Source organism: Sitophilus oryzae, unplaced genomic scaffold (assembly GCF_002938485.1).
Source record: "Sitophilus oryzae breed Bouriz unplaced genomic scaffold, Soryzae_2.0 scaffold_1616_pilon_pilon, whole genome shotgun sequence".
Classification (NCBI taxonomy): Eukaryota; Metazoa; Arthropoda; class Insecta; order Coleoptera; family Curculionidae; genus Sitophilus; species Sitophilus oryzae.
Window position 1 is genome coordinate 171495 of NW_022146299.1, and position 58973 is coordinate 230467.

The following is a 58973-nucleotide window of genomic DNA, read 5'->3' on the forward strand; positions in this document are numbered from 1 at the left end:
ATGTGATAGATGTAAAGCTAGAATTTGAGAGTTCAGAAAATTTCCCCGAAAACATCCGAGCATTTTGTATCATCTTATACGATCGAGTCATGGAATATTTACCTTTATCAGGACATGTTAGAACGCTAATTTAATCAGTTGCTGCAAGACATTGATACGATGAAGTTCGTTGTTATAGACATGCAAGGATTTTCCATACCCAAATTTGAGGTTAAGGAATTATCCATATACGATGGTAAAGAAATGAAAACCTATACGTTTAAACCGAAGATTTGTTACAACCATCTGCCGATACACCATAAGAAGACGATAAATTATATATTTCACAATGTTCATGGAATCCCTTATAATTCAGGGTATTTACCCTATAAAGCGATGTATAACATAATACAGGAGGAATTGGAAGGTGTCGATATGGTTTTCGTTAAAGGATCTATTAAAAAGGAATTTCTGCTGCGCACATACAACGAAATGAATCTTGATCCACCCTGTATAGTGAACTTGGAATTTACTTCTGGACCTGTGCCGAAATTAGAACAATCATACAGTAATAATTGTAATTATCATAGACTAGAAATATGTTCTTGTACTGTAAATAATGCTCATATATTATATGATTATATTATAAACCTTTTAAATCTATTAATATCTAGTATTTTTTACTTATTAGCCTGTACATTATATATAATAAGCTCATTTTACTATATACATTTATACATTCACATCGCTCTCATCATATCGTTATGGATAAATCAAGTGTATTAGAACCAATAATTAATGTAGCATTAAACATTTCCGAGAACCTGGCAGAAAAGCAAATTATTTCCAAAGTACAAACAAGGAGAAGAAGAAAATTCAAATGTCATATGAAGGTTTTTCAACGTTTCTGGACTTTGTTGATGAAAACGTTAATAGTGGTTGGTGTGATAAATCTATAGAAATTGATGGACATTTAAACATAACTTATGCTTTTGAAGAAGAAGTGAAAGTGCTGATAATTCAAGATAGGAAATGGAAAACTTATATTGATTGGGAGGATGATTGTATATTGTTATTTAAATACTGTTTACCTATTTTTATAATTTACTAGATGAGAGAAATGTGGAAAATAAATACACAGTGAGAGAAGCGAAAGTATTTTATTTAGAATACTCTAAATATTTTTTTTTTATAAAATCAGTCTTGTACAATATATAAAAAGGTTTTGAAAATGTTTTTCAGTACTGTTAAATACATGTGTAAAAATAAATATATATTGAAAGCTTAAATCAAACAGTAGACATAGTATAAAACGTCTAATTTATACAATATAAATATGTTAAATATAGTAAGATAAAATATATTGAATATAATACTCTAAATAGAATACACTAAAAATACAAAAATAAAATTAACCCATCCTCTTAAACATGAAAGTAACTAAATCTTAATAAATAAATAAATAAAAAATCGAAGGAAAATAGAAGTAAAAAATAGCTGCCATTGGTTTCAACCTATAGATTTTCCGATATTTCATCCCTATATTTTCCTAGATCTTTATGGCCCCATGCGAGCGTGTACTCGGAATTGGGAATAAGAAATCTCTTATCGTCCGCGTAGGATAAGACTATCTTATTTTTTAGCTCTACATACATATTTATGTAAATGTGAACGGAAAGTATTCATCGTGCGATAGATTTTCGTACCTGCTACATCGACCGTGTTTTTATAATCATTCAAATTAATATCTTGTTTGGTGATGTAGTCAGGCACGCCTTTGGCCTTTTTCGTTAACTCACCATCCACTTTACTTTTTGTGGCTTTGGTTCATAAAACTCACAAAATTTTCTGCATGTTGATTTGTAAAATTAGAATCGGTGTCAGTGTAGAGCAGTGAGGCTTTATTACCGTACTTTGGTTTAATATAACTATACAAAAATCATACATAATAGTTTTGAAATTTCCAAAATTGAAAAACCTACGTAAAATAGGTTTTATTATACATTTTCTGTTTAGCCATATGTATTGCGACTAAATTGCTAAAATCGTCGAAATTTAAAATGCGGTTTTTTGGAAATGTACGGTTCTGCTCCTAGCTTTCTACCAATATTTTCCCAGTGGGTAACTAACTTAATATTTTACCCGTTTCTCCACGTTCTCCATTGTCTTTCCAAATACAGCGTTATTCATAAGTTTGAAAAAATCTTTTTCAAACTTATTTTCAGCGTTATTACGCTTTGCTGTATTTAGATCAATGTAGGTTTTCAACCAGGGAGATTGATTAAATGATAAAATGCGATGAATTTTGACAAGTTTCAGACCATGGTTCAACGCTTGTTGTAAATTTTGATAATGAATTACATATCTAACTTTAGAATTAAAATTACAGGGGATTAATTTTGGCGGAAACTTTAGATCCCTCTGGTTGAACGGACTCTGGGCAAAGGGGTAATTCGTTGTGTAAATCATGTAAATGCTCCGGATACTCTAAATCGACTTCAAAAACATAACCTATATTAGAATTTTTATCAATATTCATAAAATTTAAGTTGGAAATTTCTTCTTCTGTTAGCCACGTAAAGTTACCTGTTGGTAGATATTGCGACATGGCTGCACCATATAAATTGGTAGCATCCAAGTACATGATGTAGGAAGTAGGTTTGGAAGCGTCGTATATAGACATAAATTTATTATTCACGATAGCTTTTCTAACACTACATTGACTGACACCGCCGCGAATACCGTGTTTAAAGAAATGTATCATGTCTAGATCTGTCAATAATTCCAGCTCGATAGAATTGGTTTTTTTTAAAACGTCCAAAGGACAGAGATGGTGCGGTGAAGTATTGACAAGGATCTAGACATTATGTTTGTAGACACACCTCTCTAAAATTCTCAAAAACATCAGTTAATAATAGTACGTCAGATTTTAAATATATATATCTGAATATTCGCCTAAAGTTTGACATTTAAATAAATTCCATACGTTCAATGGACGCTCGTAATCTCCTTGTTTGATGGCTTCTTTTCTAAGCTCGTTATAGAAACCATCAATGGGTGGAAGCTTGGTATCGTCTAATTTGGAAAAAGAATCTACGTACGAATATGGGAAAACACACTTCATACGAATAACCTTAAATTCTTCTTCGTTAGGGAAATACTTTCTAACCTCGCGACACTGCTGTGATGTTAAATTTTGACTTAACTTATCCAGGCTGGAGGCCATAAATCAAAACTATCAAAAATCTTAATTTTAAAACAACTTTTGTTGTCCTTTTCCTGTTTGTTGTCGTCATCCCCCACCATAATATATTTTGTAAAAAGAAATATATCCGCTTTCTTTGTTTTAGCGTCTAATCGTTCTTCCTCCACAGCCAATTCTTTTTATAAAAGATGACTGTCAAAATTTGACATGTTGTGGAAGAACACAGGAATGAAATTAGGTACTTTAAAATTTAGATTACAAACAGAGTGAGCCGCACCTCGATAATTTCCTGTCAGATGACAGTGATCCCTTACTCTGTCATCTTCCACATTAAACGGTCTTTCGCAAATATGACAATGCGTCATCTGATAAAACTCGGCTTCTTGTACACTACTGAGAGGAGACATGGATACAATATTTTTCATAAATCGATTGTAGATTGATTTACAATCAGTCTCTAACCAATCTATGAAAACTTTATGTGCATCAGATCCTCTAAAAGTCTTGAAAATCGACTGAGAATTATCAAAATCGCATTTAATGTAATAGGCAAAAGAATAAGGAACGTGTTGGTGTGTTTTCACCGTATAGGAAATTTCAGGATCCAGCTCGTTTTGCTCTGTTTGTATATGTTCCAAAATAGTTTCAAAATCAGCGTATACAACGAAAGGTACTTTTAATTTTCGTTCGAAATTCGTAAATTTAAGGATATTCTCGGGAATGTTTTCACCATATTTATTTTTTTTGCTGCTTTGAGAATTATCCGAAGGAGTTTCAACTACAACATGACCACAATCGTATTTTTGATGATTTTCTAATTTAATATCTGAAGAAAAATAAACCAAGCAACCATCACACACAAGTATTTAGCAGCTTTTTTAGCAGAAAGCTGCTGTGAGATTAGGCGAGACATATTTCTTATTAAACAATAATGATTGTTGCCAGAATCATCACTGATTAATAACAAATTCACATGTCTATCTGCCTTATGAGATCTAGTAAAATACAAAGGACCAACAACTTCAATAATATTCCTATCATGTTTATAACCCTTCTCGAGTCCATAAACATTAATAGAAATATTATTGAGTTATTCAGGCCTGAGAATTTTTAAGGATATCGGAAAATCTATACCTGACACATTCAATTCCTGCTCAAATGGGTGGTAATTCAGGACTCTGTTAGCGTTCTGAGTCCAATGAACTGGGTGAAAGGCGGCTAAAACCGACCATACAAAACATTTCTGGTCAGTGTTTTGTATGTTCAACACAGCCCTTTTCGCTTCTATTTCCTTCGGTAATGGTATATAAGATGAGGCTTTTAGTGGGTTGATTTTATTTACCCTTACATCTACGTGAAGGAGTTGCTGGAGAGTCCAACCTAATGTACACGAAAAAATAATTAGTATGGTGAAATCAGAAAAAATTATACTTACCACTATCTTTTTCATTGAACTCCTGGAATCTCCGCTTAATGATAGTGGTGAACTGAAAACAACTCCTCCAAATCGGTGCCCTGACTTGCTCCCCTGAACCTAGAGCCAAAGGACTTGGTCTCCTCTACCTCCTTTGTCTGCAGGAGGAAACGACCGAAAAGCTCCATACCGACTTTCACATTGCCAAATCTTTCGATTTGGCACCTTACCAACGCAATAATTTTTTCGCGGAGATTAGCTAGAAAATCATTAACGCTGATAGGATCTTTTTTCGATAAAAGTCGGTATGTAGCAATTCGGTTTTTGTAAGAGGTATTAACTAAGTAAACACCTTCCTCCTGCATTACCAAGTGTTCTAAAAAAAAATATACGTTTTAATTTAAAAGGTGTATAAAAAAATAATAATAACTTACCGTTATTGAAACCAAGTCAAATATTGTTATTTAAATGTTTGTGAATTATCATATTATATGTTGGAATTTCTAGAAATTAATCCAGATAAGCTCAAAATGATTTTCAACTCATATGTGTATTTACCTCTTGTGAATAAATGTATAAATATAATTTAGCGTTTTATTGTATTTGAACATATTTTTAATGTAAATTCTTTAAATTAATAAATACTTCATACTCTATTATAGTTATGTGTAGTACTTTTCTTAATTTCTTTTAAGATATCAACCAAATATACTCATGTATTAGTATAATGATTTAAGACGGTTGTGTGTGAGATGAATAATTAGTTTTTGAGTTAAAACTTATGTGTAGATCAACCAAAACATGTTTTGAACTACGTGTCTAGATACTTTGATCTTTTTTTTAGCGTTTGGTCCCTATAATAATTTTAAAATATATCATGACAAGAAGCGTATAATACAAGTGAATGCGTTCACTCTAAATAATAAATCATTTTGTTATAATTTTAATAAAGTTTTAAATTTTTCTACCTATTTTAACAGATTAAAAATATTATATTCTGAATTATAACGTGGTCTTTTTTTTTCCAATAATTATCCTTATAAATAAAAAATAGAAAAATGGTTCATGGAGTAGAAGATACTTACCTTACATATAATCCAAGTTAGCAACTTAACAAACTTATGCGATAAGAAAATATAAAAAACCACTAATCAATATAAATGTCTTTAAATTTTCTGTTTATTTTTCTTTCACCCTGTACATTTCAATAAAACAAATTTTCTGTTAATTTTTTCTTTCGCTCAGTACGTCTATATGGAATCAGATATATAATTGAATATATTTGTTAGCTGATAACGTCATTAACGGAAGTCTCTCTACTCACTTTATAGGTACATACATTTGTATTAAAATTAATCCTTTTAATTTTTCGTTTTATTTCATACGTATAGGGGTATAAATAAATTTAAGGTACACTAATTTTTGAATGTCTTAAGTTTTAATACGCTCGCTGTATGTGTTTTAGTGAATCTGTGTTTGTTTTCTATATTGCTAAATAATCCAAATGGACTGATGAGGATTACTTACTTTAGAAAGGCGTTATAGGTAAAGTACATACTTTTAGACTAATTTTACCCTTATTTTTTTTTAGTAAAGTGATATTTTTTTTTTTTTTTTTTTTTTTTTTTTTTTGTTTATTTTTTAAATTAAATATCAATCTATCTATCATTGTAGAAAGGGTCGTTATAGTTTTATTTGACTGTTTACCTATAGGTTAATTTTTGACTTAGTACCTATTGGCGAATTAAAGAGCCGTCTGGATTAATTTTTAGATTAGTGCTCGTGCTGCCTACTCATAGTAATTTGTTTGGAGTGAATGGGTGTGTGAATGTGTCCCCAGCAATGTAGTTATGCCTTAACGCGGCGTTGGAGCTTAAGATTGTTTTTGTAGTAAAATTATTATTACGAAAGCAGTCAACTAAATTAGCTACACACCTCGTATATTAACCTTATTCCACACACCTCGTATTCAAGTACTGGTGTTATCAGTTTCCTGTCTGTCATTCGGCCTTCACATTATATTTTTAGCTACAAAATCAGCAGTTTGTTTCTAACTTTTAACGGTACTGCATCAAGAAATTTACTGTGTATTTTCAGTGCGTTTAGTGAAAAGGGCTATTGAAGAAGAAAAAGGGCATCAGTGTATGTGTTGAGTGAATGGATAATAATACATATAAACCTCGTAAGTACGTATTTTTAGTAATACGCTTTGTTTTTTGATTCAATACTCTTAAATTAATTTTCGTTTCGATAAATATTAAAGTTTTTTACATTACAAAGGGTTTTTGCGGTAATTTTTCTGTTTATTTCTGCCGCTGTCACACCTAGTTTTTTTTGGTGCGCTGATTTTGACGTTTGACAGCCGATGTTTACCGAAGTTAAACGGTGGGCTATTGTCCTTGTATATATTTTAAAAAATTTTCTGTTTATTTCGGAACTTGCGCACCACACCTAGCGTCGATTTTGACGATGTTTACCGAAGTTAAACGATGGGCTATTGTCCTTGTATATATATTTTAAAAATTTTCTGTTTATTTCGGAGCTTGCGCCTAGAGCCACACCTAGTTGACGTTTGACGTTTGACTTAATACTTTTAAAATTAATTATTTTGTTGATAGATTCTCAGAACTGTTTGCTTTTAGTCATCTCTAAATTTTTATTCTTATAAGATTAACAAAGGGTACTTGTATATATATTTTTAAATTTTCTATTTATTTCGGAACTGCGCACCACACCTAGCGTCGATTTTTACGCGGCGCTGGAAGATAAGATTTTTTTATTGAGTAAAATTATTATAAAAAGCTTTTTACATATTACGTTTTTCCAAATTTCAAAAAAAATATTGTTTATAATATAAATATTCTTTTTTTTTAGACTCCAAACCCTGTATTTGTTACGGTCTTATCAGCAACAACCGTTTATAGAAAAACAATAATTTTAAGCGCTCATTCAACCTTTTCAGTTTGTTTCCAACAGTTATGGTGTTGAAATTAATGTGTTGTGCAAATATGTGGATAATAATAATAGCAGTAAACCCTAGTGAGTACATATTTTATGTTTTACGTTTGATTTGTTTAAGTAATTTTTCAGTAAATTCGTATATGTACCTTTGGTAGGATCGTTCAATACCCTTAAATTAATTTTATTCCCCCGTAATACCACCATATATTCTCACTTATTTAAGACTCATCCTGTATATACCGAAATTTAAAAACAAATTCTATTTTAAATGTTTTCTAATAACAAACAAATTAGATTTTCGACTATTCTGCAAAACAAGTGATAACGTTTGTTGTGATATATAAATACAATTTGTAACAAAGTTAATGAAGCATACAAATTAAATTTTTGACTATTCTGCAAAACAGGTGATAACGGATATATACATACAATTTGTACCAAATTAATGAGTTTTATTTTTATACTAAATATAATAATATTCCTAAAAGATAGATGTGTGAACCACTCGGAATGACTTTTTACACCTTTTATTTATCGAAATTCGGGCTCCTTGTAGTATGCCGATTCCAAAAATATATAACACTTATGGGTTTGCATACACTTTTAATTAAGGCCCCTGCGCGAACCGACCAAAACGTGTTTTTCAGCTAAACCATAAAAGGAAAATATGCGCACATAGCGGAAAAAGTGGCTTTGCCACCCCGGCTGATAGCGATCTTTCACCCCTAGCCCTTTTTGGCATTCATCCCTAATATTATAAGGGGTGGATAAATACATATATGTAGGATAAATACGTATATATACATATTATGTTCATACATATGTATAGTTCCAAGAAATGGTATGACGTCAGCATCGTATTTATTTATCATAAACCACATATACTTTCGGGTGTTGTGTTTAGTCTATTTCCAGCAGTTGTGAAAAGTGTTTGAATGCTATATTGAAGAAGAAGTATGTAAGTGTATGTGTTAAACCTGGTGAGTATGGATTTCTAACCTATATCTTTTTGCTTTAATACTCTTAAATTAATTTTCATTCCCTCAATCGTTATGTTTTGCATTATATTAATAATACGCATTTTTAAGTCTGTGCCTACATTTCTTCCAAGTTCGATATAAGTTGTTAAATTTGTCTGTTTTTTAGTAGCCTCTAAACTTTGTTTTAGCGTTAACAAAGACCTTGGGTACGTTATGTTTTGCATTATGTACATATTTATATTTTTTTTCTGTTTGTTTGTTCTGGAGCGACAAAGGACAGTGCCACACCCCAGCGCGCTTACGATAACAACCGATGTTTGTCGAAGTCTATGACAGCACTTTGTTTACCTAAACTTTTTCCTTTTGTTTTTTTTATAGGAAATTGCATCTAATTACTTTATGCTAATAGCGCTTATTAGTTAATTTTGATAAATTGTTAATATTTTACTTACCTTACACGATTGCTGCTGCTGCCACCGTATCCTTCTCCTAAACAGAGCTGATGTAGACGGAATAGCTATTGTGGTAAGTAAATAATATTTTTAATCACACAATTATTTTAATGCTTAATATATTTTTTTATTCTTCTAGTCTTGACAAAATGGCGAAGATGTATATATTTTTTATTAAATCTTGTTAAAATGGTGAATGTATATATTTTGTAATTTTTTGATAAATGGCGTTAATATATTTTTAATGCATTATTAATGACAAAATGGTGGGCTGCGCTAATAAAAATTTAATTTAATTAACCTATATGTTGGGGGCCCCCCCGAGGACGCAGGACTAGGTGTTAGGTATGTAATATGAACGTCGTTCATTACGTGATCTATATCTTTGAGACAGCTTTAGTTTGGGGCCCTCATATAGACATACCTACAATTAATTTTAAATGCGTTTGTGGTCGTGTTGGTTAAGGCATTAGCTTGGTGATCGACAGGTCCGTGGTTCAAACCCTACACCGAACTTTTTTATTAAATAAATTAAAATATCTGTATGACGTCAGGTGGATGACGTCATGTGTATAAAATTGACTTATTAAGTTTCAGAGATGATGACTCATACGCCAGACGGATGACGCCATGCGTATAAATTGGCTACAGTTACCCCAAGTTACAGTTACCTTCCTTATAGCGCTTGAGCTACCCGATAGGTGGCGCGCTGTAGTTCCGGAGGTAGACGTTAGATGGCCTTCGACGTCTACGTACAGTGTTGCCGGATGCATAGCAACATGCGACGTTGCCAAATCTAAAAATCAGAAGATTTAGGGAAATTACATATAACCCATGTTGCCAGATGGGGTGGGGCGCTATGGACAAATTTCCTAATTTATGGAAAAACTGGGGGTTGACCTTGGTCTAAGGTGCCCCAATACTTGCCCAAACAGTTAATTAAATAGTGAAAAAAGACCAAAAATAACTTAATTGAATATGTTAAAAATAATTAAATAGTTAGTTAGTTTAAAAATAATGGAAAAAATATGTTAAATAAAATAATTAAATAGTTAATTAGTTTAGAATAATAATGGAAAAATATAATTACTTACTGTTAGTGGGAGACCTTATTCTTTTCAGTGAGGTCTTCTCTAAATTTTTTGTTTCAGGCAGATTGACTAAAATAAAATAGAAAAAACCATTTAATATAAAATATAAAAAATAAAATAAAAACTCACCATTAGGGGCTCCTTTACAAATCTTCATATGCCTGCCTAAACTATCACTTCTGCTAAAGGATTTCAAACATTTTTGGCACATATCTAAAATAAAAAAGCATTTTTTAAAGCCAGAACATAAAATAAAAATATTTGCCGTTTACTAAGGCTAGCACCCTCGTCCACGCTGGTTTGGGGCGTGGCAGTTTGAACTCGTTGGCTAAAAAAATAGAAAAAAACATTTAATATTATTGCACAACCTAAAAATGAAATAAAAACTCACCATTACAAGTCTTCGCATGTCTTGTCAAATTCCTCTTATAGGAAAACAATTCCCCACAAGTGCTGCACAGAAACATTTTTTTATTTTTCACAGTGAAACGACTAATTTCAACGAGAGGTAGGTAGAGACTGATGTGAATTGCGAGTTGTTTGCTGGGTACAATGCTAGACCGGAAACGGAAACGGAAACCGCAATCCTAGAAAAACAAACACTTTAGTGATATCGCAGTGGTCATACCGGAAGCTGCCAAGTCCGGGTAAAATAATACCGACCGCAAACTCCCAAGGAATAAATGTTTTAATATTTTTAAGTTTGATTTGTTTTATTTTACTTAAATATTACATCACAATGATTCATCTTCTAGAAAAACAAAAGCATGACATCATGAGAGGAAGCCGTAAAGATTGAAGTATTAGATCATTTTACTGTAAACCATTGTCTTGTTCACATCACTCTCATCATATCGTTATGGATAAATCAAGTTTGATTTATTTCTACCGTTTAAATAAATATTATTATTATTTATATGAAACCCAAAAGGCATTATTAATTAAAATTCAATCGTCAAACGTTAAAATTATCATCTGTGTTAAAAAACATGGAAATTTTTTTTTGAATATACCGGGTGTGAAAAAATCTATGATGTAAAGCGTTTGTTTTTCATTAACACCTTGTATATAATAGGTATGACGTCAGACGGGACGTTTGACGTTTGATAGATGATGTAAGACAGGTTTGACGTTTGACATTTGATAGATGACGTAAGACAGGCTTGACATTTGACGTTTGACGTTTGACAGATGACGTTTGACAGGTGCCCCTCCTCGCGTCTGCGCTGTACCCCTCCTCCTCGCGCCTGCGCTGTACCCCTCCTCCTCGCGATTTGACGTTTGACAGATGACGTTTGACGTTTGACATTTGAGGTTTGACAGGTTTGACGTTTGACATTTGACAGATGACGTAAGACAAGTTTGACGTTTGACATATGACGTTTGACGTTTGACAGATGACAAGTTTGACGTTTGACGTTTGACATATGACGTTTGACATTTGACAGCTCCCCTCCTCCTCGCGCCTGCGCTGTACCCCCACTCCTCGCGCATGCGCTGTACCCCCACTCCTCGCGCATGCGCCGTGCGCTCTGCTCCACTGCTCCACTGATGGTGAAACCCCCTTCTACCTCTACTGAAAAGCCCTCCCTCTTTCGTCTCCGGATTATATTGGGTTACCTTATATTTCCAGATGTCCTGAATATCTAGTATTATATAACCTTTTTTCAGCGCCTTCACCACTTCGTCAATAACCCAAGTACCGTTAATTGTCCTTTCTTCATCGCTATGACTACACTCTTTAGCCCCGACTTTACCGCACGTGTAACACAACACGAACATGAGTTTATCGTTCAGTTTTACGGGCAATACGGGATGGATCAGCTGCTGAGGTGGAAGAATTCTGCATTTAATCAGTCCGTCTGTTTCAAGCAGATTAAGTTTATTGCACTTTTCATTACCGACGATAACTTCCGGATGTCCTACGGGGTACTTTCCGTACTTGTTCACCCACGGGTAAAGCGAACAAACGTCGACGTATTTGATTTGTTCTCCGTCCCGGCACTTGTAATAGGTTTTCATATTTTCCGTACGGCCCCCGTAAAAAGCGTCGCGCGGATTTAGTGGTAAATTGATAAGTAGAGGATGGTCTTCGGTATATTGTCTGATTTCATCGTTCATATTACGGCGGAAATCACACTCCCACATTTCAATCACCTCGTAGCCTTGGTCTATTAAATGTTGAGTTTTAGTAAGTGTATTTTCGTACCGGGAATCCAATGTTTGTGTAGGGTCGTCTTTCAGCGGTACCTGGCGCTCGTACTTGTAACATCTAGGACACCCGTGGTAATAACAACCGTGAAACTCAAACACTTGTTTTGATTTTTCACAGAACCCATCTACTTTACATCCCGCGACAATACTTTCCTGCTGCTTTGCAGCATGTATGATTTCAACCCCTCTTTCTTGTTCCTCCCACAATAACCATTGGAGCGCGATCTTACTTTGGTTATCGCATAACCTGTACCCGTTTTTAGGAATGATACCTATGGTCTCGGGCTGGAGGAAATTCCGGCGGAAAATCTTGTTGCAAGCACTGGGTAGTGTTGAGGCTTCTGTAAACGGACACACGTTCCCCTCGTCTATCATGAGTTTTCTGAATTTGAGGCAGGCTTGCGTGAGAATATCGACATCAGATACACAATATTCAACAAACTCTTTCTCGAAATCGAACATGTAGTTCTCCGCTACACGTTCCTCGTACCATTTAACAAACTTTTCCCTATCTTCAACCTTCATATTGTCGGTGTACGGTGTTAAATAGATGGGGAAAATATCCTTTCTTCAACTCTGTCAATCCGAATGCTTTAGGTAATTTGGATAGGGCCATAGGGAAATAATTAAGGGAGTCGAGGAATTTAACGTTGCCCACAGACATGAGAACTAACTTGGTACCTCGGGTGATAAGTTCAGGCGTTAGATCTGTTTGCTGGAGAACATAGTCTAGGATAAATTGATGGTCAAACCCTCCGCCGTTATGTGCTAGCACCACCACATCCTTGAACTGTTTCCTAAGTACTAAATATCCCTTAATAATACTGGTATAGCGCTGTCTTTAATCACTTTTTGTCTTTCCCCACACTTTTGGCACACAACATTATTGTTCTTGTCAATACAACTGTCGCAAACCTTTCTATAAACGCATAAGTTAGGTTCATGAAGTAAACTACCGTCTTCCAGCTTCTTCTCCTGTCTTGTTTCCAAATCATAAAATATAAACGTGTTTTTAATGCTGGGACGCCCGGTATCTTGCTGCATATAACAATGGTGCGGCTGCGGCTGATGTTTCTTGCAAATCGAACAGAACTTCTCGCCACAAGTATGTGATCTGTCGGATTTTACGACGATGAGACATGTCTGGCATTTCCTAACACTTTCACATACCGAACTTTTGCCAACCGATCCAACCTTCTTATGGTTCTCGAAACATCGAGGTCCTCTGAACGAACGCAAACACTCGGGGCACTTGATTTTCATATTGTCTGTAGGGCAGGCTGGAGATTGTTGACACCCCGCGCATGTACCACCACACCTATGTCTGTTTTTACTATTGTAAGGAACGTTACACTCTTCACAATAATAATCACAACAAAATGCCGCCGTCAACGATGTTATGACATTGTAGTGATTCTGGTGGTACAGCAAATGGAGTTTCTTGGGTTTCTCCTCACCTTTGTATACCAGGTCGCGTCCTTTCGATCCGTACTGGTAGACTACTATTTGGTGGTCTACCAAATAGTTTTGTAGGACCTGTAGCTCGGGTATACCTGCCCCCTCTACCGGTATATTGACGCCTGCAGCCCCCACTAATGTCATTGTCTTGATGGTCTGTGCCTTTCCGATATCTCTTCTTATTTTCGCATAATTTGGGTCCTTCTCGGCGTGCGCGATCGCCACAACGAGAGCTCGAGGTAAACACAGATTGTCTTTATTGTTTATGGCCACAATGCCTTTACGCATCCCACACTCTTCGTGGAAACTGTTATATTTGTCCCCACGACCTCGACCGGCGGGCATCTTGACGGTGGTAACACCGAGACAGAACGTCTCGGTGTTTAACCCCGTCGAGTTTGATTGATATATGGAAGAAATTGTCTTCCATATATCTTCGAACACCACCCCGCCGGCTGGTTTAAAATTCATCCATCCGTCACCCCTTGCGAAATCTTTTGAACAGAAACTGAGCCCCATTTGGTCATTTGGGGCTACACCCTCCATCCCTTTTTTCACAATATCTTCAATTGCCCCCTTTATCCATTTAATAGGGTCTTCACCACTGGGCACTGGTTTAATTTTGAATTCCATTTTACGGCCGGTAAGACCGAAACGCGGAACTTTTTTCATGGAATCTTTCACTACAATAAATTTTTCCATTTTTGAGGTTATGTTAAACGCTGCTGGTACTACGATGTGACACCTGCAAAGTCTCGATGAGAACTGATTTGGACTCGTCGTGTCGCCCTTTTTATACCTTGACAGCTGTAGTGACGTGTGCAAAAGGAAGGATGATACAGGTATTGCGCAACATTGTGTAATTATAATTTCACATTTACATATTTTTAACGTAAGTATATTTTAAACGCCCTGTAACTATAAATATTTTTATGTTTGCGATAAAGAAAATACTATATGGTAGTATCCGCCGTCATACTTCCTTCAGCTGATTCACACACACACCTAGCGTGAAAACAAATTCTATTTTAGATCTCTCTCAACGTCACATCCTTTTCAATTATTGCACCATATGACCAGCCGTTGTGGTTCAGTTTGTTTCTAACTTTTAACGGTACTGCATCAAGAAATTTATTGTGTATTTTCAGTGCGTTTAGTGAAAAGGGCTTAAATGTGATATTGAAGAAGGGCATCAGTGTATGTGTTGAGTGAATGGATAATAATACATATAAACCTCGTAAGTACGTATTTTTAGTAATACGCTTTGTTTTTTGATTTAATACTCTTAAATTAATTTTCTTCGTTTCGATAAATATTAAAGTTTTTTACATTACAAAGGCATAAAGGGCGTACTTGTTGTTGTAATTTTTCTGTTTATTTCTACCGCCACACCTAGTTCTTTTGGCGCGCTGATTTTGGCGTTTGACAGCAGCGATGTTTACCGAAGTTAAACGATGGGCTATTGTCCTTGTATATATTTTTAAAAAATTTTCTGTTGGAGCTTGCGCTTACACCTAATTGACGTTTGACTTAATACTTTTAAAATAATTATTTTTGTTGTTAGATTCTCAGAACTGTTTGCTTTTTAGTCTCATCTCTAAATTTTATTCTTATAGCGTTAACAAAGAGTATTTGTTGTAATTTTTTTTGTTTATTTCGGAGCTTGCGCACCACACTTAGCGTCGATTTTGACGATGTTTACCGAAGTTAAACGATGGGCTATTGTCCTCGTTATTTTTTAAATTTGAGCCACACCTAGTTGACATAGTTGACGTTTGACTTAATACTTTTAAATTAAATTATTTTTGTTGATAGATTCTCAGAACTGTTTGCTTTTTAATCTCATCTCCAAATTTTATTCTAACGATTAATTTAATACTCTTAAATTAATCGTTATGTTTTGCATTAGATTTTTAATTTTTTTCTGTTTGTTTCGGACTTGTGTGAAAATTTAGATAGTTCTGCCACACCCTATTGATTTTGGCGCGTTGATTTTGACGTTTGACAGCCGCTGTTTACCGAAGTTAAACGATGGGCTATTGTCCTTGTATTTTTAAAAATTTCTGTTGGAGCTTGCGCTTACACCTAATTGACGTTTGACTTAATACTTTTTAAATTATTTTTGTTGATAGATTCTCAGAACTGTTTGCTTTTTAATCTCATCTCCAAATTTTATTCTTATAGCATTAAGTACTTGCTGTAATTTTTCTGTTGGGTTAGATTCTCAGAGCTGTTTGCTTTTAGTCATCTCTAAATTTTATTCTTATAGCGTTAAGTACTTGCTGTAATTTTTCTGTTGGGGCTTGCGCACCACACCCTGTTGATTTTGGCACCAATATTTGATGTTTAATCTTTTAGTAAAGTAAAGTCTTTTGGTTTAATACTCTTAAATTAATTAATCGTTATGTTTTTATAATATTTTATTACTATTTTTGTTAAATAATAATTGTGCGTGCGCGACAAAGGACAGTACCGGGAGCGCCAAGAATTTCCTAATTCTACTTTTTTCTAATATTACGATTGCGTCCGAACGTCTTCGGAAAGTAAAAAACAGTGTTGCCAGTATTCTCATATTTTCGTGAATAAAATGTAAGTAGTTAGTTTTAATTTTTAATTTCCTTCATTCGATCAACGTTAACGAACAGTGTGAATTATTGTTCGTTAATGAACGGAGTGAATTATTGTGAATTGCAAATGGAAGGATGTTTTTATTTCATTTTGAGGAAGCCAGAAGGTAGGAAATTTTATTTGTGCTTATCTTTCGTGCTTATGTCGATTGTGCGTTAAAAACCCAAAATGTTCAGTATCAATAATGTTTCGGTTTACTTATAACTTGAATCAGGGCCGCTTTATCCATTAGGCAAGATAGGCAGCTGCCGGCTGATGGGGGACGGCATTTTTTTTTAATAAAAACAACTCGGAAAACAATGTTCGAAAATAAAACGTACTGCCACAATATTATATTAGTTTTGAATTATTAAAATCAAATATTAAATATATTTAACATCAATTAGTGGACAGATATTTGTAAGAAGATTCGAACAACTTTGACAAAGAAATATCAAGGAAAACGCTTTCTAAAGATTATATTTTATAATTTTTAGTTTAACATTATATTATATTATTATACTTTTTGTGTATTTTTATTGTCACTATAATTAGTGTGAAAAAGTTGTTTGTATGGCGTTTACGTTAATCTCTTTAAAATAAAAATACAGGTACCTAGTACAAAAAAATCGCAACAAATGGTTTTATATAATAATTAATTTATTATATATTTATAATTTAGATATTTTATAATTTAGTTATTGGAAAAACTGATTCTACAGATTTTCTTCATCATGTTCAATTTTATTATTAATCATGATATCATGCGACATACTACAAATATCTAATGATGTACTAATCATGATGGACTAAATAGCCAAAAAAGTGATAGACAAAAATTATTCAGAATTAATTAATCAATTCTTAGATATTTTAGTTTGATATGTATTTACAAAGTTTGATAAATATAACAGAGACTTCAAAAAATGACACATTTTTAATTAACTTACAAACAAAAACAATGAATTGATTTTTTTTCTTATGAATGACACAAGTGAATGCAATTAATTATATTTCGATGCAGTAATTTTACTTTAGTTTTCCGTAATAAACTCAAAAATATATATGAATTTTTAGTTTCAATGTTATTAAGATACTGTAAGAAAATACCGTATGATCGAAAAAAATGGCGTCCAGTTGACTTGGAAATGAAGATCGATGATATTGTCCATATAATTTTACATATATGAAATGACAATGATCTTCATTTCATAGCCATCGCTGACGTCGTTATTTGTTCGATCATATGGTACATATGGTAATATATTTGAGTAAAGGGAGCTTTTTGAATTTGCATGACAGTTATTCCATATCATATGCCAATTTTATTTAAAACATCATCAACTTTTTTTTAAAATTTCATGGAATATTTCCATTTGTTGACAATGTTAGGTATAATAAATTTTACTTGAATTTTTATTAGTTGATGGGGGGCGGCAAAATAAATATGGTGCCTAGGATACCAAAGCACCTTTACGCGGCCCTGATTTGAATAACGTTTTTTAAGCCCTAGATAATTAATTAAATTGTAATAAAATACTTTCAGAGCCACTGGGTTCTCAGGGTGGAGAAGGACAAGGAACTGGCAACTGCCGCAACTGGACGATCCGACTACGATTGGATCCGCAAATATACAGGGTGGTCCGAACTGTATTCCGGAGAGATGCAGATAAAAGTAAGTAAAAAAGTTCGTATAAATGTATATCCTAAAATGCTTAGTTTCGGAGATACCGGGTGTAGAAGTTTAATTTTTATTTCTATTTTTTCCAAATAATTTCTGAAGTAACATCAATATTTGGATGAAAATTGGTGTCTGGGAGTTTTTTGACATGAGAAATTTGATTTTGATATCAATCTGACTCCTATTTGTAGGGGGCGCGACTTACATGTGTTTTAACTGTTTTGCAGAGTAATAACAACTTTTCATCCGTACCTGTATAAAACTACTGAATGAAAAAATATACCTTTACGTGATTTTCTGCGTAAAAAATGTTTCTTGGTAAAAATTGCTACGAGCAACCGTTCTCAATATATTTAGAATGGGAATAATCAATACATGTCATTATTGACTAAAAATAAACATGTTGAGTAGATAGTTATTTGAGTGAAATGATAAATTTCGGAACTTTTAAATTTTTTTAAAATTAATTATAAATTTTTCAACAAAATAACAAAATAAAACAAAATAAAACACTAAATCACCACAATACACCAAAACACTTTCACTTTTACACTGGACGCGCGTTTCGCTAACCATGTTAGCATCATCAGCAGATGATTATAAACTCAGTTTAGATGATGCTAACATGGCTAGCGAAACGCGCGTCCAGTGTAAAAGTAAAAGTGTTTTGGTGTATTGTGGTGATTTAGTGTTTTATTTTGCTGTGTAACACCAAAGGTTCCAAACCTCAACTGTAATCTAAAAATTTTTCATCAAAAAAAATGATGATAAAACAGTTTCTGAACTTTTGGCACAAAAATAATTCAAATTTATTATTTCAGTCTAATTGCTAAACTACGTTGACGAAAACTATTTAATCAACGTGTTTAATTTATATCAATGATGACAAGTATGGATAATTTCGATTCCAAATATCTCGAGAACCCTTACCCGTAGCGATTTTTACCAAGAGACCTTTTTTACGTAAAAAACGTCGTAAATGTATCTTTTTTTACTCACTAGTTTTGTACAGGTACAGATGAAAAGTTATTACTCTATAAACCAGTTAAAAAATATGTAGGAGTGTTATTGATACCAAAATCAAATTTCTCGTGTCAAAAAACTCTCCCAGACACCAATTTTCATCCAAATATTGAAGTTACTTCAGAAATTATTATGCAAAAATCGAAATAAAAATCAAACTTCTACACCCTGTATCTCCGAAACTTAGCATTTTAGGAGGTACATTTATACGATTTTTTTTACTTATTTTTATCAGCAGAATATGATGCCGAAGTTTCCGGAATACAGTTTGGACCACCCTGTATATGAAGATATAGGTGTGAATATGTTAGTGGTAAGTAAAAATAAGTTCCTAGTTTTCTGTCTCGGTGTTTTATTTTTGACAGTAGTTGGCTTACAAGTAATAATAATAATTATATAAAATAATATTATATAAAATAAATAAAAAATAAAAAAATATATATAATTATTATATAAAATAAAAAATTATAATTTTAATTAATAATAATGTGTAAGGTTATTAATTATTATCTATATATTTTTTACAGATTATTGCTAAGAAGGTGATTTCTAGCAGTTCTAGGAGCAACCTAAAGGAGGGTAAAAATTTAAAAAAGGCCCAAAGGATTTGTAAGGCGCTGGAGTCAAAACGTGTTCACTTCCAGAGGGATTAGCTAACGCCATCAAAAGGATCAATAGGGTTTGGCAGAATTGTGTCTTGTTAGTTGCCATAATAGGGTAAAATGGTATGTACATTTCAAAAAGGAAAACACACAATTCTTTCCTATCCTTAATAACTAAAATAAGATTAAAATTTTAAAATATATTTACTCTGGGTATATTGTTTTATATAATAATATGTATTTCTTTTACCCATTTTTTGACGGTGTTAAATTCATTATTCATTACTCACACATTTTTTTGTTTACAGATACCTATATACGCTCACCTTCGGTAGCAGTTCTCCACCAGCCACCCGCAGTCCGCAATCCGCAGTCACTGGGATACCAGACGGAGCAGAGTTTGATTTATTTTATATTATTATACACTTATATTTTATAATAAACCGTTTTATATAATACCAAATTCGAAGCTTTAATTGGACCGACTTATATTTTTTGAAAAAATTCTAAATATTTTGAAAAAACTTTCCTTATTTAGGTCTCCAAATTGAATTGCAATATCATTTAATTGGTGGTAAAAGGGCTGAATTGGCGAAATTTTTTTTTTTTAATTTCGACCACCTTAAGTTTCTTCAGTAAACTCAAAATATTCTAAAAAATGTTCCCTAGACTCTCTAAATTAAAATACAAAATCATTTTATTGTGGTGTTCTGGGTAATTATACCGTATGATCGAATAAAAACGGCGTCAGCGATGGCTATGAAATGAACTTCGATGACATTTCCCATATATATTTACATATAAAATGATAGCGATCTTCATTTCATAGCCATCGCTGACGCCGTTTTTATTCGATCATACGGTATAAATAAAATACTTAAATTGGAATAAATACATAGTTAGCCTTTAATTTGACACTAGGGATTATTATTATTATTGCCAGGAATTCTCAGCTGTCATTTATATAAGTATATCATAGGCAATCAATAATACACACTATCATGACATCATAATATCTTTTATTTTGAAAGCTCTAACATTTACATAGTATATAAATATTTAAATTTTGATGTTTGTTTCCTACTTCTCCTTACTCCTTCGTGACATTCTGCCTTGTTTCCTTCTCCTTACTACCTGTAACAATGGTGGTTTGAAAAAATTATTTATTATGGAAATAAGACGTCTTTTATATTATTAAAAAGAAACAAAATGGCAATTTTGAATTGGAACGATGGCTTTGAAACTCGCCGATCAATAGAATATTTTCTTATCTATACTAATATATAAAATCCTTAATTGACTCACTCACTCATTCACTGACTCATTACAATATTTTCCCCTGATTTAAAAATTTAAAAGGCAGTTAGGTTTTCGGAAAAAGGCGTTTATTTTATTTTGTTAATTTACATATTTTAAGGTTTAAAAAAAATATATACAGAGTGTTTCAGAAAATAGGTTTACAAATCAGTTACGATCCTGCTTAAACTTATTGACGAAAAGCTGCACTTTGGCATACATGCTGATTGTAAGATATAGAAGTGCGATAAAAAGGGATGTTTCAAACTCAAATTCCAAGGGAGTGAAGGCGCCGCTTAAACATTACAATACCTTTTTGTTTAAAAAATATTTAGTTTTTCGGAAAAAACGCATGAAACGTATATTTGGTTTTATTTTTTATTATATTTTAAGAGTTTTTAAAAATCTATACATGGTATTACAAAAATCGGGTCTAATTTAAACAAAAATTTCCCAATTAAATAAGTCGATTTAAGTACCCCCCCCCCTATATCTCTTCTGCTATCGCCACACGCGAATGAAGTCGCGGGCGCGCGCTAGTGGTGTATAAACTAAAAAGTAATATTGTTTAAGGGGTCGAGATAACTTATGAGATATAAAAATGTTTTTCTTTTGAGATAGGGGGTGTTTTAAATTTCCAAAAAATATCATTTTAATTAATATCTATGATAGGTACTGCTCTAGATATTTTAGTGAAATTTGGTACGTTTTGTTGTATTCATCAAGACATTTTGATGTATAGCATGTTTTTTTTTATTTCGACCAGTGGCGTTCGTTCGTAAAAATCTTGAACACCCTGCAACGTTCATATGAAATTTTATTTCTTAAAATGTATCCAAGATTAACATCCTTAAATATTAGCATAATATTAATAAACATCCTGTATGTACACATTTCATCTTTTTTCGCAAATTCATTTCGCTTTTTCCGCAAAAGAAAGTATAGCGCAAAAAAATGCCATCCCAAAGAACTAATAATAATTAATGATGTTATATAACGGAATTTGTTACTTACTGTAGTCCTTCTTCTCTTTCTTTTTCGAACTCTATTTATTCCTTCGCGTTGCTCTAAAAAACACGTTATTTATGTTAAATTTTACTACAAGTATTAAAGGCTAAGTTTTACAATACAGGGTGCGTGAAAATTTTGTTAACATATGGAAAACTTTTTTATTATTGATTTCTCAGAAAATTTTATTCTTGATAAAAGTTGGTACATAAAAATAAATTAACACAGACCATGTTAAATTTGGGGTATCATATACATGGCGCACAAATATTACAAAACTATGCAGTCGTAAAATAAGAAATTAAAAGAAAAATTAAAAGGATCAAATAGGGAAATAGAAAGCCTTATTAAACTCATAAAATCTGTAGTTTCTGAGGAAATTTAGATTGAAAAACCAAAATATCCAGTTTTATCTGGCTTTTCCACTGTTTAATGCTTAATTTCTCAGAAACTAAAGCTCTTATGGAAAAAGTTTATTATGGTTTTCTGTTAATTTTTTTGAGGTTTTTAATTTGCCCTTCTCGAAATTGCTGATTTTCAATTTTTTTTATTTTATGACTGCACATACATATGTTTGGTTTGGTTTGTTGTTTTTATAACCAAAATTTAATATGGTCCATAAGTTTTCCATATGTTAACAAAATTTTCACACATTCTGTATAGGTATAATACCCCGTAAAATTCTACAAATAGAATTATTTTAGAAATAAGTAAAAACTCAATAATCTGTTTTTAGATAAGGAAACAATAACATAAGTAAATGTCATACATAATCTAATAATAGGTAGTAATAATTAGTAAATAATAGGTAATATAATAATAGGTAAATTATTACTTACCATTTTGTTACCTAAGCTGAATTTAATGTAGGTAATAAAAAAATAAAAACAGAAGTCAAAATGTAAACATCTTAAGTCAGCAGGCCTGCAAGTCGAGTATAACGATGTTATGGTTCCCGGAATGGTGAATTAGCTAACGGCAGCAAAACGGCTGGCGAGGCGCGGAGAGCTAATAACATCCGGATTACACTTTGTTCTAGATTCTAGATTGTCGAGTTGTTTATATGCGTTAACTTATTATTACTCTGTAATTTTAAATCTATCAATATATTCATTATTATTTTAATTTTAGACTTTTATTTTCTAAGTTGATAACAAGAAGTAAGTTATTTAGTCCTCCTAAGAAACTTCAGTGGCGTATGGTGGAAAAGCTAAGTCAAGTCACAGACTAACCTAAATTAGTTTATGGTCAAGTTTAATTGTTGATGTGCATAATGAAAGCATAAAATAATATTACACACAATACGACTCACTCCTCCCAACAATAGAGAAATAAAAAATGCTGACGTGTGATTCCACAAATTTATCCATAATTTAACGTTTATCTGAGTTACTAAAAAAATAAATTTAATCATTAAACAAAATATATAATTGCCGCTTTGTCCCGATATTCTGCTACAATACGGTGACTATTACCCATGATTTAATATGGAAAAGTGTTTAATTTTCAGATTTTTAATAAAAGAATACTTATTATTGTTGATGCGGAACTTTTATTGCGTTTTTCATTAAGGTATTATATATTTAATTACATACTTTTTAAAACTCTTCTTATTTTCTCCCGCATCGCATTTCTAAGAATAGTACAGGGGCGCATATACGGGAGGCAAAGCTGTAAGGGGGATAATCATGACAGAAAACTTAAGTATTTTTCTGATTTAAATAATTTTAATGACTTAAGTCATTTGATTTTAAGTCATATTTCGAAAGCTGATTTAAGGCTTAAAGTCATTTTCAAAATGATTTGTGTCTTTGTTTTATATTTTGTAGTCATATTTTTAATGTAAATGATTGAAAAAAACGGCGTCCAGTTGGCTGGGAAATAAAGATTGATGACATTTTCCATTAAATTTTTATATAAAATGACAGCGATCTGCATTTCATAGCCATCGCTGACGTCGTTTTTTACTATACGGTATTATTTTACACAAATGAATATTACTGTTTATGCTATCAAAAATAACGCCAGTAATGCGACTACAAACTATACCCGATTTTGGCGCATTTCCCATTCCATTCTATACCGTGTTAAAGACATCTTTACTGCTGAACTAAGCTTGTGGGCGGGGCTTAGAGACCTTATGTTCTCTACATGGTATATTATGGAAATACGCGTCCCGGTCTAGCATCCCATTGTATATTAAATAGTAATCATGAATTAATGAAAATGAATTAATGAAAACTCAATTAAGTTATTACACAGAGAAACAGAAGGCAGGCGCTTAAATTACCTTGAACAGTTACCAACATTAAAATCAGCTAAAAACGACCAACAAGGATTTCTAAACACATTTTTTATTACCCCTATTGTAAACTCCTTAAACCTACAACCACCACCATTAAACTGTGACCATAGCAAATATATTTATCCATAACAATGTAGTCAGACGGTCAGTTTTAAAAAACTATTGAAACAGGCCTAACAAGCCGAAACATATGTACATAATATTATGTAGGGATAAAGTTACTCTTATTAAATTTTGATACATCTAAAAGCGTGTTTTATTAAAACACTAATATGTTTGTAGTAAATCTATTTTTTTGTAGTACTAACAATAAGTAAGCAATTGAGCGCAATCTAATAAAGAGAAAAGTTATTGTATCATAATGACTAAAGAAATTCGAAATTGTTTGTAGTTTTATATAGCGGCAGAAAAACTCAATGAAAGTGTGTTGGAATTAATTATTTAAGTAAAATTTGGAAATTAACATAGTTTGACATGTCTTTAGTTGTATACGTATGACCTACAAACGATGCAACGTTTGCTGCAGTTATTTTATGTATTATTACTTGTTAGTATAATAAAGTTGTTCTATACTACTATTTTGATTTGAGTTATTGACTCGTTACATTATGAAATTTAAAATTATTTAGTTTGAGCTATCACGCATTAAGTTTAACTCTGTTAATTTCCAAATTTTACTATATTTCACTAAGGCTAATTCCAAGAAACTTTTATTGAGTTTTTGCTACTACATAAAACTACAAACGATTTTGAAGATCTTTAAACATTTGTTAATACAATATTTTTTCTCTGTACAGTGTGGCGCCTCTCATACACCGCGGAGGCTCCAAGGAGAACGACAGTTTGTATTGAAATTAAATTTTGTGAACATATGTAGGTTAATTCAGAGCACTTTTTAAAAATATAGAGAGTTCTACAGGGTGTCTCCAAAAAAAGGTACATTTCAAAGTTGTGTTTTTTTGTAATAGAACACCCTATATATTAATTGATTTATGGATTCTGGGAGAAAAATAAAGGTGAGTTTTATAAGAGAAGTATATTATTAAAATGTAAGGTTTTGACATATTTAACATTTTCTAGAAATAAAGAACAATTTTTAAATTACGATAAAAGCTACCTAAATTGGAATTTACCCGGTATAGTCTAATACGTCGTTAAATTAACTATTGTACTTTAAATAAAATTAAAAATTGATCCAAAATATTGTACAGGGTGAGACAAAATTAATATTGAACATTGGTCGCCATTAAAAGCATGTTACTCTTTTATTTTAAATGGAACACCCAGTACATTATTCCGATATTCAATGGAGAATTCATGTCTCTTCAAAATACTATTAAAGTTGCCTACCACTCATACAAAGATTTTCTTTGATATTTTCATTTACATGATTTGATCTGAGTAGATCTTTATTATTGGATAAAATCTAGGTGGCTGTGAATATGTCTGACGTTACTTCAACATAGCTGTCAAATTGGTTCAACTTTAACACCTAGTTATCATTTTGTGTCAGTTAAAACAAAAAAAATTTTCAGAAATTTGCCAAAAATTGAAACTTATCCTGCATCAGAGATAACTGATATGATTTTATTAGTTGGTGAATGCAGTGTGCATTCACCAATTAATAGAATACTTAAATGCTCCTGTTTTTATTCGGGGATATGTTAAAGACAGTGTTTACAAAACTCGACCAACTATTGTCGACAACAAGAGAGAGAAATTATTGTAGCTGCTTTTCGAACTGAACTGCTGAACTGCTTGAACTGCTGAACTCCACATATGCCTTTTAAACAATCATTTTATGCAATTAAAAGGAAAGGAAGCATTTTGAGCATTTGATTTCATGTAGCTAATTTTTGTCACATAAATTATAGGTTTATGTCTAGTTTTAATTCTGTAATAATTAAAATATGTTTTAAACGTGTATCTTTTTATTACCTTTGAGTATTTTACTCTATAAAATATTTTCTATAAAAACCAAAACAAAAGGTATATCACAACCAAATTACAGCCATCTAGATTTTTGCAAATAATAATAAAAATATCTAGGAAAATCTTTGTCTGAGGGGTAGGCAACCTTAATAATATTTTAAGATATATAATGTCCCCATTGAACACCGGAAAAATATACTATACTGGGTGTTCTTTATAAAACATAGGAGTAACTTGCTTTTAAAAGTAACTAATGTTCCATATTAATTTTGTCTCACCCTGTATAACGTTTCAGGTCAAATTTCAATTTGGTTTAATATACAATGGTTACTGTAATGAAATATCAGGCTATACAAGATCAACTAAAATTTAGGTAGCTATTATTATGAAATTTAAAATTTACTCTTCATTTTCACAAAATGTGAAATATGTCAAAATCTTTAGATTTTATGTAAATGCTTCTTTAATAAAATTCACCTTTATTTTTTTCCTAGAATCCGAAAATAAATTAATATATAGGGTGTTCCATTAGAAAAAACACAACTTTGATGTGTAACTTTTTTTTGAGACACCCTGTATAATTCTATATATTTTTATAAAATGCTTTCAGTAAACCTACATACGCTGCCAAAATTTCATTTCCATATAAACTACCGCTCTCCTTGGAGCGTCCGCGGCGTATGAGGCGCCACCCTGTATTACATTGCGCTCAATTGTTTACTTTTCCTGGCTAATTGTTATTACTACAAAAAAATTGAATTTACTAAAATCAATTGCATCGTTTGTAGTTGATAATAACCCAAGAATTGAAAAGTTTACTTTAAAGCCGGTTCCAACGTGACGGAGCTACATTTGGGAGCCACATGTTTTGGCCCAACAGGACAATTGGACTGATTTTATGGCAATAAATATGAAAAAAAAACAAATTTTGGAAATTTGAAAGGGTCCAAAAAAGCACAAGAAGAGTAAACTGATTTTATGACAATAACAATAAAAAACCTAATTTAGGAATTTTGAAAGGGCCCAAAAAAGCGTAAGAGTTTAGTTGTCCGCTAGTGGTTAGTTTGTTAACTGGTGTGTCTTAGTTAATATTTTCCCTTCGTTGTTTGGGTGCAATTTTGTTCCTGTTACTTTGTGGTGACAATTAAAATGGAAGATCAAAAAAAAAGGGTGTTATTTCTCATGAAGGATTTGTTTATTATTCGCGGATCACAAAAGGCAATGTAAGGTTAGTAATAAATCCATTATTTATAATCCTACAACTACTTACTTACCTATCACCATTTTAATTGCCTCAAAACATATATTTTTTTAATTTTTGTTTTGTTGGAAAATTTAATTTCTTTAAAAAAGTTTGACACCCTGTATATCTTTACCTTTTTAATTGGGTCTTACACCTCAATGTAGTTGACTTGGGCGGTTTAATTGCAAACCTAAAGTATCTACTAGGATGTATTTCAGGAAAATATTTGTGGCGTCAAGCTGCAAAACCGGCCTTATCCATTTTTAAAAAAATTGCCTAATGACATATATTAATAGTGGACCTAGAAATCTACATAACCATAGTTCCAAACTGCAGCAAAAATCACCTATTCCTATATAAAATTCACTACAAATTACGTTACTGCAGGAAAATCCGTCTTATCCACTTATACCTTATGATCGAATAAAAACGGCGTCAGCGATGGCTATGAAATGAAGATCGCTGTCATCTTATATGTAAAATTATATGGAAAATGTCATCGATCGTCATTTCATAGCCATCGCTGACGCCGTTTTTATTCGATCATACGGTATTTTTTTATGTTTTTTTCTCTTGAAAAATTAAATATTAATTTTTATTCCTAGAAACACGAGATACAAAACAATGATTCCACTTAATGGACAAGTTTTTTTGTAAAATATCGTTTCAAGCATTTGCTAAAACAGTTTTTGCATATTATCTCGAAACAACGTTTTTGAAATAAGGCGGGTTTTGCAACTTGACGCCTCATTCTAACTTCTATAGGGTGGCACAAAAAAGTGTGAGTGTATATCGGGATGATTTTTTTATATGGAACACCCTGCATATTTATTCCTTTTTAGGCTTAATTTCACATCACTTTACATAATTTTAAGATATGAGTTAATATATTTCAATATATCCAGTGATATTAATAAATGGAGACATAATAACACATATAATAACAGCATTTGATCAATATGTGTGTCTTATCTTATACTTATTAATAATTGTAAGACATCAAAAACTTGAAATATGGAACTCTCGAACAGACCAGGGTGATTCATGGCCATGGCACGTTACATGTTTATAGAACACCTTTGATAGAGACTTTTTTGAAAATTTGAATTCTTGCATAAAGGCACCTGCTCCACCTGTCTAAATTATTTTCAGCGTTACTTTTGTTGCCGCTTCATACTAAAAGTGGTAGTATATATCGTTGTTATTTTAAATGAAACACACAGTATATTATTATATTTTTCGAAACTACTTCCATATATCAAAATTTTTCTATTATACATTGAGTCCCAGAAATAAGTCAAGTATTTTAACTGGTATAGTATAGTTTAACCCTAGAAACACACCTATTTCGTTTTTTTTTCGTGAAAATTATTTTTTAAAAATTCGATATGTTTCATGTTCATGTTTCAATTCATAATTTCTTAATAATTTGGCAACATAGGTATTAGATTAAATTTACAAGAAAGAAAATCCAGAAAAGATCCAGTGGTTCTCAAAATACATATTAGCAAAAAATCATTTATTTTTTTTGGAAATTTTCAAAGTAAAATAACTCCGTTATTTTGGACTAATTTGAAAAACGATACAGAGAAAATATGTTTCTTTTATCGAGATCTACCACCACTTAAACTTAAAATACTTGCACTTATTTCTGGGACACCCTGTATTAACCTATACGAATCACAATAATAGTTTTCGAGATAAAAAATAAAACATGTGTAAAACTGAGAAAAACATGATTTTGAATAAGCATTGGTTAAATCATAAATTCGGCTAATGAAAGCTAAAATTTGGTTTATAACTGATTGGATATCAAACAGGGAGATAAGAAGAAATAATTATATCTGATTGATATAAAATTGTTCAAATTATTGATATTTTAAATTCAAGCCTATGTATATTATTTAAAAAATCGAAACCCAAATAATTAAAATTTCTTTAAATAATTTAATTTCAAAGATATATGTATCTTGTTCCTATAGCTAAATCTTCTAGTTTCTTCAGTAAAGCCATTTAAAAGATAATAATTCTATTATAATTGCTTCGTTTAAAGAAAATCATTACCATGACAAATATTCAAACTTTATAAGTATCAATTAGAGTTTACGTGCTAAATTTCTAAAATTGTCATGGTAACGAAATTCTTGACATGAAACTATAATAATAGAATTATTAATTTTGAAATAGCTCTACTTAAGAAACTGGAAGGTTTAGGTATAGGGAACATGATATATCGTTGAAAAACAATTTTATTAGTCTTTTAATTTTTTAAATAATATACATAGGGTTCAGTTTAAAATAGCAAAGATTTGAGCAATTTTATAAACGGAAACGGAAATAAATAATATTGTTACGGATTCCGTGGGTCCACTATTTAAACTCACGATAAAATACTTAACGAATTTATTTGTTTCACTCTGTACACACAACTTATACTATTTACAACACAACTTATGCAACTACTATTACTCTAACGGTATTTCGCGGTATTATCAAACTTCAGACTATCTTCAGACTTCAAACTTTAAACTTCAAAACTTGTCCAACTGTCAAAGCGCGGGCCTTATATACCCCCTGGCGGTTGTTTCTAGATTTTTCTAAAGAATTCTATAATTTTCTTTACTTTCTGGCGAATGCGCCAGGATTTTTAGCAGTATGCAGTTATGCAACCAGTAATACACCTTGACAATATTTTTGCTATCGACTCCGTTAACTTATAACCCAAACTTTAACTTTAAAAATGTTTAATTCATCATTTTGCCAATCCTTATTCATGATCATGTTTTTGTTAATTTTACACATATTTTATTTTTTATCTCAAAAACTATTAGAGATAGGTATAGGCAGGGGCGGATACAGGAATTTATTTTATGAGGGGGGCTCAAATAAAAAGTAATGTAGAATAAATATGCTTTTTAGGGCGCAATTTTTAACCCAAAAGTCTAATATTTAACACTATTTATAGATTTCAGGGGGGGGGCGCCCTGAGCCCCATTTCTGTATCCGCCACTGGATATAGGTTAGAAAAATAGAAAAATTATGAGATATGAAAGTAGTTTCCAAAACTGTTATAATATACTGGATGTCCCATTTAAAATAAGAAAGATGTATTGGATATATCTACATATCCAGAACGATTATTATACAAAAGAAAATATAAACATTAAAACACGCGTTGCCTGCGTGCGTCAGGAATAAAACACAAGGAGCGCATTGTCATCAAAATATATATCGAACTGAAAAATTCGAGCTCTGCGTATTTTGTATTAGTTGCGTTTAGTCTTTAAGTCTTTAGTCGTGTCAAAGTTTTTGGTCGTGTATACGCACTGTAGCTGTTACTTTATTTTATAAAATAAAGAAAGCTCCACATGATTTTAAACTATATTTGTGTATTTTAGTTAAAGCCCTCTTCCTGTAATTCCTATAGATGCTACCACTTTTCGAATGATGCTTCATATTAACACTCTAATATAATTAACACTGAAATAATGTTGAAAATATTTATAAAATGTGGAGCAGGTACTTTTATAACTACATACACATAACTACAATGTTGAATGTTCTTGTTCTTAGGTTATTGGCCAGATTCTTTTTTTTTCTGTAAAACAGCAGCATGGACACTAAACTCTAAAACCAAAGCTATCGGAAGCTACACGTGCATTGAGAAAGGCAAGAATCGGACTTAACGCCTTATTTATTTATACTCGTTACTGCTGAAAATATAAACCGAGAGGTCTGAATTTCTCATTGGAAGCGCTAAAGACTCATGAATATTTCTATGCAAAAATCAAAACGATTCTATATTTATTAACGAAATGATGCTAGATTGAAGATCGATTTTGTTAAATCGGCGCGTCGCGTCGTCATTTCATTACCTAATTAGGCTGGTCGCGACCACGCGCTAAGGCCTTTGTGCAATCCGGCCGCTCATTATTATTTTTTTTTCGTCTCAATTAAAAATAACCCCATTATTTAATTATTGTTATTATTTATTAATTAAATAATTAAATAATTATTTATTAAAAAACCAGTTCAAAAAAAAACAAACAAAATCTATGCTGCATTTTCGCCTTAAAATGAAGTAAGGAGTCGCCTTTTTTATTTTTCCAGAGACATTAGAAGTCCTACATTATAATACCTACATTTTTTTCTTTAGGTACCTAGTTTGTAAAAGTAATAGGGAATATGGCTGTAAGGCTTCAGCAAAATTGATAATAACGGAAGAGCAAACTGACATTGTAATGATAAACGCTCATCATAATCATGCGGCACCTGAGTCTTACATTGGGCAGCTGAATTTTAAAAAAGCGTTAAAAGAGGCTTGCTTAAGGGAAAGGGGTGAAATGAAAACCATTTATGAAAAAGTTGCAAAGAAGTAAGCATACGACGTTTTGTATTTGCAGTAGGTAACTTTACCAACTTTGCCATTCTAACTTTTTAGATTTATGACCGCTGCTTGGTATTTACCCTATAATACTGTAAGGTCTTCAATGTCGAAGTGGAGACGTTTAACAACTCCAAGTGTGCCTCACAATTTAGAACATCTTGGTGAAATTTTAAGTACTGGACAGTGGCCTAAATATACCCTTTATAATGGAGGGCCTTTTTTTTTCTGGCACTGTGTCGTCCATTAACGGAAATTCAGCGGTTATTTTTGGCAATCCCGAATTTATTAAGAAGTTTAAAAATGCGCAGTATGTTTTTATTGACGGCACTTTTAAATCAGTACCAAGCAGGCCTAACTTCTCACAAATTTTGACAATATTTGCGACATGTATGGATCACGTAAGTAAATAAACGTTAAACTATGTTAATAAGTTATGTTTTTTATTATTAATTTTAGGCATTTCCCTTACTTCATATTTTTATGGAAAATAGGACAAAACCATTATATGATGCTGTATTTAACTATGTTAAGGCCACTTTCATAAACTTTGTGAATGACAACGTTATGACGGACTATGAATCAGCTTTGGTTGATTCTTTCCTTGGCATTCATCCACAGACAACGGCACATGGCTGTTTTTTTCATTATTGCCAGGTACAGATTTTTGCCGTCATGGCCGTCACTAAGGTGACAGCAAATCGAACACTTTTTGTAAAAATTAATTTCTTCAGAAGTTGACAGGGAATGAGCAATTTAAACATAAAAGCCAGTTAGACGAAGTTTTATTTTAATTGAAGGTAACACAAATTTCAACATTGCCCGGAAAAGGGTTGTGACTGTATTTACTAGCCCTTATGTGAGAGGGTTCTCAAATTATTTTCCATACTAACACGCGCATAATTAAATTTTACAAAAAGATTTCCAAGCGTTGTTGGCTTAAGTACTGACACTGTATTTATTGTTAATATGTTACAGGCTGTGTTCCGTAAAGCCAAGGCGTTAGGTATAGTAACGCGTATTGAAAACGACAAAAATGGTCAGCTTTTATTACGAAAGTATTACGCTTTGCCGCTTTTACCTGCCGAAATGATTGCAGGCATATTACCAGCTTTAGAAGAGGTAACTATGAGATACATTTTATGTAAGAATACATGGAATATTGCAATAAAAATATCTATTTTTCACGATTTTTATAAAATAATAATTACAAGTAACGCAGCCTTGCGTTCAAGACGCCGCCGTATAAAAAAGTCTCTGTTTTTTTCTATAAACTTCTCTCATCCCTTAAGTTAAAATACATTTCAAAAGCTTGGGTTCCCAGGTCATAAATATAATCCCTTAAAGCCTAAAATAATAGCAATGAAAGGTTAACACGTGGTTAAGACTAAAGAGCGTGGCTGGTGACGCCGACGCGACGGTCTTATCCAATGAATCCTTGCCAAGTAAAATGCACCTTTGAGGGTGATTGCTCTTACATATTTATATTTTATACGACGGCGACGTACTTAACTGATTTATATTTTATATTTTGTAATTTTCTTTTGTAGGACGCCGGCTTAGCAAAAGTATTTGGGGACCTCCTTAAGTATGTAAAAAATTTCTGGATAGGTCGAATTACACCGGAACGCTTCAGTGTGTTTCAGCAGAGGCACAGAACAAACAATGTTATGGAGTCCTATCATCGGAGGCTCAATAGTAAAGTGGTTAGGCATCCAAATGTATGGGATTTAATAGGTGGGTATCTGCCGTGTCTTAAGTAGTGTCTGTATGTTGGAGGTGTTATAGATTAAATTAAGTATTTTACCTGTATACGTATACCCATTACTTGTCTTATTATTCGTTTTTATTTAAAATCTTAATTTTTTATTCTTTCAGATACACTTATCGATTTGCAAGAAACAGCAATTTTGGAGTTTGAGCAGTTGGAGAGAGGCAAAAAGGTATTTAGAGTTGCCTCAAAAAATACACTATTTCACTCTCTATTGAAACAAGCTTGGGACAAACTAGCAGATGGCCGTTTTACTACCGAGGATTTTATGCGACAAGCGGTTTATTTTACAGAAGGTCTGCATAGTAATCTTCATTTTTGGGACCGTAATACTGATGATACAACAAATTTTTCAAACTTCTCATCCATTGAAAGTTCCCCCCCTGTGCAAATCGTTACCCGACACGACCCACAACCGCTTATACCTCTATCATCTACATCCGCATCCTCTTCTCAAAACTTATTGTCTATTAAACCCCATTGTTCAAGCTGTTACCGGAAACAAACCACCACAACCCAGTAATGAACCTCCTACCCGACACGACCCACCATCGCTTATACCTCTATCATCTACATCTGCATCCACTTTTCAAAACTTATTGTCTATTAAAAACCCCCCCATTGTTCAAGCTGTTACCGGAAACAAACCAACACAACCCATTAATAAACCTCCTACACTACACGACCTACCACCGCTTATACCTCTACCATCTACATCGGCATCGTCTTTTCAAAACTTACTGTCTCTTAAAAACCCCCCCATTGTTCAAGCTGCTACCGGAAACAAACCACCACAACCCATTAATGAACCTCCACCCTTGCTCCGTTTCCGCCAAAGTGGAATAAGTAGTAATATCGGTACTGAAAAACCGTCTGAATTTTCCCTTCAGAATGGGTTACTATTCAATAAAGACTACTATATAAATGGCTCAAGATCTATCGTTTATAAAATCGGAAATTATTCATATATGGATCTCACAATTAATCTAACGAGCTCAGATTTTGTTACACTGGTCTCACACTTTAACAAACTGGACACAGACATCAGTACATTCTCAACTATGGACCGGTGGCTTACCGACTATGTCATCGATTGCAGTGCTTTCAGCCTTCTTAAAGCTATTCCCAATATGTATTATGTCGATACCATTTCTTCTTCTATTATACTTAATAATCCTTTATGTATAAAAGACTATTACAAATTTTCCCCGCTTTTTAAATCCTTGGAAGGCATAGATTATATATTGTTACCGCACCATGTATTTAGTAACCACTGGTCCTTAGTATTATTAAGTTTAAAGGACAAGAAAATTTATATTTTGGATCCTGGTAGTATGCATTCTGGAGAGGAAATTCTTAAAAATATTAGACAGTTTTTTGTTTATAGGGAGCAACAACATAAGACAGAAAGATTAAATGCTAGAAAGTGGACGGTAGAACAACTCCCACACATTCCAAAACAAAAAGATAGCCATAATTGTGGTGTTTATGTAATTTATTACATTATGGCATTATGGGTTAATCCCGATATAAACCAGTGTTTTTTGAACGACGAACGCGATTCTTTTAATCCTGAGGCTTTTAGAATTACTTTACAGAATATTTTGTTAACTTCTTCAAATAACGTATTTGATCAATGTTTAGTTTGTGGTGTAAAAATTTCAAAGCCTTATGTCAGTTGTGATATTTGTAAACGACTCCTTCATTATAGCAATTATTGCTCAAATAACGATAAAAAATCTTTGGAACAGTTAGAAACAAATACCGATTTATATATTTGTCCATTATGTCGAAGACAAAAAGATCCCTTTAAAAGCACAAAAGAAGACCAGCAAATTAGATTAAATTACACCGAGTTAAAATTTCTCGTAATACATTATAAAGATTTTCTAATTAACATCTATAAAAATCGAGAGACAAATGATGAGTGTACTAGGTATATTAAAACAAAGGACCCTTTAAAACATTTGAAATGGGATTATTTCGTAACTTTTATAGATTTGGAAACTGCTACACATGTGGCAAAATTAATTATGCATCATACTAATATTGTAGACAAAATGTTTGTCTGCTTGGTTTTGTTAGGAATTTTTTTTAGAATTGTAATTAATAGATATTATGGACTGTCTGAAAATGAGCCTTCATCTATTTTGTGTAAGTATAGAGAGCTTCACGACATTGAAGATTACCACTTTGACTACCCATCTCCTTATACTTTAGACGAGATTCTCTGTAAATTGTAACGATTCCCTTGATTTTTCTCCGCTTGCTACTAATATTGGTGTTCAAAAAAGGAATAAACAAAAATGTCATGTTTCATTTATTTCGATTTTGACTATTATTAATGATATTCAGTTTAGTTATTTTTAAGTTTTTTAGTTTTTAGTTTACCAAAGTTTTAAAAAATAATTTTGTAAACCTGTCATTATAAATTTTATTTTTAGTTAACTGTCAAGTAAACTAAAAATTGATGTTTATAATAATCCATGTCAAAATCATTTTTAATGAATTGGGGAATGATAATTTTGGCGAGATCAATCTCTAGACGACTAAAACTTCACATAAAACTTGTCAAAAATTAATACCAATTATAGAAAGTTAAAAAGGATAGAACGTTTAAAATCACACGAATCTAAAAAAATTGCTTTTTCTCGAATTTTTAAATATTTGAAAATCATTTTTACTCAATATGAAAATAAATTACAATCCTCTTGAGGCCAACTGGCAGTGAGAGCCATTAAAAAATAAAAAATAGTACGGTTTAAGTAAATGACATCGCCAGAATTATCAGCAGTTGGCCTCTTTGACGCCGTTTTTTCGATCGTATTGTAGAAAGCTTAAAAAAGTTAAAGATGCGTTTTGATAAAAACTTTTTTAAAATCGCAGTTACAAAAAGTGCTAATACCGGCCACTCAAACGGTGACAATTATAAGAAAATAATTAATTGTATTAATCAGGCAAAAAACAGCCTCTAAAAAATCTGTTATGTCATTCAAGCCTATCCTGTACTAATAAGTTCCGTATGATCGAGAAAAACGGCGTCAGCGATGGCTATCAAATGAAGATCGCTGTCATTTTATATGTAAAATTATATGGGAAATGTCATCGATCGTCATTTCCCAGCCAACTTGACGCCGTTTTTTTTTTCGGTTATAGGGTACTTAATATATGTGGTTAAGATAGGTACGCATATTTGCCTGATTTTTGTTTTATTTTTAAGACTGTAAAAAGTTGCTGGATTGGCAAAGATTTGTTAGTTTAAGTTTACAAAATAAATAGTATTTATATTTTTTTGTAAATGAAATTAATTAGTCACTTAACATGTTATTCGGCTAAATCGCGAGATAGCCAAGTGTCAACGGATATTCATCAATCATGTTGTATAATTCGCGTTCTAACCGGATAAATTGCAAATATTTTTAAAATATATTTGTATCTTTTAGCATTAACCGACTGCGTTTGTTAATTCGCGTTTTAACCGGATAAAGCTTGATTTTCATGCATCCGTTATACGTTGGTACGTTGGTCCGACGGTGCTCTGATTGGTCATAGCGTTTTCGCGCCACTTTTCATCCGTAAATATTTTACTTCAGCCCGTCAACGGACCCGTTCATACGATAACGGACGTTTTGACACTTTTTTGACAAATTGGAGAGATGGGCGAGTTGATTTTTTTGTTATAATATTCTAAGTACCCCCAATCCTATAACCGTATATAAAATTTTATTGAATTTGGTTAACGGGAAGTCGTTGAAAAACGTGTTTTTTATTGAGGGGTTGGGGGTAAAGGTAGTTGAGCTGTTTTTTTGTAATAATATTCACCAAATCACCAATCCTCTCCATCCGTATACCAAATTTTATTGAAATCGGTTAAAGAGAAGTTTGTCAAAAACGCGTTGCGATGCAAGATTTGACATGTGAAGTTAATTAAAAGCTTGTGAAAAGATACATGTATTTTGTACTTGTTTTACCAATAGTGCCTTCATAATCTAAAATTCAGTATCTGCAAAAATGACGTTTCGAGAAATCAATAAAGAGAGGTTTTACTATGACCAAAAAGTTAATATGATTTTTTTTATGCGTAGTGGTTAGTTTTTGCCATATTTAATTAAAAATATACATAAAAATGTGATACGTGCTTAAATTTGAAAAATATTGGGCTTACTGCAATTTAAAGCTAATAATTTCTTTAATAAGTTTTGAAGCCAAAATACAGTAAAGCATATTTTACTTAATTATTAGTTAAAGAGTTAAAAAAAATTGGCAGATAATGTAAATATCTCGTGTGTTTTTAATGTAGAATTTGATTATTTTCATATAACAAAATTACTTTAACATAAAAGTCTATTTTAGTAAAAAATAATATTAACATACCTATAGATACTGCAGTTGGAAATATTTGCTTTATCTGAATTTTAAATGGGAATGCAGCATCTAGGCATTTTTTTAATATGTAATTTTATATATTATAATTTTCTAAATTAATTATAAGCATCTTGCTATACTATATATACTAGAGTATAGCAAGCTGTACCTTGCTACTCCCAAGGCGTTAAACGCTATATACGGGAGCTATTATTATAATTATAAGCATCTAATTAATTGTAAGTATCTAACAATTATATTTTAAAAAAGACGTATCAAAATTAGGGTTACCAGATAAAAAACTTGTCTACCACGGACAAGCCTTCACAAAAATCCGGACAAAATCCGGACGGCATAAATATTCAGCGAAGTAACATTTTTTACATTACCTACTGATTGGTGATAATTATCATTTTTATTTTATTTATAAGAGCAAAAAATACATTTATAACTTTCAAAACTTAAAACTTACAAAGTAAAACAATGAATATGCATAGCTGCATCTATCGACGATTTTTTAAGTAACTAAATTTATAAAAACTAATATATTATTTTGCATTATTGCGAAATTTTTAATAGAACATTGAAATCCGGACGCTTAAGAAAAATCCGCCTAGACTCAACCCGATGTAGTGAAAATCCAGACATGTCTAGATTAATCCGGACGTCTGGTAACCCTAATCAAAATATACTAATGCCAGAAAACAATATGTGCAGTTTGCAATTCAGCTTGCAATCACTAAACAAGTTAAAACTAAAATTGCAACAACGTTCCTAACTACAACAACGTTCCGTTTAAGTCAAATTGCAGTATCTACACATACTACGAAAGATTGCAGTAACTGCTTTGAACTTACTGCGTTTTTCTTATCATACGGTAGGTACTACATTTTAATAGCAAAAATAGCTCAATTTTGCACTTACTGCAAACTGTTTTCTTTTATAATCTAAAAATCTATAAAAATATTGTATTTTTATCTAAAAATTCCGATTTCGCGCCATTACGTTATCAAGAAATAATGAAAACCTCATTTTTGCACTTGCTGGCGTTTTTAACTATAACGGCAGAATAGTATACCAACCAATACTTGATAATTTGTTAAGTTAATTTATTACGTAGAAAAAAACTCGTGGGTGTTTGGGAAGGCTCGAAAGGAAACAATTATGTTTTTTGCGAATTTATTGTCGCTTCTTCAGGCACCAAAATATATATTAAGCCCCCCCCCCCTTTCGAGCCATATATTAACAAACATATATTCAACTTCAACCGATTCGGGCCATATATTCAAAACATACAGTATGTCCACGGATTGTCTTAACTATACTTGTAAACTTGTTTATTTTCGATTTTTCAACTTTTTTTGCTTGTTATTTAAATGTCATTGAAGTTGCGAAATATAAATTTTAATATACAGGGAGCTTAAAAAACGTAAAATTGGAGATATGAAAAATTTAAAATTCTCGATCAGACTTTTTTGAAACATTAAAGTGAAAGAGCATTAAAAAACAATTTGAAATGCCAAATATTTTTTATACGAGTTTTATTACTAAGATATTTTGTATTAAAAATAAACTTAAATTTAATGAATTCCAAAAAAGGACTGAGAAATGTGTTGACGTAGGAGGATTTCATGTCGAATAAACCTTTATTGTATTAATTAAATTAAATGTACCTTCCTGTATTAAGTTTAATAGATTTTTTCTCTTATTTAATTAAAAAAATCCGTTTTAAGTATATTTTTAATATCAAATATCTTAGTAACTAAATCTCGTATAAAAAAAATTATTTGGCATTTCAAATTGTTTTTCAATGCTCTTTTACTTTAATGTTTCAAAAAAGTCTTATCGAGAATTTTAAATTTTTCATATCTCCAATTTTACGTTTTTTAAGCTCCCTGTATATTAAAATTTATATTTCGCAACTTCAATGACATTTAAATAACAAGCAAAAAAAGTTACGAAGAATGACTTTTTTTTGAAAATAGAAAATAAACAAGTTTACAAGTATAGTTAAGACAATCCGTGGACACACTGTATATTAACCCTTTCGAGACTTCCCAAACACCCACGATTTTTTGTCTACGTACTAACCTCTACTGGGAACTAACAATAATCATAATTAATTTATTGTGTTGTGACGAAGGACATAAAAAATATCCTGTGAAGATTTTGTTTGCATTTTACTAAATGTTTGCTTTGTTTTTGTATGTACATGGTTACATTTTTTTACTTCATTTATTCATTTTTCTTTTCTTATGCTTAAATCTTAAACTATATACATTTTATAAAGTTGGAAACATCGTGCATGGATTTGTATTTATGTAATAGGTACATAAGAAAAATAAAAAGTATGACTGCATAAAGATGCAATAACGTTCTAATAAAAAACATAAACTGTCAAAATTACAATTTTGCTTTAATTTGCAATAAAATTAGTTTGTTTTGCTGCTTCATCTGTCCTTTTCCCCTCCATCCTTTCTCACAAGAGTTACCAGACCAGTTATAACAGAAATGTTTAATTTAACTTCCAGTTAATTGCCATACCACACCCCTATTTATTTTTTCTTGTTTCCGATTAAAAATATTATCAATACTCAATGAGTATGCATATAATTTTATTACATTACATATTTTATTTTTATATTACTTTCTATCCTAATAACGTATGGAGCTCCTGGCCAACCGCTAGCCTTTCGAGCCTCAACTCTCGATTTCGACTGCGAGGAGCGACGTTGACAAATTTAACATGTTCTTTTCCTTCATTTCATGTAGAATGTACTTCTCAAGAATTTCGACCCATGCCGATGACGGCCGAACCGAGTAGGTCGGGCGAGAATTAGAAATCTCGCGCACTAGGAAAAATTCCCATTAGGAATTTTTACGCCATCCCACAGTACCGCACCTTACGATAACAGCCGATGTTTGCCGAAGTCAACTTTGTTTACCTAAATTGTATCATTGGATTTATGCTTGCGCTTATTAGTTAATTTTAATAAATTCTTAAATCAATGCGTTTTTACAAAGGGCATCTGGTACGTGTTTAAGGGCTCGTTGATTTTGACGCGTTTACGATAACAACCGATGTTTACCGAAGGACTCAACCTTCAACAATATTGTTATAAAACTGAGCTACATTTATTTTTGTATCAGTCTTTAAGCGGTGGTCGTCGCAACAACACGTATGCTGCTGCTGCTGCTCCCACAACCTAGAAATAGTTTAGGTACTTACCTTACGCCGTTGGTACTGCTGGTGCTGCGCCCCTATAGCTAGTTTGTGGTAAGTAAATATTCTACGTTAATGTTTTTTTTGATAAATCAATGGTGCTAATAAATTTGGGGGCCCCCGGGGCGCAGGGCTAGGTGTATGGCATATGGTGAATGGCGCTCGTATATGGTATTTGGCTTGTGTACGAACGTCGTTCATTACGTGATCTATACCTTTGAGACAACTTTAGTTTGGGGCCCTCATATAGACATACCTACAATTAATTTTAAATACGTTTGTGGTCGTGTTGATTAAGGCGTTAGCTTGGCGATCGACAGGTCCGTGGTTCAAACCCTACACCGAACTTTTTTATTAAAATAAATTTAAATGACGTCAGGCGGATGACGTCATGCATCCCAAATTACAGTTACCATCATTATAACGCTTGAGCTACCCGATAGGTGGCGCGCGGTAGTTCCGGAGGTAGACGTTAGATGGCGTTCGGCGTCTACGTACAGTGTTGCCGGATGCATAGCAAAATGCGACGTTGCCAAATCTAAAAATCAGAAGATTTAGGGAAATTACATATAACCCATGTTATAAGATTTACATGGGGTGGGGCGCTATGGACGGGAAAATTTCCCTAAATTTAGGGAAAAAATGGGGGTTGACCTTGGTCTAAGGTGCCCCCATACCTACTAACATGCATTCTGCCTTTTTAAACAGACTCTTTTGTTATCATTAAAATTTGCAAACATTTTTTCTTTTTTATTGTTACTACTACTTGAGAGTATAAAATGGCGGCAAGAAGTGCGGGCAAAGATTTTTCACCTACCGATATTAACTTTAAATGCCACCCTACGAGAAAGTCGGGGGTGGTTGTTTGTGCTCTTTGTGATACTGTATACCACAGAAGTGACTATGAATCTAAGTGCACACCCGTTTACATCATACATCTCTTAGTTATTTGTGAAAATCATAGCGGCATTGACCTAACCTCAATAAATACAAGTCAACAAATCAATTCCACAAACTCTTTAATATTTGCCAAGCTAAGGAGTGAGTTAGTGCATAAAGATAAAGACTTAATTAAATACAAAAGTGCATATTACCAACTTAAGCAGCAGTTTGATGCGTTGAAAGCTGGGCATGTTTCGGGCTCTAGTGGGTTTATTCGAGACAACAAACCAATATCCGAGAATTCAAACGATTCGGATGAATTATTACATGTGAAACAAATAAATAGTCAACTTGTAGACAAAAACAATATTCTTAAGGACCTAAACACTACACTCAAGGAACTAAATACGGAATTAAAAGATAAAAATACCAAGCTTTCTGAAAACATAACCTCAAATAACAACATTATGCCAACGTTCACCGATATAGTCAAAAACAAACATTTTAGTTACAAGAAAAATATTCCTTGTATTATTGTTAAATACAACAGTGAATCCTGAAACGAAACATCTATAAATAATATTAAAAAATTGCTATTTCATTCTACGGGTATACAGTTTAATAAAGTTAAATCTGTTAAAGGGAAATTGATTATAGGCTGCAACAACGAGGAAGATATTGCGAAAGTTTGTCAAAAATTGGAGAATAATATCACACAAGGAATGACTATGGAAGTTGAACAGTTAAAAAAACCCAGGCTAAAAATACAAGGGATAGACATGGATTTGAAAAACGTTAATAAGGAAGAAATTATTCATGAAATTAAAGAGAGAAATGGATTTGATGGCAAATTAGTTATAAACTATCAGCATAAATTTTTTAATAAGAAAAATTCGAATTGGAACATAATAATTGAGTGTGATGCAGTAGCATACAGCCAGATAATGTCTAACAAATGCATTTATTTTGGCTATAATAGATGCAGAGTGATGGACGATTACAATTTGAATAGATGTTATAACTGTTCGCAGTATTTTCATTCCAAATGCACAACTAATACAGTATGCAGTAAATGTGCTGGAAATCATAACACCAATGAATGTAACAAAAGTAATTCTCCAAAATGTATCAATTGTATTGCCTCAAATCAAAAATATAAAACAACAAGACGTACAGACCATGAAGTTTATGATTTAAATGCTTGTGACGCCTATAAGTACTACCTACAGAGGCATATTCAATCAGCTGACTACCCATACAACCCTACACACACAAAAGACACCAATGACAATCGATTCTTTTCTTCGTATCTCCAAAATATGTCAAATTGTGATACAAAAACTGAGTATTACAGAAAAAATATTTTCAGTGGTAATTTACAATTCTCGTTTAGACTTGCTGAAGTATCTGAAATAAATAAAATTTTGAATAGCATAAAAACTAACGCAACAGAAGAAGACAAGATTACGCCGCTGATGTTAAAATATTGCAGTCCATATATAGACAAGTATATTACGCACATAATTAATTGTTGCTTGGAACGCAATTACTTTCCGGATAAATGGAATATATCTATAGGAATACCCCTTTCTAAAGTTACTAGTTACTCCGACGACATACAACGATCTACGGATAATAAGTATTCTACCGTCACTGTCAAAAATATATGAGAAAATTTTATATTGACTGTATAAAATTTTCTAATGTATGATTATTTTATTACTAATGAAATTATTCCTGATAGTCAGTGTGGTTTTCGAAAACATTTTGGAACAACAGTGGCTTTAGCGAATGTTGTTGATGATATCATCAGAGCTTGCGACAAAAGTCTTGCTAGCATATTGATACTGTTAGATTTTTCAAAGGCTTTTGATACAATAAACCATGCACTTCTCTTATCTAAATTACATTTCTATGGCTTTTGTACTGAATCGTATTTCTTAATTGAGTCTTATTTATCCAACAGATTTTTGACTGTTTTTTCTAATAATAAATATTCCAACAAAATTAGGCTGCACTCTGGTGTACCACAGGGCTCTGTCTTGGGTCCGTTGCTGTTTCTTGTTTATACATCTGACATATTAAAGTCTTTATTGCATTGTAAGGTACAAGCATTTGCAGATGACACTCAACTGTATAGTTACTTTGAGATGGATGACTATCTGGAAACTGAAGTAAATATAAATAAAGATTTAGAGATCTTAAGCCAACTTGCCAAAGGTCACAATTTGGTACTGAATAGTTCTAAATGTTACATTTTACTTTTTGGAAGCAGTAACAAAATTAATTTCTTGGAAAACAATCTTAATATAACAATAGACAACGGAAAGCTAACTTTTGTTAACAGTTTAAAAAATTTAGGATTACTTTTGGATGTGGAACTTAGATTTAAGGAGCATTTGAAAAAACTATTACAACGAGCATACCTCGCTTTAAAGCTGTTATACAACAACAAACATATTCTAAATGTATACCTAAAGAAAAATCTTTGTGAATCGCTTGTAATGTCTCACTTTAACTATGGCGATTTTATTTATGGTTTTTGTCTGGATCAAGAAAGTAGGTTACGCATTCAAAAGGTGCAAAATGCTTGTGTTCGTTTTATTTTTAATATAAGAAAGTTTGATCATGTGACTCCCTTTTTTAAAGAACTTAATTGGCTAAAAATGGACTCGCGTAGAACTTTACACTTGTGTACATTTATTGTGAAAATAATTAGCAACCCCTCTGCTCCCCTATCTATTAAAGAGCGTTTAATTTTCAGACGTGACATACACGAAGTTAATATTAGGAATGGAGGTGAGTTGACGATGCCTCATCATCGGACAGCCATTTTTCAGCGCGGGTTTTCATATAATGCCATTAAGGGGTATAACTCGTTACCAACAGAATTGTTGAATTTGGGTGAGAATGCGTTTAAGCATAAATACAGAGAGTATCTTTTAATGCATTCGTAATTTTTCATATTTTTCTTTTTTTTATACTCTGCTTTTGCATTGTACATGTGAAACTTTTTTTATGGCAATTTGTAAAACATTATATTTAATTATTAAGTTTGCATGTTCTGGTTAAGTTGAGTAGCTATTGTAGCTAGACTACGTTAGACTTGCAATTTTGTTACCATCTTATGTATTTTTTTTTTGTAAAATAAAAGCAATTTATCGACTTAGCTATTATGGCATTCACACTCCCTTTGAGGGGAACATTCACTCATCCCAGATATTAGATATCAGAGGGATTGAGCTCGGTGGGAACCCTTTCTATGGTATAGGGTTCTTGAGGTTTAGATGGGTTACCTAAATATTTCCTAGTTGTTCGCGCGGTCGCCAGCAAGGTTGCTTCTTGCATACTTTTATATAAATTTTCGTTGAGCCCCAACTCACTAATATTCTTCTTTAGTTGTTTTGGGATAAGGCCCGTTGTTGATACAATTATCGGGATCGTTTTTATGGTCTCTATTTTCCACTGTTTTTTAATTTGTTCCTGGAGATCTCGGTATTTGGCAATCTTTTCACAATGCTTGCTACCCAAATTGTTGTTGTTAGGAATGGCCAAGTCGAGGATGATTACATTTTTCATAGCCTTATCGATTAATAGGATGTCCGGTCTATTATGATTTACTGTATGATCTGTAAGGATGGTTCTATCCCAATACATTTTATAGTTTTTGTTTTCTAAAATTGTTTCTGGAACATATTTATAATACGGGAGTTTTTCCGCTTGCTGTAGTTGGTATTTGATAGCTAGTTCCTGATGTAATATTTTCGCTACAGAATCGTGTCTCGCTTTATATTCGGTTGCAGAAAACATCTGACATCCGCCTCTGATATGTTGTATGGTTTCCGCTGTTTGGCATCCGTATCGGCACTTGTCATTTTCGATTGTCGTATTTTTCACAATATACTTTAGGTAGTTTCGGCTTGCGATTACCTGGTCCTGGATAGCCATTACGAAGCCCTCGGTTTCAGGAAACAACTGTCCCGATACTAACCAATAGTTCGACGCCAAAGTATCGACAGTATCTTGATCAGCATCATTGATGTGCCTCCCATGCAAGGGCTTTTCTTTCCATATCTGCATCTTTTCCTCGTTAGTTTGATGGTGCGTTTGAATTTCATGTTGGTTCAACAGGAGGGGAGTTGAGTCGTCTGCTGCGCATATTACTTTATGCAAAGTTGAAGTTAATGCTTCTCTGTGAAAGTAAGCTCGAAGATTCGTTATTTGTTGATCCAATTGTTTGCATATATCTACTAATCCTCGTCCCCCTTGTGATCGTGGCAAAGTTACTCGTTCAACTGAGCTTTTAGGATGGTGTTTTTGTGCTTTTGTGAGTGTAGTTCTGATCTTACGTTCAAGGTTTACTAGATCGGTTTTACTCCATTTTACTATTCCAAAAGAGTAACCAAGCACGGAGCATGCATATGAGTTAAACGCCTTAAAAAGGTTTTTACTATCGAGCTTAGTTTTTACCAGATGTTTAACTCTTTTGGTGAATTATGCCGTAAGGTCGTCCTTCATTGCCCTATGTTCTATTTTACGGGCCTGCTTTATTCCGAGATACTTATAGGTGTCTCCATTCTTCATCGCCTTAATAGCTTCCCCATTATGAAGTTCGAATTCGTCATGTGCCAATTTACCTCTCACAATATTAAGAATACGACATTTGTTCATTCCAAAACTCATTCCTATGTCCTCAGAGAACTCTTCTACTATTTTCAGCATTTGCTCCAGTTGGTTTTTAGTAGCTCCCATCAGCTTCAAATCATCTATGTAAAGTAAATGATTTAGTTTCAAATCTTCTCTAACTTGACTTTTTATACTAAAACCGTATTTGGTGGAGTTTAATCGGTGCGAAAGTGGATTCATTGCAATACAGAACTAAAGTGGACTCAATGAATCACCCTGAAAAATACCTCGCTTAATTGGAATTGGGCAGGTTGTAAAAGTGCGGTTGTTTTCATTCAGATGAATCGTGGTTCGCCAGGTAGACATTGCATGTTTTAAGAGGTTTATTAATGTAGGGTTTACTTTATATACTTCTAATATTTTGATTAACCAATCGTGGGGTACGAGTGAGTCGAATGCCTTTTTATAATCTATATAGGCCATAAAGAGGTTTCTGTTTTTATTATACGCCTGATTACAGATAATAGCGTCGATTACTATTTGCTCTTTGCACCCCATCGAATTCTTCATGCAGCCCTTCTGTTGAGTAGCAATGATGTTATTCTGCTCACAATACTCGTACAGCCTACTAGTAATACAAGATGTCATCAACTTATACAACCTTGGGAGGCAAGTTATAGGGCGATAGTTGGCTGGATTTTCGCTATTATTAGGATCTTTTAAGATAAGGTACGTATTGCCTGGTGTCAGAAAAAGCGGTAGCTTCTCAGGATGAATCATAATTTCGTTTATTAAAGATGTTAAAGCTTCATGTGTGCACCATAGCTTTTTAAGCCAATAATTTTGAATGGAATCAGGGCCTGGTGTTTTCCAGTTATGTAATCCTTTAATTATTTCTGATATTTCAGTCACAGTAAAAGGTTGGTATTGCATGGAATTGTAGTCTTCTGCTGCATTAATTTCTTCATCAATCCAGCTGCCTTGAGTGTTGTAAGTTGTGGAAGTGGCAAGCTGCTCCCTCCAAAATTGCTCTGTTACTTCTTCAGTAGGGTAGGCAATATTTAATTCGGCATTTTGATTATTAAAAGTTCTATAGAATGCTTTTTCTGATTTTCTGAATAGCATGTTGTCACTTTTTCTCTGGTTACTGCTCTTAATAATAATAATAATTTATTATTATTATAATAATATAGTTCTTACAACCAACCAAACCGGTGTGGCTGTCGGGTTGTAAAAAGAATTACACCAAGGAACCTCCTGCCTGTCGTAAGAGGCGACTAACTGGAGCAACCGGTCCCGCTACCCTATGTAACCTGATCCTCCTATCCACATACCTCCTCTTTTATCCAACTCCTTCCTTTTAGCGTCGGTTCTTCATCAGAGCGGCTAAAAAGTTAAATCTAAATGCGTCTGTACCCAGAGTGGGCGGCATTTAGTCGGCGTCTGTACCCAGATGCAATGCAAACTAAGCACAATGATGCAAACAAATAATCAAGCCTCGGAAAAACATTCATCAGGTGACCAGACTGCTCCTGGTGGAATAAGATTGCAGTCTACCCATGGAGTTGGGGATAGCAGCGGCTCTGAGTCAAAAGCGACATCCCCTGCTAGTTCACGAGAGTCTACACCAGAACGACAGACTCGAGTCAGAAGTAATGCCGCGGCACAACTTAGTAACGCTGCTATAGCTAACCCACTGACTAACAAGCGTACGAAATGGACAGATGAAATGAACAGATACGTTGTCCACGCATATTACTTAGTGACAGAATTGGAGAAAAACAAATCTGGCTTTAGGAAAAATCTACACAACAAATTCAAAGGGAAATACCCGGAACATATTTTCACTGAACAGAAAGTAGCAGGACAATTAAGGTCAGTCATGAAGAACAAATATATATCAGAAGAGATAATAGAAGACATCAAGAAAGCAGTAGAAAAAGAGCTTCATAATAATATTACGAGCGAAATACAACACCCACAATGCACAATACAAGAAGATGATGAAACGGAGGAGAAACAAACTGATCCCATAGAAGAAGAGCTTACAACAAATAATGCACTAGAACCGAATGAAGACCATGATCTAGAGATAACAAGAATATACAATAAGGAAGACACACAAAAGTTGCAAGAAATGGAAAGAGCAATACTCGAATATATAGATACAGACCCAACTTTGAGACCAATCTTGCCAAAGCATCATTCATCCAAGAAACTGACCAATACTACCAAAATAATGAATGAAGTAATACTACCACAATATCTCAGAAATGACATAAAAATAGAAGAACTGCACGCAATAATATACTGCGGAGCACTAACAATAACAAGAGCGATAGGTGGTAAAATTATTATAGAGAGTGAAAGCGCAACGAAAATAAAAAATAATAAACCAGGGTGGATGATGAGACTAGAGAAGCGAATTAAAAATTTAAGAGCAGACCTGAATAGAATCATAGGATACAAGGAGGGTAAGAGATCACGTAGATTAAACAACAGTGTTAAAAGAATTCTAGCGAAGTATAAGATACATGCAAAACATGATAAAAACAATGAAAACATAAATGAAGCTAACAACACGATCAAACAAAAATTGGCAGCATTGAATAAGAGACTCAGAAGATATCGAGATACAACATTGAGAAAAACACAGAACAAACAGTTTACAAACAACGAGAAACAATTCTGCAATAATCTGAACAAAACAAATAGCAAGGGTAAGGGAGCACCAACTAAGGATGACATAGAAAAATATTGGACAAAACTATGGTCTGAAAAAGTAAATCACAATAAGGAAACACAATGGATAGAAAGGGAAAAAGAGGCCAATCAAAGCATTACTAGAATGGAATATAAACAGATAACCATTGACGAAATAGGCGAAACAGTAAAGAAAACACACAATTGGAAAGCAACAGGAATCGACAACATTCACAATTATTACTACAAGTGTTTTACATGTACACACAACCAACTAGCACGTAATTTTAATAAGATACTGGATAACCCTAAAACCATGCCCGAGTTTATGTCAACTGGAGTAACATACCTTAAGTCAAAAGATGAAGACACTAGAAATGCAACCAAATACAGACCAATAACATGCCTTCCCACAATCTACAAAATATTCACTTCAATCATCGCAAATAAACTGTACGACCACTGTAGTCAAAATAGTATCCTAGCAATGGAACAAAAAGGGTGTATTAAACAATCAAAAGAATGCAAGGAACAACTCATTATAGACATGATAGTGACAGAGCAAATAAGAAAACAAAAGAGGAACCTACATTCATCATATATTGACTTCAAGAAAGCATATGATTCAGTTCTCCATAGCTGGCTCCAGAAAGTTCTGGACATATATAAGGTACACCCAATAATAACGGAATGCCTCAAAACTGTAATGAACAAATGGAAAACAAAAATAATACTTAATACCGAAATAGGAAAAATAGAAACTAAATATATCCAAATAAATAGAGGTATCTTTCAAAGCGACTCGTTGAGCCCGCTTTGGTTCTGCCTGGCACTAAACCCGCTTTCTAACATCTTAAAGAGGGAAGACACAGGCGTACAGATTAAACAGAACAAAGAAGTAATTTACACATTGTCACACCTTCTCTATATGGATGATATAAAGATCTACGCACCCACAGAAATGCAGCTTAAACACCTAGTAAAAATGACATACAATTTTTCGAATGATATTAAAATGGAATTTGGACTGGACAAATGCAGAACACAGACGATAAAGAAAGGGAAACAAGTAGTAGAAAGGGTACAGGGAAACAACATGCCAAAAATCGAACCAATGTATGAAGATGAAATGTATAAATACTTAGGAATGCCTCAAAAACAATGCGCTGAACACAAATATATAAAAGAAACAATAAAAGAAAAATATTTCAAACGCATCAATATGATCCTTAAATCTAAACTCAACGCTAAAAATCAGATTAAAGCTATAAATACATACGCTATTCCACTACTAACATATACATTTGGAATCGTTAAGTGGACACAAACAGAAATGAAAGACATCCAAACAAAAACAAATGTCGCCATGACGAAACATAGATGCCACCATCCAAAAGCGGCAGTAGAAAGAACTACACTCAAACGGAAAGATGGTGGTAGGGGACTTATAGATCTATCTAACCTGCACAATAATAGTATAATAAACCTAAGGAAATACTTCTACTCAAAACAAGCAGAATCTCCATACTATAGAGCTATTGTAAAAGCAGATAAACACACCCCACTAATACTAAGTGATGAAGAAAAAACTTGGTCCATAGTAGAAGACGCAGACAAGCTTACCCGCTGGAAAGAAAAAGCTCTACACGGAAGGTTTCCCCATGACGTAGACCAAGACACTGTCGACAAACAAGCATCGTACAATTGGTTAAAACGTGGAGAGCTACAACCGGAAACTGAAGGTTTTTTTTTATAGCCATCCAAGATCAAGTGATTAAGACCAATAACTACCGAAGATACATATTAAAGGACGGAATTGAGTCTGACTTATGCCGAAGGTGTAAGAAAGCAAGTGAGACAATACATCACGTCATAGGAGGATGCCAAGCTATAGCACAGAGTGACTACAAATTTAGACACGACCAAGTGGGAAAGATCATACACCAAGAACTAGCATTGAAGTATAAACTCATAGAGCATAAAGTTAACTATTATCAGTACGAACCTGCTACAATCCTTGAAAACAATGAATATAATAAATAATAACAGATAAAAGACTAGAACACAATAGACCAGACATAGTAGTGAAGAAGAAAAAAGAAAATGAAGTGTTGCTTATAGATTTTGCGGTGACAAACAACAATAACCTAACACAAACATACAGAGAGAAGATTACCAAATATATTGATTTATGCTTTGAAATTAAGGATATGTGGAAATACGATCGAGTCCGGGTCATTCCTTTAGTACTATCGAATATGGGTGTAATACCAAAAACACTAATTGAATCGCTGAAGGCAATAGACTTAGAAACATACCAGTACCAACTTATGCAAAAATCTGTAATCCTTAACACCTGCCATACAGCAAGGCGATTTCTATACATGTAACTTAACCGGGAACGTTTCTAAGCCAGAAAAGTTATCACCATCATGGTTGAGACGAGTCACTCCTCCAACCACGAGAAACCAACGGATGTAGTTGAGATAAAACGATATAATAATATATTTTTTTTAAGCTCAGCATAGCTGGTTATATCTAGGAATTCGGGTCTTTGCCAAGAATTCTTACAATGTTGATCCTAGGAATGACCGCACAATGTTACATGTGTTAAGAATAACAGCTTTCTGCATATCAATGTAAGTATTTACAGTAATGTTCAGTAATTTCAAGTTTTGTTCAAGAGTCTTTGGTACAATGCCTGACATGCATAACTGATATAATAATGGGTACAATGCTAACCTTCATATTCCACATCGCTTCGATCTCTTGTGCAAGGTGAGTATATTTATGTATTTTCTCTTGATATTTTTGGGTCAAGTTTTGTGTGTTTGGTACGGATATGTCTACGAGCTTGACTTTGTTACGTTTATCAATTAGTGTTATATCCGGCCTGTTGTGCGGTATTGTCACATCTGTGAGTATTGTCTTATCCCAGTATATCTTTACGTCTTCATTTTCGATGACTGGCTTTGGTTCGAATGAGTAATAGGGTTTAGGATCTTCTTCAAGCAACGAGTATTTCCTCAATATTTCCTTGTAGAGGATGGTAGCTACTTCGTTATGCCTTTTTAGATATTTCGTAGGAGCTAGTGTCGCACATGATGACGTAATATGATCAAGGTTTTCCTGAGGCTTTCCACATTTGCGACATTTGTCAATTACATTATTTTGCTTCATTATGTATTTTTCATAGTTTTTTGTTTTGATGACCTGATCCTGAATTGCAACAACGAATCCTTCGGTCTCAGGAAACAAATAACCTAGTGTTAGCCATTTTAAAGATTTTGTTTTGTCTATATGACCGCCATCTATGTTATTTTTGTATCTACCATGAAGTTGTTTAGATGCCCATTCTTGATATTTCTGGTGATCTGTCTTTATAAGTTAGCTAAGTTTAGGGGTGTATAGGATTTATCTGACTCAATAATTGTTCGGTGTACTTCCTTGGATTCATTTTTATAAAAATACTGACGCATGTCATGGATTTGTGCATAGTGAAGATTTTTGAGGTCGATTAGTCCTCTTCCTCCATTCCGATCTTTGGAGGTTTACTCTTATCTGTGATAATTTTGGATCGTGCATTTGGAATTTAGTCAAAGTGGTGCGGACCACCATTAAGTGCTTCCAGATCTGTATCAGACCACTTAACAATACCAAAAGAGTATGTAAAAACTGGAACGGCATAAGTATTAATAGCTTTTATGATATTATTTGATGAGAGTTTAGTTTTGAGTATGCTGACAAGTCTTTGTTTGAATTCTTTTGTGTATTTGTCTTTCATTATTTTATGTTCATTTTTATGTGTTTGTATGATTCCTAAATACTTGTAGTGACCAATCCCAATTCTCTCAATAAAATCTCCACCTTCCAGCTCAAAATCTAATCCATCCATCAACTGGCCTTTTTCGACGGTAACAATTTTGCACTTGTCTAGCCCAAAAGACATTCCTATATCTTGCGTCATGTTGTTAGTCAGTTCGAGTATACTACTTCAAGTTGTCTCCTGTTAGCAGCGTATAATTTGAGATCATCCATGTAGAATAGATGATCGATTCTACATTGGTTCCTGCTTCCTTTGACGTTCACGCCATATTTTGTATTTTTAAGGGTGTTGGATATTGGGTTAAGTGCTAGGCAAAACCAAATAGCACTTAGCGAATCACCTTGAAATATTCCTCTCTGTATGCGTTTTTTATTGGTTTTAATTTGTGTTTCTTCTTGTGTAATTTGCAATGAGGTAGACCACTCAATCATAGTGTCTTTCAGAAACTTGATGTCACGATTGATTCCATAAATTTCCAACACATGAAGTAGCCAGGAGTGAGGAATAGTATCGAACGCTTTTCTGTAGTCAATGTATGCGATGTTTATATTGCGACATAGTTTTCGGGTCTGTTCAAGAATAACGGCGTCAATGGTTAGTTGTTCTTTGCATCCTAATACATTTCTTTTACAACCCTTCTGCTCTTCAGTCATAATGTTGTGCTCTGAGAGATGGTTGTAGATTTTTGTGCACATAATTCCCGAGAGGAGCTTATATAATGTCGGCAAACAGGTGATTGGCCTATATTGAGATGGGTTAGATGTATTAGAGGATTTAGGAAGAAGATACGTAATTCCTTCTGTAAAAAAATGGGGTGTGAGTGATGGAGATTCGATAAAACTGTTAAATATACGTGCAATGTGTAGGTGTAACACATTCAGTCGTTTCAACCAGAAGTTATGTATACCGTCTATGCAGGTGCTCTCCAGTTGGCGGATTTCAACAGAGTTTCTTCAACATCCTTGCAAGTTATTAATGTGTATGGCATTTTTTGGATATTTGAAAACCTTTCTTCCTCTTTCTGAATCCATTTTGCAGAACTAGGATGTTCTCTGGGGTTCATCCATATGCTTCCCCAGAAGGTCTCAACATCAGTCTTGTGTGGTAATCCATTTCCAGGGTCTACAGCATCTTGTCGAAGTTTTCTATAAAAAGATCGCTGATTTTTCCGAAAGAGTTGGTTGTCTCTGTTTCTTGCATTAGAGTCTCCATATCTACGCAGTATTTTGCTATACACTGCTAGTTTTTGTTTTAAAGTGTCCACGTAATCAGTTATTATGTGTTTGTGTTCTGTAGGTGGTTTCATATGTAGCTTTTGTTGGAGGTCTGTTGGTATTTTTTGCATATTGGTAAGTTTATGGTTTGATAGTGCTGTGGTAATACCTATTTTTCGCCTAAGGTTTTTAATTTTATTTTCTAGACGCAGCTGCCATTTTGGTTTCGTAGCGATCTTTTTAGAGGTTTCTGAAAGACTAGTAAACAACTTCTGATTCTGACTAAGAACTGTTCTTGCGGCACAGTAGATGAGTAAATGAAGTTGAATCATATTATAATCTGCAAGAGATTTTGTTTCGATAATTCTGTTTATTGTCGAAATTAGTGCATTCATCTGGGAATTATAATTGAGCTTGGGCAAAAGTGGCTATGCCATCATACTCAATAAGAAGTTGTTCCAATGTATTACGCATTTTTGTGAAGATAGGATTTTCTTGTCGCAGTTCAGATCGTAGCTGATTCTTTTTTTTTTTGACTATTGTTTGTAGGTGCCTCAGGTTCTAGGAGTGTTTCTCGATTCTCAGTTCTATCGAGTGCAACATTTTTCTCTTGCAGCTCCTTCTCGACCTCTTCTTTTAAAATATCTACTACGGCTTCGGGTAGCAAATTATTTCTTAGTATTACATTTTTCTGCATAGCTGCTCTCTTTTGTGGTATATGAGACAAATGGAGGTAGATCGAGACAAAGGCTTCTTGAAGTTTGTCTACATATAGTGCGGTATCTCTCTCAAGGTTCGTCACACGAAAGTAGCAGCGCATGATATTTTTGTTCATTTCAGTTGTCCATACAATGCACCGTCTACTCTGCTGCTGTTTTACTGGTTCATTCACCACTTGGGTGGCCACAGAAGGGGGATTCTGCGTAACACTTTCGGTGGCGGGGACAATTAGCTCTTGAACGTCCATTGAGTGATGTGGAGTGTGTGTTGTGTCATTTTGTGTCGGTAGTGTCGAAACTGGATCGTCAACGTTTTGATCGGGCTGTGAGTTCCCGCGTCGTCCCCGATCGTTACGACGCTCGTCCGAGGCTTGGGTACTTATTTTTGGAACCCGTTCTACACACTTGAGGGGGGTTAGCCCTACAAGTGGTTGTGTTGTCGTTAGCCGAAAAATTCGGTTGCCCGGGATGCACCGCGTGGAGGTGACAACATGCACCCCATTAATTTATTATTATTTTTTTTTTTTTAATTCACAGATTTTTCTTATGCGCAGCCGGGGTTTAACCAAGGCTATCACATTTCCACATCACCTGGACAGAAACCTTCTCACAATTGCTGTAGTGCCCAGAATTGCAGCTTTTTGTAATAGAACAAGGACTGGTCTTCGTAATCCCAAACGCCTCAGGATATCAGGTAAGTTTTTATGTATTAAACCGTTGGCAGTAATCATTATTGGTAAAATTTTTACGGTTTTTAGATTCCAAACTCTCTTCAACTCAACGCTTAGAGCCTCATATTTATCTATCTTTTCTTTGTACGCCCTACCTATGTTATCATCTACAGGAATTGACATGTCTATAATGGTAAGTTCTTTATTTTCCTTTTCCAACAGCATGATATCAGGCCTATTATTGGGTACTAGTTGATCCGTAATTATGCTCATATCCCAATAAAGCTTAGCAGAATAATTTTGGATTATTGCTTTAGGCTGGTATTTATAATATGCATCTTTATTTTGGACTATTTTGTGTTTCAGACCCAGTTCTTGGTGGATGATTTTGGCTACTTCATTGTGTCGGTTGAGGTATTCCGTAGGAGCCAAATGAGTGCAGCTTGACACTATGTGCTGGATTGTTTCCTCCTGTTTGCACCCCATGCCGCATTATGTATCAGGTAAGTTCTCTTTTAATATGAATTTCCTATAGTATTTAGTTGGAATTACTTGGTCCTGTATTGCTGTCAATGCCCCTTCAGTTTCAGTAAATAAATATCCCTGTGTTAGATAAAGAAATGATTCTTCTTTTGCTACTTCAGGATTTTGCAAACTGTTATAGAACCTACCATGCAGAGACTTCTTTTGCCATGTTTCTTTAAAAGTTTGTGGTATGGGTTGGTCTTCTCTAACATCTGAAAGTGATAGTGGTGATAACTGCTTATCTATTTGGATTATTGCTCTAATTAATGGATGGTTTTGTCTATTGAAATATTTAGATAAGCTGTTTTTTTCTTGTTTTAAAGCCAGCTCTAAATTGGTTAGACCTCTACCGACCTCGCATCTTGGTAAATATAGTCTTTCTATTGCAGATTTTGGGTGATGTATGATATACTTTGTTAGAAGAGTTCTTATTTTCCGATCTAGAGTTTGTATGTCTGTAGGAGTCCAGGCAAGAACTCCGAAGGTGTAAGTGATAGTAGGCATAACCCATGTGTTTATAGCGTTGATTTTGTTTTTGGCTGTTAATTGTGTTTTTAACATTGTTTTCAATCTGTGGGTCATTTTCTCTGAGTATTGTTCTTTAATTATCTTCTGGTTTATAGCAAACAACTCGGCAAATCCTAAGTACTTATATTCTCCTTATTATTATTACTAATAATGTAAATATTTCTTCGAATAAAAATAGTAATTACCAGTTGCCTCCAATACAATTACCTAAATTCAAAGGGAAATATGAGGAATGGGAAGAGTTTAAAAATGCATTTGTGGCAGTAGTAGAAGGGGATTCTTCATTAAATAATTCCCAAAAATTTTTTTACCTAAGGTCAGTTTTGAGTGACGAGGTTTTAGAAGTAATAAAATCTCTACCTGTTACAGATTTAAATTGTCAGACAGCTTGGCAATTGCTTGAAGAGAGATATGAGAATAAAGATTTAATTATTCATAATCACATTAAATCAATTGTTGAATATCCGAATTTGAAGCGCGAGTCTTATAAAGAATTAAGAGCCTTATATGATAACTTTAATAGGCATTTAAGGTCCTTAGAATCTTTGGGAGAAAATGTAAAGTCCTGGGATAGGTTAATACTAGAGATGAGTAAAACTGCGATTTTCCAATCGCAGTTGAAACTGCAATTGTGATTTGTAAATCGCTGTGACTGTAACCTGCGATTGCGATTTTGATATTTTTAAATTGGTACGCTGTAAACTGGGAAGCTTAATCCCAAAATTTTTGAGAAAAAACAGAATAAATAGGGGAATAATTTTTTTTAATAAAATCTTACAAAGAAACTGTTGGGTGTTTCGATGCCATATGCCTTTTAAAGTGTTTTTTATGATATTTTTGCTCTGCACACATATTGCACTTAAAATTTTCATCAATTACCAAAAAAAAAATCAAACCAAACCAAACCAAACCACAAATAACTTAGTTTCCTTTTTTAAACATTTTTGATTAGAATAGACCGAATAAATTTAAAAGGGAAAAAAATACATAAAATGTTCAAAATATTCGAATGTGCTTTTAGACAGTCTGTAGGTATACTAACGAAAAATTTATTATAAAAAAGGTTGCCGCCAACCTTAATTCAGATAACGAGAAAAAAACTGTTTATTTCATCTTTTTTTCTTTTAAAAACATTTTCTTTATATGTAACTCAAAGAAGCCGACGCCGACGGCTTTGATACGGCCCCGTCCAGTGCAAGTGCAAACTTTCGAACTTTTAGATAAATAAAAGGACAATATCACATTTTATTATATTTGAAATTTCTCTAAAATGAAAAAACTGATTGTAAAGGATGTATTTAAATTAACATAGCAGCCGATCCACAACAGTTAGTATATTCAGAAAATTATATTATATTATGGATTGTTATAAAAATGTTTATAATAATATAATATACATATAACAAAATATAATAAAGAGAAAGGGCTGTTTCTTTTTCGTGCTCTATATCTTCTAGTAAATAAAGGATAAAAATAGATAATTTTTTATAATTTGAATCCAAAACTGTCCTTGAATGAATTATTTTACCTGAATCATTACCTGGGAGCAACTGTAACTATAATTAGTCATAACCGAAAACAAGAATTTTTTAACCTTCTAAATCCATAATTATATTATAAATCTAAAACTATTATCAAAATTTAAAACTAAAAAATTATACATATATATTATGCGGTAGGTATATAAACATATATAAGCCTATTTTCCAACGCTTCATAAAAATTACGGGGCCCTGATTGCGAATGTGATTTTGCGATCTAGTCTAGGCCGATGTATTGGGAGCTGCGAACGAAAATCACAACTGCAGGAGCGAATTTGAAGATTGGAGCATTGGTTTTGCTTAAGGATGAAAATAATCCATCCTTTCAGTGGCAATTGGGACGAGTCACCGGTCTTCATCCAGGAAGGGATGATGTCGAGCTAAAATCGCAGGGTACTGTTCTTAGACGCGCGGTTACTAATGTGTGTCCGTTACCAGCTGAGTGTTGTGAATAATCGTATCACAAGGAAGCACGGAACATTGCTGGAAGAAAAGGTTATACATTTCTGTGGATCAAAAATGGAAACATCTTTATACACAAAAA

The 58973-nt window shown here is 33.2% G+C and overlaps 3 protein-coding genes and 1 long non-coding RNA gene across 4 annotated transcripts; 3 read left to right on the forward strand and 1 right to left on the reverse strand.

The window, feature by feature from the left end:
* Positions 1-19286: 19286 nt before the first annotated feature.
* LOC115880145 lies at positions 19287-20156 on the forward strand. Its single transcript, XR_004049818.1, has 3 exons — positions 19287-19378; positions 19593-19790; positions 19976-20156. It is a non-coding gene; the product is annotated as an uncharacterized LOC115880145 (long non-coding RNA).
* Positions 20157-32804: 12648 nt separating this feature from the next.
* LOC115880139 lies at positions 32805-34129 on the forward strand. Its single transcript, XM_030897267.1, has 3 exons — positions 32805-32957; positions 33386-33572; positions 33714-34129. The coding sequence occupies exons 1-3, from the start codon at positions 32805-32807 to the stop codon at positions 34127-34129; spliced, it is 756 nt and encodes a 251-aa protein (XP_030753127.1).
* An 11169-nt stretch (positions 34130-45298) lies between these two features.
* LOC115880140 lies at positions 45299-47827 on the reverse strand. Its single transcript, XM_030897268.1, has 3 exons — positions 47221-47827; positions 46577-46842; positions 45299-46510 (listed from the first exon to the last, which is right to left on the reverse strand). Exons 1-3 carry the CDS (start codon positions 47825-47827, stop codon positions 45299-45301), a joined length of 2085 nt encoding a protein of 694 aa, XP_030753128.1.
* Positions 47828-48176: 349 nt separating this feature from the next.
* On the forward strand, positions 48177-51161 carry LOC115880141. Its single transcript, XM_030897269.1, has one exon. It carries the CDS (start codon positions 48177-48179, stop codon positions 51159-51161), a length of 2985 nt encoding a protein of 994 aa, XP_030753129.1.
* The last annotated feature ends 7812 nt before the right edge of the window (positions 51162-58973 follow it).

Bases quoted from the DNA above. Each gene is read 5' to 3' on its own strand.
- LOC115880140 (XM_030897268.1), bottom strand. From the start codon at position 47,827: ATGCTATTCAGAAAATCAGAAAAAGCATTCTATAGAACTTTTAATAAT. The intron at 46,843-47,220 runs GTAATCAGGCGT...TACTTTACATAG, and splicing joins AGTAATCGACGCTATTATCT to ATGATTTGAAGCTGATGGGA. The intron at 46,511-46,576 runs GCATAATTCACC...AACCTTTTTAAG, and splicing joins CAATGAAGGACGACCTTACG to GCGTTTAACTCATATGCATG.
- LOC115880141 (XM_030897269.1), top strand. From the start codon at position 48,177: ATGATGCAAACAAATAATCAAGCCTCGGAAAAACATTCATCAGGTGAC.
- LOC115880139 (XM_030897267.1), top strand. From the start codon at position 32,805: ATGTTACAGGCTGTGTTCCGTAAAGCCAAGGCGTTAGGTATAGTAACG. The intron at 32,958-33,385 runs GTAACTATGAGA...TTTCTTTTGTAG, and splicing joins TATTACCAGCTTTAGAAGAG to GACGCCGGCTTAGCAAAAGT. The intron at 33,573-33,713 runs GTGGGTATCTGC...TTATTCTTTCAG, and splicing joins AAATGTATGGGATTTAATAG to ATACACTTATCGATTTGCAA.